The 60948-nt window shown below is 38.1% G+C and overlaps 4 protein-coding genes across 4 annotated transcripts; all 4 read right to left on the bottom strand.

Annotated features, from left to right (window-relative positions):
• Positions 1 to 4111: 4111 nt before the first annotated feature.
• Positions 4112 to 13815, bottom strand: LOC120778084 (gustatory receptor 5a for trehalose-like). Its single transcript, XM_040109782.1, has 9 exons — positions 13691 to 13815; positions 10249 to 10388; positions 9981 to 10049; positions 5462 to 5653; positions 5162 to 5356; positions 4817 to 5088; positions 4598 to 4752; positions 4253 to 4505; positions 4112 to 4189 (listed from the first exon to the last, which is right to left on the bottom strand). The coding sequence occupies exons 1-9, from the start codon at positions 13813 to 13815 to the stop codon at positions 4112 to 4114; spliced, it is 1479 nt and encodes a 492-aa protein (XP_039965716.1).
• Positions 13816 to 17519: 3704 nt separating this feature from the next.
• LOC120778083 (gustatory receptor 5a for trehalose-like) lies at positions 17520 to 24697 on the bottom strand. Its single transcript, XM_040109781.1, has 8 exons — positions 24525 to 24697; positions 24264 to 24332; positions 20108 to 20299; positions 19831 to 20025; positions 19504 to 19775; positions 19288 to 19442; positions 17656 to 17908; positions 17520 to 17605 (listed from the first exon to the last, which is right to left on the bottom strand). The coding sequence occupies exons 1-8, from the start codon at positions 24667 to 24669 to the stop codon at positions 17528 to 17530; spliced, it is 1359 nt and encodes a 452-aa protein (XP_039965715.1). The 5' UTR covers positions 24670 to 24697; the 3' UTR covers positions 17520 to 17527.
• Positions 24698 to 31989: 7292 nt separating this feature from the next.
• LOC120778082 (gustatory receptor for sugar taste 64f-like) lies at positions 31990 to 40111 on the bottom strand. Its single transcript, XM_040109779.1, has 9 exons — positions 39972 to 40111; positions 39345 to 39478; positions 39224 to 39292; positions 35939 to 36130; positions 35322 to 35516; positions 33154 to 33425; positions 32924 to 33078; positions 32569 to 32821; positions 31990 to 32168 (listed from the first exon to the last, which is right to left on the bottom strand). Exons 1-9 carry the CDS (start codon positions 40109 to 40111, stop codon positions 32046 to 32048), a joined length of 1533 nt encoding a protein of 510 aa, XP_039965713.1. The 3' UTR covers positions 31990 to 32045.
• A 6113-nt stretch (positions 40112 to 46224) lies between these two features.
• LOC120778088 (gustatory receptor for sugar taste 64e) lies at positions 46225 to 55794 on the bottom strand. The gene is made up of 10 exons (XM_040109785.1): positions 55614 to 55794; positions 55454 to 55530; positions 55054 to 55128; positions 52557 to 52748; positions 52274 to 52468; positions 51921 to 52195; positions 51609 to 51763; positions 51330 to 51492; positions 49734 to 49823; positions 46225 to 46335 (listed from the first exon to the last, which is right to left on the bottom strand). Exons 1-10 carry the CDS (start codon positions 55712 to 55714, stop codon positions 46252 to 46254), a joined length of 1407 nt encoding a protein of 468 aa, XP_039965719.1. The 5' UTR covers positions 55715 to 55794; the 3' UTR covers positions 46225 to 46251.
• Between the last annotated feature and the right edge of the window lie 5154 nt (positions 55795 to 60948).

Here is a 60948-nt window from a genome sequence, read left to right as displayed (position 1 = left end):
GACTTTGCGGTGACATGGATTGGCAGAAAATTACTGAACCGATTTTCTTCAAATTTTTTTTTAAAATGTTCGTAATGAAATTTTTCTGTGCTTGAACGTTCGACTATTTTCGCACAAACTGTGTTTTCGCCGAAATGAATTTTTTAGCGAAATTTCTAGTGACCAAAAAGTTCATTTTTTGCATAAAACGTTCCCGTGTGCCAAAAAAAATCATGAAAACGATCGTTCAAGCACAAGGAATTACACTCAACTAATGAAATTTGTTTACTTTTATGGTTTCAGTTGACTTGTTCGACGTGGGGAATTGTCACCGCAAGGCTCTGCCAAAAAAAGGCCTCTAAGGGAAACTGCTACCCCTTAAAAACTATTTGATATTTTCTCACGAAATTTTTCAAAAACATTGTTAATAAAGTGTACTATCAAAAAAAAAAAAACATTCGGGTAATAAAATAATTGCTACAAACCTAAAAACAAAATTACAAAATTTCCTTTTTTTCTTCGACAAAGAAGGTATGTAACCCGTTAACTACTTTTTATTGGTGAGTTTCTGCCCACCTACATTTTGCTTTATCACGTGGCATAAGTGCTCAATCGGGTTTAGGTCTTCAGGTCCTACTCGTATATACTCAAACATTTTTTCAAGCTGTGAAAAAATTTAATTCTTATTATTGTTTCGTTTGCAATTTTATTGTTGGGAGACATGACACAATCAATATAAAATATTACTCACGGATTTAGCTCGGTGACATGGCGCAGAGTCGTCTTGAAAAATTGCCTCCAAAATATAAAAGAAGATGCTCTTCGAGAGCCGAAACTAAAAAGTTCTTCATAACTTCTCCATACATTTGAGCCTTCATTATGTCATATGAAAAGTGTAAAGGACGACGGATGTAATTGGAAAAACAGCCCCAGATCATCTGACTTTGAGAGAAATTAACGGTTTCGACAATACACTTTTCTTCATTTATTCTCAGCCCAGTTCCTTTACTTGTTTGCCCATTCTTTTTTTTTCCAAAATTTTATTTTATTTATTGAATCTGCTTTTTCTTAAAGCCTAACAATAAGTTATAAAATCTTAAATCTAATTAAAAACTAGACAGGTTCAAGCAAGTGATTGAGCTGTTTTGGTGATACGTTGCTCCTTACTACGCAGGCATATCTCTTCTTTTAAGTCGTGTTTGATCGCAGGAATGTACCAAAGCATTAGCCAGAGTGTTTGGGTGATCTCGGAGTTTAGATATATATTTAATTCTGCTGTCTTCTACTTCTTTCTTTACTATAGGGATACCAAGATCTTTATGGATATTTTCGTTACGCATGTACCATGGTGAACACGTGATTGTTCTAAGCATTTTTGATTGAAACCTTTGTAATATATCAATATTGGTTGCACAGGTCGTACCCCACAGTTGAATGCCATACATCCAAATCGGCTTTATGACCGCATTATACAAAAGCACTTTGTTGTCTAGGCTAGGTTTTGAGTTTTTATTTAAAAGCCAATTTAAATTTGCAGCTCTAATCTTCATACATGTTATTTTACTAGAGATGTGTTTTCTCCACGTGAGCCTTCTATCTAGGTGAATAACAAGATATGTTACTTCGTTCGCTTGTGGTACTAATATATTGTTTATTTTTACTGCCGGGCACATCTTTGGTCTTAGCGAAAATGTAATATGCTTACACTTCTGTTCATTCACGTTTATACGCCAGTTCGCTAGCCACTCTTCGACAGAACTTAAATTCTTCGCTAATATTCGTGATGCTAAAATGTGGCATTTGTTACGGCTCACTATAGCTGTGTCATCCGCAAAAGTTGAAGTTAATACATTATTAGCTGTTGGAAGATCTGCTGTATATATGATGTATAGTCTTGGGCCTAAAACACTGCCCTGGGGTACACCAGCTCTTATCTGTCGTTCATCAGATATGAAATCTCCCACTTTTACCACAAATCGTCTATTTTTTAAATAAGACTCCAATGTTTTATACAGTTCTAAAGGTAGAATTTTTTTAATCTTGTATAAAAGACCTTCGTGCCACACCTTATCAAACGCCTGAGCTACATCTAAAAATATTGCTGAACAGTACTCCCTGTGCTCAAATGCTTTCCTTATCTCGTTAGTAATTCTATTTACTTGCTCTATTGTGCCACGTTTCACGAAAACCGAATTGATGCATGGGTATTGTAAATTTTCATGGTGTTGGGAGGAGTTATCTTTGATAGTATACTTTTTCAAATACTTTTGAAAGACAGGGTCAAGACAGATTGGTCTGTATGGCTTGGCTGTGTTAAGTCTTTCCCAGGTTTACCTAAAAAGATAATCTGCGACTTTTTCCATGAAATTGGATAAATATCGAAACTAAGAATTGCATTAAAGAGCAAAGAGAGTACATGTAACCCATAACTGAGTAACTCAATTAGCATTGGTGAAATTTTATCATGTCCCACCTACTTTTTTGCTTTAAGTTCTTTGATGATACAAATAAGTGCAGAAAGGTCAGTCCTTAAGACGCTCTGAAGACTCTTTAGCTGTCTTATATGCTCAAACATTTTTCAAGCTGTAAAGTTATTCTAATTCTTATTAATTAGTTTCAAATGCAATTTTAGGTGATTTGCAAAACAACTAGCCTTTTCCTTGTAACTTCGAGCCCAATTTCCACCCAAGTCTCGTATTGGCATGTTGGAGTCAGTTGGTGGCTTCATGGACTTTTGGGCTTTCCAAAGGGAATTTTGCTTGTTTGAATTTGGACACAGCTTCTTTATATACATTTCGGTGTTCAATTCTTCCTCACGTTTGAGCGCTTTTTTTAATTTACGTACCGCAGCTTTCAATTGAAGCTGAGTGGAGGGGGAGCGATTTATCTGCCATTCACGTCTTGCACGCCTTTTTTCATTTACAAGCATTTCTATTTCTCTATTAGAGATTTTTCTGAAGCCAAGCGGATTGCGAGTATATCTTTTGTTTGGTGTTGCTAAGACAGCTGCGCTGGTTATTATATCATTAACTTCTCTTATACTTTCGTCAATATCACTTTCTGTATTTATTTTGTACTCAATATTCATGTGGCTACTGACGTATTTTTAATATTTTAGCCAATTCGTTTTATAAGAAGTTAGAGACACTTTTGGAATAACGAAAATGGGTTGTTCACATAACTTTATTAGTACAGGAGAGTGGTCAGAAGATAGATCAGTACATGTATCAGCTGTTATATGCGATCTATCTATATTTTTTATTACAGAAAAATCAATTAAATCTGGAATTTTCTTACGATCACTAGGTCAATATGTCGGCTTACCAGGAGATATTATTTCAAGGTTATTGTGCCTATTTATAACAGTTTGATACAGCTGTCGTCCTTTCGGATTAATGGAGGCCCATTCTAAACGCGATTTTTTAATTTTTTGGGTCAGCATTGGCTTCTTTGCAGAACGCCTTTCGAACAAATCGGCTTCTCGCACACACTTATTTTCAATCTATTATATGTTTCCAGCTCTGCCCGTATAGAAACAGAACTTTTAAATCGATTCTTAACCTCATCATTTATATTATGCCATCAATCATTTTGTTAGTTGCACGTTTGGGACCAGATACTTTTTTCACCCAGGTCCTTTAAAGTATCCTTTTTTTGCAACAAACGTACCACAGTTGAACGTGAACTGCCCACACTTTTAGCAGTGACCCTATCAGAAAGACCTTCCTTCACCAAAGCATCAATAGCAACTGTTTTATCACGTCTCAACAGCTTTTAGGCCCAATTTTGTCTTGACTTACATTTGCTGTAAACACATCAACAAAACTTCAACGCTGGAATTTCCCTTTACTGCTTTACAAATTAGTCTGTAAATTCACCACGCTTTTAACTTGAATGACAGTGTTCCCACAAGTGCGCTTTTCATGACCGTCAGTGTACTCTATAGTAACATGTTGCAAAAATATAAAAACCTGCAATCTCAGCGGCAGGAACTTAATTTACTTATTTATGGCATAATGATGGAAGGAATTGAGTTAGTAATAAACTTAAGACAACAAAATCTAAAAAACGGCTAAAAAAAAACATTAAAATCTTTCAAATGTCTTTATTTCAAATTATTATAATACAGAAATTAATTACAATTCCATAAGTTCTGATCTTCATGAAACTGTATAAGCACTAATTCGTAGGTGACAATGGTGCCGGCAACCTAAAAACATAATTTACAAAATTAAATCAAGAAATTTCGGAACCAACGTACTAAATCTCTCACCGTCAATACCAAGCCACGAGTAATGTTAAAAAATTGCAACCCGGTCAAGGCTACCGTATCCATGCCAATCTCATGAGCCAAGCGGTCGACTTCAGGATGAAAGCCCTCCTTTGGTACCTTTTTGATTATTTTCAAAGGTTCACGCGAGCGATCGTTGACCTCGGACAAATACAAAGAAACCGCCAAAGTGCGGGCTAATAGAAAACATAGTGACGCATAGAAATAGACGAAATGTGCCACAGATGGCATTGTGCTAAAGAAAGGTAAAAAAAAAGGATTAATACTCTTTTGGTACTCTAAATGAGTCACAAGCACACATCTTATTTATGTTTTTTGTGAACTTACTTCATGCTCTTGAGCAACTGAATGCAAACAAAGTAAAGATTATTAGCGAAAGAGAGCACAGTTATGGCCGATACAGCGGAATCAACTTGTTCTATGAGGTCACAAATAAGCCGATATTGCAAGCGGGTACGCGTCCAATAAGATTCGGGCATCACCTGAAATCGAAGCGAACTAAGTGAGAACTAAAAGTTATACAAATTACTCCAAATAATATATTACCTGCCCCTTGACACAGTCTAAACTGCGCTGCACCTGTTCGAACAAAGATGAGAGTCCTATGCCAATTATCATTAGAAAAACATCCATGTAACTCCAACCGAAAGTCATGAGCACATTCAATATCTTTCCGAACCAAGCCAGCCAAGTAGAGTAGTCGAAAACGAAAAAAACTTGCGAAACAACGGTCATAAAATACGACTCGATTGGATCCACACGTGAAGGACAATAGTTGGCGAAGTGAATGGCCGAAATGGTGCTCAATAGATGCTCCGCTGAGGGAAGTATTAATTTTAAATTAACGGCTAACTAACTAAATATGTGATATGGATTCAGCGGACCACTTACTCAGCGACAATGTGATCAGCACAAAGGTCACCTTATGCACCCGCACCGCCAGCGCCTCGCGTTCACGCCACGACTGATAAGGCGGCATATGCCGCTCCACCCGCTGCCATTTACGCATCAGCTGCGGCCATTTCGCAGCCAGACGCAGGAAACCAATTGAAGCCAGCAGTATATTGGCATGAAATATTAATGGTTCTAAGCACGTTTTATGGTTGAAATAAGAGATTAAATTTAAAGTAGTAAATTAGCAAGATTCGCAAGACGCTTTCTAAAAGCCAAATGCCAAAAGCAACCACCAACCAATGTTTCGCACATCCAGCACACCTTTTACGACCATGTTTATTGTGAGGCCCGTATCAGCAATGGTCACCAGCGTATATAATATGCAGTACCAGGTGCGAAAACTCTTCCAGCGAAAGGACAACCCTTTCGGACTGGCGGCGAGTATGCCACGCACCGGCATCAGACAGAAACATTGAGCAATCACGAGCACTGAAATCAAAGACGACACTTCGTTTTTTATCGACATATTTTTATTTTTATAATACACGTACATTAGGGTGTCTTTTATTTTCTGAATTGATTGAATTTTTTACAAATGCTTCTTGTAATTTCAAGTTTAGTCCTTAAACTAAGGATCCAATGTAAACATGCTCCCTATTTTCAGTTTAAATCGTGCCTAAATCTTGTTTTCCCATATAACGGGTGTTTCTTTAGAGCCGTGAATTTTAATGAGGAAACACTTTTTTTTGAAGTTGGTCTTTTTGACAGCTGTCACTTGATTTATACTCAGTTTGGCTAGCCAATTTATATTGAATAGTCTTACTCCGGAACAACTTTTGCAAATTGTACAAATGTATTGCCAAAATAATTGTCCGGTTCGCGCGACACATCGGATCGGTAAAAAACTTTCTTCCGTGATAAAGCTATATTTGGTTGAATGGGTAAGTAAGTAAATATAATTAAAGAACGCTTTGGACTCATAGGTAATAACTTTTTCGTGCCTGAAGTGGAATGTTGATGTGGGTGACCATGAATTTTCAATTTATTGAAGGAAACTTTCGATGAGCAATTTTTCAAGTCGTCAGCTTGTAAAGTGACCTCCAAGATCAAACGATTTAATGCTGCTGGACTGTTTTTTGTGGGCTTATGTGAAGCCGCTTGTCTACTAGAAAAGTATATTGTCTATAACTTTCAAGGAATATTTCTTTAAAAATCAACTCGTGAAATAATGGACGCCCTAGTTCCCGTACAAAAGGTTGAAACTGTATTTGCTAGTATGAGTGTGAAGACTCGGGTGTATGTGTGCGAAAAATCGCAATAAAATTGTGGTTAAGGATGGGTGTAAAAGCATAAGTGACGCATATTTTTTGCCATACACTTACATAAATGGTCATATGAATAAAAAATGAATGTAAAACTGAAAATGTACGGCTGTGGTCTTAAGGAAAAGAGCCTTAAACGATTGAAAGAAGAAAAGGCAATATGTTGGAAACGTTTTTCAAGCCAGAGCAATAATCGACTCTTATAATCTTCCATGTGAATACTTTGATTATTTCACAAAAACTGCAAAAACGTTTTGAATATGCAACTGATTACTGTTTTCAGCTGAAGTGCTACTCGAAATGATTTCCACAAACTGCAAATTTATCGATTGTTATTGCAAATAAGAGTTAAACAGGAAATTTGTAGGTTTAAAGCAATTGGTAAATTCAGTTGCAATGAGTAGAATTCATGGAAGCTCGTCTAAATTCACTTTCTCGCTAAAGTGTTGGATATTTTTGTACCCAAGTTGAAAGTTGGAACTGTTCTAAAACCACATGTAATTATTTAACGCATTTGAAAATTCGGAGAGCGACCTTTTTTTAGTGAAATAATTCCGACATTGAAATATTGTCAACGTCATTAGATGGTTTCGAGGAACCAACGATTTCGTTCTACTCGTTCTATCTTAGCTACTATTATACATATTCGAAGGGGGAGTCTTATTCCCATGGCCAGTTAAAGAAATTGTATTTATTTCTCAATATTTTGAACTTACACAACGATACGCCTACTTAAAAACTCTTTAACTCCGTAAGCTTCGAATCTATTTTGCGGGATTAATGTTGAGTATTTCTTCGCAATGTAAGCTTACCCTATTATCTCTTGCATCTCATTTTACTCGCTCTCTATTTGTTGATCTCGTTTCGCTCTTTCGCGGCCGTTATGCTATTCCCAGTTCTATTACGAGTATAACTATCGCGGTCAGGTATCCTACGGTGAGCAACAGTGAGCAACATCTGCTTACATCGCCGGCATATGCGGTACTATGTAATCCGTTGATACGCGCTCTGCTATCTGCTGTTCTACTTGAGTGCTTTTTACATTAAATTTTGTGTAATAAAATAAAATTTTCAGAGAATGTTATTTACTATTTCCACAAAAGAATCATGTCACTCCGTAAGCCCCCATGGGCAGTTAAAAATTGCGTTAACGACCTGTCGACTGGTATCGTATATTCTCTTAAGCTCAAGGGCTATTATATCTGGTGGCATTATACCTGATACAATGTACTGGCTACTCTGACAGCGCTTTCTCTGAACAGGGAAAATACCATTTTGGCATATATTTTACGAGTTCACGCTTTCGTATCTCATAACTGGTTGGCTAGCTTTGGTCTCTAGTTTTTTCCTGCTCGTGATCAGAACTGTTTTTGTTTTCTGACCCGCTAGCTGAAGTTTCGATGCAATTAGGCATTTTTTAATTTTATGGGATACACATGCGCTTTGGGTTCAATTATTTTAGCCTCTTTCGGCAAAGAAGCTGCAATATTCCATCATATTATATATTCCATAACATTGGGCCCAAAACGGACCTTTATGGTACCCCATTACTTACAATATATATTTTGATCCCTTTGTTAGTGTCGTATAACTGCACTCTGTCGGACAAATAGCTTTTTATAATCCGCAATAAAAAAAAATACACCTTGCACCATCAATAGCTTTATCTGCTATTCCGGTCAGCTTTTTGATTGCGTCGACCAATTGCGAACCAATTTGGTTGCTAGATAATCCATTTTCAACTTCTTCTTAGCGTGCTTCAAGGTGTTCACAAATCAGTCGTTCCAGAATTTTTACAATTTTGTCTAATATGCACAATGGTCGATACGCACTATCTATCTTAGCTACATGTTAATAGATATCGGTATTGTATGATGCGTGTGTCCCTCAGCGAGGCAATTTTTCGTAATCATACTTTCATGATATTTAGAATACAAACCGAATGAACTTATTTGAACTTATGAGATCCATAATTGAATACATAACTAAAAAATTAAAAAAAAAATATTCCTGAAGTAATTTCGGGGAATGGTGCTGAGTTGACAGTCTTAGGAAAAAGTCCAGGTCCGAACGGTTACTTAGACTTGACTGTCGTGAGAACGAAACATGAGGAAAATGACTTTATACGGTACGAATATGTATCTTTCTTACATATATTTCACAAACATTTATGGAGCATTTAAATAGATGTGCCAAACATACCACAAACCCTCACAAATCCTCAAGCTTGTCATATTTGTAAAGGAAATATTCCTGAAGATCGTGGCTGTGCTCTTTGCATATTAAGAATATTACTAACTGGTGTGATTTGTATGGTGTTGTTGATCCAAACTTATGTATTTAAAACTGTTAATGAAGCATTAAGGGGACCCGGTGGTCTAGAATTTTCAAAAAATCGATTATTTTTTTTGATAGTTCGAAAGTATAGTCCTTTAAATCCAATATACTGTAAAATTTGTGGAAGGATATTCACATTATTTTAGCTTCTACAGCCGTTTTAGCACGAGGGGCTCAATGAATGGATGCTTTGTACGTCATTTATCTCAAAACTACTTTTTTCGGCGTGACGTTGATGAAAAAAAACTATCCATCCGAATCACTTGAAATTTTAATATGGTGTTTATAAGACCAATATCTATTTCTGGGACTACGATCAAATTTTAATTTTAAGAACTTCGAATTTTTTTCTCGATCTAAAACTGGTCCAAATGTAGCTGTTTACCAAATCTGAACATCAAAAGCGCGAATTTTTTTTAATTTTCATTTTTTTTTTTTTTGGTTGTAGTCCCAGCAATAGCTGTACTCCTACTGATTAACATTTTATTTGGTTTTTATGTTTCAGATGTTCACAAGAATCAAAATCAACAACGGCACCGGAAGTCATCTTTTAAGATAGCTTTTTTTGAACGCCGTTTTTAATATTGTTAAAAACCTTTTTATTTGACAAAAAAATATTTTTGTACTTTTCATAAGTGTATACATAAATAAACTGTAAAAGTCAAGTCAAGTGTCAAGTTGATTGCTCTTTTTTGAAACTTAAAAAAAAATCCAGGAAACACCCTTAATTTTAGGGTTCTAGACCACCGGGACTCCTTAACGTTACAATCAATGACGAAGCAAATGGTTCTCGTATTTTGGTTCCCAACGAAGGAAAACATAATCCATAGAACGTGTTCACCATCCATAACTGATTGCAGTGAACCGAAAAGCAACAATAACTGTCCCTAACAATTACGTAAACTAAGACTCTATTCTGATAAACTAGCCACCACTGACTGGAGGGAAGTCAAACTAACCTTCTATGTTTGATACGAATTCAGGAAGAAGAGGTTAGAATATTTTCAATATTGACATATGTTGAAAAACATACTTGCCACAAAAGTTTGAAGTTTTTATGATTTGAATACAGAAGATTACAAATTATGTACTAAAATTTAAAAACAATACTTAAACTAATATAAAATATACAAATAAATATGCATTTAATTACTTACAGGGGCCGACGGCTTCATGAAAGCTGCCATTGTGTAAGAAATCCGCGCGTGTACCTCGCCTGATGCCGCCTTTTGGATAGTTGTCATGGCATGCAATGAAATAGATTAAAATTTAAAAACTTGAAAAGAGCTTAAACAAAGCAGAGGTTTCTAGAGAAAACAACACGGCTTACAATTTTTTTTCGCAGCCACTGACTTTCCGAAACTCTGGGGACAACGTTGTTATTGCTTTGCTTAAAATACTTTTAAGTTGAAAATTTTTACTCACGGACTTTCGGCTGTTTACTTTGTTTGTACAACTCTTTGGTTAATTCCCGCTTCTCATCGAAAGCAATTGTGGTATGCCTTTTCGACAGGTAACGGGGACCGTTAATTATTTGAAGTTGCTTTCGGCGCTGCTGCGGTTTCCTTTTCATTAACGCAAGTTCGTAAACAATATTTCCAAGTAAAGTAACGCCGAAAGAAGTTAAGAAAAAAGAGATCAGAAGGCGAATAATTTATTATATAAGTGCACACAGCTGCTCAAATAAATAGTGACACTCTACAGAAGACAAAAAATATGTGAAACTAACTTCTTTTATATTAGTGGTTTTCTATTCGCCATATCTCTGCTTGTTAGCTTTGACCGCAGCTCTCTTGGAAAGTAATTTATACATAAACAACAACAAAATTAGCGGAAAGAAGCATTTCTCTACCAATATGTTAGCAGTTAGGGCAATCCCCTTACGTTAAGTTAGGTTATACTGGCTGACTGTCACTAAATCTATGTTCACTTTAAGCGTTCACCAAAATACAATGAGTTTCGGCTGAGGTTTTCTTCATAGTAAAGCAGAAACAGAAGAACTCCGCACAAAATCTATTTTTTCAGCCTAAGGTTCGACATATTTAAGTGGAAAAACAATATTTGTTTACGCTTCAAATGAATGGCATGTGTATATAGAAAAAGTGGCAGAGATGAGCAGTAACTTTCCAACGCATGTTCGGCATATTGAAATATATCTTTAAAAGTATTAACTATTCTATTTGGTGGCTGAACTATTATTTTGAGCAGCTGTGTATTTATTATATTTATTTTTTTGTAAAAGTATATATACATTCCAGTAAGATTTTGTATAAATTTGGTAAGATATATAAAAAGAACAAAAATTTAATGAAATAAAATCGATGAGGACAAGGCAATAGCCCAGTTGCAATAGCAACCAAACCTGAACTTATTTGATAGATTCCACAAAAAAGTTGTTTATTAACAAATTTGGCATAGCCTGACGAAAAACATTCGTCATTGTCAAGTATTCGCCAAAAATGGTCAGAAAAAAAATAAAGGTTACGAATAAAACTTTTAAAATGACCAATGGAAAACTCATAAGTACGAAAAAGAAAATTAATTTCCACATCTTTGTTCAGGGTAAGAGAGCTGTACTACTATGACGTTTATACCCTTTCTAGTTACTAGTCAAATAGGTTTGCTTGACGAAGAACTATTATGTTTGGTGTTGACGAAATTGGGTTCTAACACAGTTTCTGCATATACTTGTTGATAAAGCTCAACGTGTACAACATGACTTTATTGCAGTCAAAATTTAACCAGACTCAAACTAACATAGGAGCATTAAATAAAGAGAGCAATGCAAGAACTTTGGTTGGTTGGTTGAAAAGGGAGACGTGAAGCGCCAGATCCCAGGCGGCCGCTCCCAAGTGGAAAACAAATTAAGCCATAATTAGGAACTCATAGGATTTGGCAAAATTCATACCCAAACTGCCCAATTCTCCTCAGCAGAAGCTTTGGGAACAATGAAATACATTCCACCTCATCTGGTTGAAGGTGGCTGTGGGTGGTTGAAACAAAATCAATTACTTTAAAATTGTAAGGATCTTCGCCGTAAACGAAACTTAAACAAAAACATTATCTACTAGAATCTAAGCTCGAAGAATAATTTAAACTGAACTCGAAAATACTTTTGATAATGCGTCCCACGCAATCGTCACCAAAGCACTGGTGATAAGGAATGTAGCGGTTCCAGTATGCAGGTGAATAGAGGCTGTACTGCGTACTAAGATAGCCCAAACCTTGTACAAAGCGAAGATCTCTTCCGGGTTTGAGACTGCTAACACTTAATGGCAGCGAGTTGCCGGTGTCTAAAGAGGTCAAATTCCTAGGCCTCATCAGATACGTTGAATTAACATTGTCCAGAGGCACCAAGGCACACATAATATACAGGCACCTAGTCGGTAGATACGGTGATGCAAGCCAAGTATCATCAAGCGGCTGATAGTAAGGCCTATTGTCATTTATGGAGCGTTTGCTTTGGTATCAAAGACAACTCAGTCTTCGATAGGCCTTCAACTATCGAAGCTGCAAAGACTAGCCTGCGTGTACCTTTCAGAGGCAATACGTGCTTGCCCAACCAGAGCAATTGATTTCATTTTGGAGCTCACATCGCTGCGAGTAGTGATCGAACAAGTAGCGAAGCATACCATTCTCCACATCGCAGCAGAGAGTTCTGGCAAAGGGAAGATAATATCGTCTCAACAAATGAAGGCCTTAGGGGAAGACACAAAACCGGCCCTTTTTGCAAGAGACGGTCAGTGTTGAATTACAAAGAGAGTAAACTTGTCAAAGACTTTTAGTGTTACTCTCGGCAGGGATGGAGTATAGGAATTCCACGCTAGACCAGTAGTAGGGGCAGCAATAACCAGTTGTACACTGGCGGCTCGAAAATACCGGAAAGCATTGGAACAGGTATAGCGGGACCGCATACCAAACTATCCATTCCAATGGTATTGGTAAGTCAGTTTGTAGAAATCAATCTCCATCGCAACTATCACAACCAACCTATCGCTATACTCAGCGATGGTCAAGCGGCACTTAAGGCGAGCTCAGTTTATGAAGTCAAATCACTATTGGGGGAAGAGTGTAGAAGGCTGAACCGCCTATCACTTTTGCAACCATGTAGACTTGATCTGGGTGCCGGGACAAAAGGGGTAGCCGACAATGATCTGGCCGACGCACTAGCAGAGCGGGCTAGGAGCGGCTTCCAGATTGATGGGGCCCCGAACCATACGTTGCGGTGGGGCTCCACATCATGTGCTACGCCAAGTTACTACTGAGAGGTTACAACCCAGCAAGGTTTAGAGATATAATCAGCCTCCCCCAAAACAAATTTCGTCTCCTTGTCGCGCTCAAGAAATACTGGTCCAACATGGGCATAGTCTCTTACGCAATTTGGTTTTGCTATATGGAACATGAAACTCCAGAACACCTGATTCTAGATTACCTAGCAATTGTAGAAGCAGACTTAAGGCCATAGGATAAATCTACGTGAACACGCCCTCCAAGAATTATTCAGAATGCTGAACCTTTGGGACCATATGTGATTAGGAGAGGGCACAGTAGACCATAGGCCGCATTGCAAAATTTCAGTTATACGAGATTCTATATCTTCTAAACCGTATTCTATCTATCTAACCACTCAACAAAATTTGAAGAAACAAATCTTGAGAAACCCCATTTGAAGGTTAACTGACGTGAAGAAACTGAGCGGCTACACTTTAGAAGGCTGTAAGACAAAAATATCTCAAGTCTCGACTTATTTTAAATAATTTTTTTTTGAAAAATATTGTTTTTTTTTTTTAATTTCACATTAGCTGAGCCACTTAAGTAAAATGTAATTCATTGCAAACAAACAAAGCTAATCAAAAGCTTGACTCACCCAGTTAAAAAACGCTTAACACTGTACTTTCTACCGTCATCCTGCTGGGACTCAGTAATTTCCTTTGCTTTTAGGTAACGCACAATTTGCTTTAGAAATGTATAATTTAAGTATGATTTATGCATGTTCGGGAGTTTGTTGCACGCGATTTAGCACTATTTGTCCTCCGCCCACCACGCCTGTACGAGTATTGCAAATAATTTAGGCGCTTCTCCGGCAAAATATTGTGTTCATGTCACGAGGTGGCCCGAAAATACATTTATTTTCAGCGCAGAACGTATAAATAACCGGTCAATTAGTTGCGGAAACGGAAGTGCCAACGCTGTAATCAAACTGTTTTCGCGAAGTTCGCGACTTGAAGCTAGCGAAGTGACTTCATCAAGTAGCCCAAAAAACGATAAACCGTGATAATTGTCGTAGCTTTCAGCTTTTATACACTCATATACAGGTACATAGAAGCATTTCAACAATATTTGCCTCGAAATGTCTGCACATTAAGTGCCCAAGGTACGTAGGAACCCGGCGGGCATTTATCACAATCATTTATCGCTTAATTGTCTTTTTTACTTCGCTGCTCAACTTGATTTCCTCCCTTCATTTAGTGAGCAAATAGTTTTTTTAATGTGAATTCACATTTATCTTTCTACCAACAATTAATCTAAGGCAGTGACAACATTTCTCAACACCAATGTAAATTTAACACAAATAGAGTCACCAAAATCTCATCTAGAAATAGTCAAAATCGCACAATCCGCAGTCCATACATTTTTCCCGAACTTACACCCATATAATTTTTCGACCCTCTGTTTGGCTTCGGTTAATATACCGTAAAATAAACTCTATTGAAAAGTGTCTCATTTCTTTTGTTGATTACGTCGAAAACGAACGTGTTTCTCTGACAAACTTATAAAGAGACAACGAGACGAATTTGTAAAAATAATATTTGTTTAAGCCTGTTCGGTTAGGTTCGATTGCTGATTCAATGACCGCGCTTAAACTACTGTATATAAAATAGAACTCCTGTATCCGATCTTATAAGCTTAGGCGTGTAATTTCTATTCCCACCAGCTCGGTGGAACACTGAAAGTGTGAGCTCACACGTATTTAAACCTTGGTCTCTCAAAGTAGAACAATGGCCTGTTAGAACCCCACAAATAGGATCAGGCTAAACTTACTGAGGGCAAGAGCTTACTCAAAATTTCTCGCGTCTTGGCGCTGACCAAACTCTCCCGAAACCCAGCTCTCCAGTAGTTGAAAACACATAGAAAGTAGACCGCCGATCAGTTCCCATTTCTTGCTTTTCCTTGTCAGCTCGTTAGCTTTAGAGTTGCTTGCGATTCCAGCCTTACCAGCCTTCGACGTACGTTTAGGGAGCCCAAAGCTATTATCACCGACCTCCTAACAGAGTGGAAAATCATTTTTTAAGGAGGCTGCACTGCGGAGCAGAAAGTCTAGCGCTACCTTACTGGCAGAGTCTGAGACTAGGAAAACTCTACAATAGTCAGTAAAGAAGTTCACTGCCTCTCTCCTCTAACGGCTTCTACCTTCCCACATGTTCCAAAGGATCTGGTATGAAGTCAAAGCATACGAACATTTCCGAATTTTCAGATACATGCTCATTTATAAACCCATATTCTCTGAGTCTGATAGCAGTTTTCGTCACCATAAAACTTCCGACGATATCTATGGGAACTCTTAGTGCCCCACACATGTTGATGAGAGCCACCCGTTTAACGTCCTCCAGCTTTCTTGTAAGTGTGGTCATAATGGGTTTAACTATTGTGTCATAATGTTAGAGGAATACCTTGGGTGAGAGACATCATCTTTTGCCAATTACTTCTCTGCAGCAATACAAGGCAATCAAAGGCTTCCTTGCTCTATTTTCGCTTATAGTTGCCATGAAAGCTTCCTGTCTAAAACTTACTGAAACACGCTCTTAATACTCTGCTGGTTGCAGGCGGATGCTTGCCATTCGCTCTAATAATGCACCGGGATGTTTTATATACTGGTAAATAAAATCATTTCTCTTTTTTTTTTTTGACTTCGACTCTTTTTAGTATCATTTCATGTTTGTTTTTTATTCCGAAAAAATTCTCCAGTCCCTGTATCAGTCTAAGCTATTAACCATACGGAGGCTGCTATATATATTTCTGGCCTAGGCAACACTAAGTGTTGCCAGGTGCAATCTGACATTTCCATTGGAAAGTTTGACATTTTTTAGCATAACATCACTCAGAACGTTTTGTCATTTAATCGTGAATTGTTTTATTTACAGGGAATTAAAAAAATTCATCTCGGCCAAAAAATGGAATTAACTCGTGAACATTTTCGTGCGATCATTTTTCACAACTTTCGACGTGGATTATCACGACAAGAGTGCATCGATGAACAATTCCGTGAAGGTCGTCGAAAAACAGCCGTTGTGCCAGAAAACATCGATGCCGTACGTGAACTGAAAGACGTTTTTAAGATCGTCACAGGTGACGAAGCACTTCGAAGCAAATGGTCGCCTGTTTCTTCGGCAAAACTGGTCATGTGCCGACTGTTCCGCTTGAGCAACGTAGGACGGTCAATTCTGAGTGGTACACCACCATTTGTTTGCCTAAAGTCTTCGAAGAAATTCGAAAATCGAAGAAGAGAAGACGAATCATTGTGCACCATGACAATGCGAGTTCTCAAACATCGGCTCAAAACGTCGAATTGATGGGTCATCCGCCGTACAGCCCTGACTTGACACCCAATGACTTCTTTTTATTCCCACACATCAAGAAAATAATGCGTGGTCAACGATTTTCGTCGCCAGAAGATGCTTTTGAAGCATTCAAAAACCATGTTTTGGAGGTGTCTCAATCGGAGTGGAAAAATGCTTCGAAAATTAGTTTGAGCGAATGCAAAACTGTATAAATCTTGATGGAGAATATTTTGAAAAACAATAAAACCATTTTCGTTGATAAATATTCATACTTTCATTATTAGGCCAGAAATATATATAGCAGGCCTCGTATGCTTGTAAACTCAACTTTACATTTTAAGGACTTTGTACCTAGATTCCCCTACAAGTGGAAAAATTTCATGGTATATTCGAAAGTACGAAGGTCAAATAGATAATTGGGAAAACTTCCACGCTTTATCTGGCTGAGAAGGTTTCAAAACACAATAAAAGGGGGGAGGGACACGCGAGCCACTAGCAGAGCTTTCAATATCTCACATCGCATTGCGTCAGAGAAGTAAAGAGGCTGTAGTTGTAGTGGCTGCCAGAAAGCGGCTGCATACATAGTGGGTTCAATGTCATAAAAGCGTTCCGGGAAACCCTGATGACATTGCTAAAATTTCTATCCGCTTGGCTACCGAACCAGTTCAGGAAATACGAAAGTTGCTAAAAATTATATACAATGAAATTTCTGAAAAGGCTAACAGACGCATAAATGTGAGATGGGATGCTTTAAGGGCATGCAGGTTTACCAAAATCATATGCAAAAGAGTGGAAGAAAAGTTTTTTCTCACACGACTTCGAAAAGACTGAAGGTTGTTTGTATCCCATGAGATCCGTGTGGGAATTGCATTGACACATGTAGAAAGTGCAGTGTAGGATGAGAGAAACGTCAAAACACCCTATATGATTCCAACCGACTGATTCAAGAACTCTGTTAATATATTTTGTATATATTTTTTTCCAATTAATTGTGCAGAACTGTCAATATTTTGGTATTTTCATTAATATATAATATGTTTAGTAGGTAATAAAAATACGAAAATTAGACTGTGAATCTTTATTTTAAACGCGATCAATAAATTTTTAGAACAAAATCAAGATACAGCATTAACCTGAGAAAAAATTCAACTACATTTCCATAATTTATCTTCTTTTTGAAATTGTATTAACACCAGTTCGTAAGTGACAATGGTACCGGCAACCTGAAAGATTAAAATTAAACTCCTAATTAAAGACAAAGGTTTTCACTTACCGTCAATATCAGTCCACGGGTTACATTGAAATATTGCAGTCCAGTAAGCGCAACATTATCAACCGCTATCTCATGTTCAAACCGATCTACCTCAGCACAATAACCCTCCTTCGGAACATGTTTGATAACTCCTAGCGGCTCACGAGAGCGCTCATTGATTTCGGAGAGATACAGTGAGACAGCCAAGGTGCGACCCAAGAGAAAACTCAGCGAAGCATAAAAGTAGATAAAATGAGATGTAGATGCCATCTTACTGAAAACGAATAAAAATAAACAAGAAACTACCGGAGCTTTTTCAAAGTCAACTATTACGCAGTGAGTGCAGTTTTTAAAGCTGCCGTTTGTGTTAGTAAAAGGGAGAACTAGGGCAAAGTCTTATAAGTAAATATTTCTACAGCAATAGACAACTTGTTCACGGCTGAAAAAGAGGAAATTTGATAGGCTTACATTCAGTAATGTTTACAATTTCATCATGAAAAGATATGTGCAAGAACAACATCTACAAATTATTCACTGCTCTCAGAGGTCACTCATCAGAAACTCGTCATAAGGGAAATATGAGACGGCATTTCAAGCTCCTTTTATATAGTGCAGCTGCAAATGAAACTATTGTTTTTACGAAAAGGCAAAAGAATAGCTGGCACGATGAGGAGTGCCGTTAATAACACATATACTATATCCAGAGATATAGAGATATATAAGCTGGCTTTGTCAGTACGAAAAGGTGCTGCTTTATGCCACGATGTCTGAAATTGGTATCACCCCAAATCTTGTACGGCTTTGTAGACTGACGTTGAGCAATACCGAAAGCTCGGGAAGGACCTCTCCGAGCCGTTCGATACCAAACGGAGTTTCAGTCAATGCAACTTCCTATCGTGCGACTTCTTCAATCTATTGCCGGAGAAAATAATTCAAGCTGCAGAACTAAATAGTGAAGGTACCATCTTCTATAAGAGTGTACAGCTGCTGGCGTACGCCGATAATATCGATACCATTGGCCTCACCAAGCCGTTAGTTCTGCTTTCTCCAGACTGGATAACGAAGCGAAGCAAATGGGTCTGGCCAATAGGTGCTACTTTGGACTAAGTAGGCAATTGAGAAGTAAAGTCTTCACTCGAACAAAGACCAAACTCTATAAGTCACTAATTATACCCGTCCTGCTATATGGTGCAGGGGCATGGACGACACATCTGATGAGTCGACGTTACGAGCTTTCACGAGAAAGGTTCTGCGGAAGACTTATGGTCCTTTGCGCATTGGCTACGCCGAATATAGCATTCGATTTGCTGTATGTGAGTGTAAGTCACGTCGTCTGAATGAATAAAAACACTCCAGCTCTGAGGGTATACGTCGCATTACTCGCCGAGGTAAGCAGAAGAAGACCTGGAGAACAACCTGGCTACTCTTGGAATCTCAAATTGACGTAAATTCCTTTTTAAATTGCTATGGAGCTCAACATTTTTCTAGAAGTCTTATAGAGCTCCCGTGACAAGCTTTGGTAGGACCCAAGTATGTATTTATTCATCTACTTAAGTCACATCGGAACGCGTTTTGATGGCTATACCCTACATTTCAGTATTTATATAAATTCAAACAGTTATATTGCCGATTAAGGTCTTTAAAAATACTAACTTTATACTCCTTAGCAATTGGATGCAAACGAAAAAGAGATTATTAGCGAACGAGAGCATAATTATGCCCGATACAGCAGAGTCCACTTGTTCGATGAGATCACAAATTAGACGATATTGCAAGCGGGTTCGCGTCCAATAAGTTTCGGGCATGACCTGAAATCGAAGCGAAGTGACTGAGAACTAAAAGATATACAATTTACTCCAAATATATTACCTGCCCCTTGACAAGCTCCAAACTGCTCTGTACTTGACCGAACAAAGATGAGAGTCCTATGCCAATTATCATTAGAAAGACATCCATGTAACTCCAACCAAACGTCATGAACACATTCAATATCTTTCCGAACCAAGCCAACCAAGTGGAATAATCGAAAACTAAAAATATGTGTGAGGAAACCGCTGTGAAATACGATTCGACAGCATCGCCATGTGTGGCGCAATGAATTGTAAAGTGAATAGCCGAAATGGTGCTCAATAGATGCTCAGCTGAAAAGGATGATTGAATTAAACCTCTGCATAAATATTTCATCGAAGCACGTACTCAGCGACAATGAGATCAGCACAAATGTGACCTTATGGACACGCACCGACAACGCCTCGCGTTCGCGCCACGACTGTTGGGGCGGCATCAGTAGTTCCACACGTTGCCATTTTCGCATCAACTGCGGCCATTTTCCGGCCAGACGCAGGAAGCCGATTGAAACTAAGAGAGCATTTACATGGAATACCAATGGTGCTAAAAATATATATAAGTACATACAATAAAACTTGACAATGCTAGTATCTTAAGCATCGTGTATATACATATAAGAACTTACAAATGCTGTCCACCTCTAATGCGCTTCTCACGATCATATTCAAAGTTAGACCGGTGCAAACGGTTGTTAGTAGCGTATATATTAAGCAATAGTAAGTGCGGAAGCTTAACCAGCTGAACGATAAGCCTTTTGCAGTAGCAGCGAGTACTCCGCGAACCGGCATAAGACCGAAGCACTGAGCAATCACAAACACTGAAATGGAAAAAGCTGTGATTATTTTTTTGAGCAAGAGCTAAAAAAATATTGAAAATTTTAAATTCAATCAACTCTACCTCAAAATCTGCACAATATTTCGCTAAATTAAAATATAGCTCATTTTGATTAAATAAGCTTACTTAGTTGTGCCAATCTAGACAAGTCGCTCAAAACGTTCGAGTCTTTAACAACATATTTTGGGAGTAAGGAAAAGGATTCCTTAATGCCATATTAGACATATATTTTCATGGTTTTATAAAAATATTTGTATTAAGAAATATTTACAAAATAGCAACTAGGCCAGTCTTCAGAATAAACTTTTTCACGAGCGGGTTCCTAATTTACAACTTTTTTAAAGAAAAACCAGAAAAACTTCAAATTACATGGGGAATGTTTATCATCATTCGAAAGAACGTTCTTTGTCATTTCTTTTTTGAAGGTTATCTCTTCCAAATGTTGACCGCGACTACGTCTCAGATGATCCATCCGTTGAGTAAAGTTCTTATTGACTCGTTTGAATGACACGCGTGATGTTTTACTCCAAGGCCTGAATCGAGGCAGAATACATATCACAATGGTGTGATATCACATGATCTTGGTGGTGAACTTATCTGCTCACCGAAGTGTTCTCTAAAAAAATTTATTGATTGATGCGATGTGTGAGGAGTGGCGCCGTCTTGTTGAAACCTAATATTGTAGATATCACGGTCTTCAATTTCAGCCATCAAATAGACGATTCTCATGGCGCGATAACAATTCCCATTGAAGGTTACGTGCTCACTGGCATCATTTTTGAGCACCTATGATTCCACCGAGGCTGGTTGTTACTTTTCGTTGGGGGTATTTTTTACGTAGCGGGTCTCAAAACCAGCGCACAACCCTATGTAGGGAATGTTTCGCCTTCTCACTTTAGCTCGCCTTCAAACGGATGTTCTTAGGTTAGTTTTCTCACTTGCATGAACTTCTACACAGGATTCGATCCTCTTGATCCGTAAATAATTTTGTGTATCTTGGAACCAGTATAAACACCACCAAAAATGTCAGCCTGGAAATCCAACGCAGGATAACTCTTGCCAACAAGTGCTACTACAGACTGAGTAGGCAATTGAGAAGTAAAGTCCTCTCTCGACGAACAAAAGCTAAAATCTATAAGTCGCTAATAATTCCCGTTCTGCTATATGATGCAAAGCCTTGGACGATGACAACAACTGATGAGTCGGCGTTGCGAGTTTTCGAGAAAAAGGTTCTGCGAAAGATTTATGGTCCTTTGCGCGTTGGCCACGGCGAATATCGCATTCGATAGAACGATGAGCTGTATGAGATATACGACGACATTGACATAGTTCAGCGAATTAAAAGACAGCGGCTACGCTGGCTAGGTCATGTTGTGATGGAACGATGAGCTGTAAGTGAGGGTAAGTCATGTCATCTGAATGGATGAAAATACTCCAGCTCTGAAAGTATATTGAAACAGGGGAAGAGGAAGACCTCCACTTCCTTGGAAGGACCAGGCGCCATTTAGCGGAAAGAAGAAACGACTGGATCTTCAGGTTGCTCTTCGTCTCAAGTGTGGCAGTTTTGTTTGTTTACATACCCATTGAACCAGAAAATCGTCTCATAACTAAACAAAGTTTGGCTCGAAAGCATCTGATATTCATGGAATTTTTCAAGTTTATCAATTTTTCATAATATTATGAACTAAAAAAATTATATGTTTAGAGTTGGGCGTATCAAAGCTGCTTCACCCGAACGTTTCGACACTACTGCGCGTTGGGCGGAAATTTTCAACAAATTTTACTAATTGAGTAATCCCTGAAAGTGTATGTAAAGAGTGATTGGCCTTGATCTTTGAAGATTAGATAGTACATATATTAAATGAAATGACTGCTATAATCAAAATAGATAATACGATCTACACAGGTTAGGTTAAGTAAAAAACGATCCTAACGGGGATCTGACTAGAATAGCTTAAAATATCAGTACGTTGTAATCCCTAAAACTTCTATATAATAGAACATAAAACAAATCCACAAAGCGCTTTGAGCCTATCACAATTTTGTTGAGACTGCTAATGTCAGTTTCGGTAATGGCTCCTGCTTCACCGAAAGTAAGACTAGCGAGATATTAACCTTATTCTCGAGGCTGGACAAAAAGGAGAAGCGCTTAGATGTTTTCACCTCACTTTCCTCAATACAGTTCTGAAAATTTGCGTCCAAGTAAGAACTGCTGCGGTTGTGGCAAGTAGAGCGGGTCATCGACCAGTGGCAACTAAAGCGCACGCGAAATCCATTGATCCAGTGCTAGAACGCAAGACGGTAATGATTATTCAACTCGTTCCCATTCCGATGTGAGCAGAGCAAGAGTGCATGCACTATCTAGATTCTTTGCTTTACCGTTACCAGCTAATTCCGCTCTGACGAGGCGCCCAAATGAGCCCGGTGATGAAATAAATTGTAGTATTTCTAGTGAGAGCAAACACTCCTTGGCTACCTTTGAGTATACAATAACAATGTTGTCGATCTGCTGTCGGAGTGAATAAAATAATCAAAATAAAATATGCCATTTTTTTAATGAATTTTTTTTCTTTTGATCGGCAATAAATATTACTCTATTACAGAACTGACACTGGTATAAAACCTAATGTTAGCTAAAGTGAAAAAACAAATATATTACCGATAATACGCCGCCTAACATTCTCAATAATCGGTGGATTCTAGCTGACGGTGGCCGATGAAGAGAGGTTTGCCAAACTCTATTTTACTGCTGACATAAGGACTGGTCTGCGCTTCATATCCTGAATTGCTCCAATTTTACTTGTACATATATGTGGTATAATGAAAAGGAACGAATTTCTTGTTTCTTTGACAAATGGTCAATTTAAATCAAAAAAATAATAATTCGCACAATATTGCAGTACTCAGAATTTTATGAACATAGAATTGATATGCAAATACCTCTTAATCTTACAACAGAGTTTCCATGAGTCAACCTTTCCCATAAGTTTCTAGAAAGCTCAACAGTATAGTTATTAAAAACAAATAAAAATAAAGGGCAACAAGGCAGCTGCGCCGAAACAAAGCAAAACCTTTAATTTATCCCTTTCGTGAGCTTAGGAAGGAACAAAATGTCGATCAAATATAAATTCAATTGTAATTTGTGCCACATTTGTTGCACAGCGTCAATAATACATACATAAATATGAAGAAAAGAAACCGGTAAGGACAGTAAAGCTGAATTGTTCAATTCCTTAACACTTTGAACCCACGTCAATGTCCACTAAATCTTAGCAAATCTCAAACACACCGAATTTACAAAACAATTTCGCTTTATAATATGTTTTGTTAAGCACAGCTGCCATTTTAAAGAATCCCTTTGTAGTCAAAATTTTAAATAACGGGTGATTCAAGTAAAGGTACTGTTTTCAATAGCCTTTCTTTGATAGGTCACGCGTATAAAGTGTCAGGCTGTCATGTTATTTTTATTATAAATTGTTTGACATTTCATCATGGGCGGACTTACGTCTGAAAATCGTTTACAATTAGTTCAACTTTATTACGAAAATACATGTTCTGTAAAGAATGTGTTTCACTCAACTTATGGTCAACGTAATTGGCCAACTGAACGTACTATTCGCAATACCACCACCCGTCTTGAGATACAGCATTCATTATTGGATAATATTCGATCGAATAGACCACGTCCAGCATACAGTGAAGAAAACATAGCAGCCGTAGCCGTATATTTTTTTTACAAAACTCACGGAACGAAATATTTTTTCAAATAGTTTGGAAGCAAAATACAAATTTTTCTAACTGATAATAATCCGATAAATATCAGTTACAATTAAGAGTTCATACTTCGAAAATCTTTCTTAAAGGGGCCTATCAAGCAATTTTTCCGAGTACCAAGCGAAAAAAAACATTACAGCATTAATGAATATGAGCAAATATTTTATACTTACCCGGTCCGACTGCTTCGTGAAAGCTGCCATTATGAGAAAAGTCAGCGCGCGTACCACGTCGGATGCCTCCTTTTGAAATATTACCAAAAAAAAGTAGAAATTATGAGGAAGTAAACAAGTTGCGTTTTTATGACAGCAAATAAGAATAGCCTAAATTAAATGCTCAAATGTTACATTAGTTGTCCTAATCGTTATTAGCTCATAATTACCTTAAGGTTAGCGTTACTTCTTATCTGAAATGAAGTTTGAATTCGTACTCACGTGTTATCCAGCATCGCCGTGACTTCAGCTTGTACACTTCTTTTTTCTTCAATTTTTTATTCAACATAATTGCTATTTGCTTTTGTGGAAACTTGTGGGTCGCAGGTAAGTCACCGTCAGTTATTTGAGGTTGCTTTGCAGACATTACTTCGGTTGCCCTCCCCGTTCACTAGAATGAACTTGAGTGTTAAGTAAATGAGAATTAACCAATGGGAATGGAAACAGTTAAGTAATTTTGTACAACAAATATACACCTTTGATGCATTACTTTCCTGCAAGCTAGATAACGGTGTATAGTTACATTCAATAGTGAGTACAAAGACACCTAAATTAAAGGAATCAAATTACTCGCTACCCTATCTATTACGTAATTCTACGATTCTTGGTAATGTGGACGAGCTCTGGTTCCAGCAACCCATCGCTACATGCCATACATTCAATAAAACAATAAATTTATTGAATGAAACTTTTGGTGAGCGTATTATGTCACGGTGTGGATCTTTGACGTGGTCTCCAAGATCGTGGGATTTAACACCGCTGCACTTATTGGATATGGACAAACTATCATTGAGCAATACCAAACGCTCCGTCAGGATCGGGAAGGGCCTTTCCGAGCCGTTCAGTACCAAACGAGGTTTGACTCAAGGCGACTCCTTTTTGTGCGACTTCTTCTACTCTTGGAGAAAATAGTACGAGCTGCAGAACTAATCAAATATCATCTTCTAAAAGAATATATAGCTGCTCGAGTACGCCAATGATACTAATATCATTGCGCTCAACAACCACGCCATTAGTTCTGCTTCCTCTAGAATGGTCTTTATCCAATAGCAAAGAAAATGAGTCTGGTACTGAACGAGGCCAAGATGAAATATCTCCTGTCATCAAATAAACAGTCGTCGCACTCGCAACTTTGGCTCCCACGTCACTTTTGGCAGTCATAACTTCGAAGTGATAGACAATATCGGTTATCCTGAAACCAGTATTAACAGCAACAACAGTGCACCGCGGAATCCAACGCAGAATAACTCCTTCCAACAGGTGCCACTTCGAACTGCGTAGGCAATTGAGAAGTAAATTCCTCACTCGAACAAAGACCAAACTCTATGAGTCACTCATTATTCCCATCATGCTATGTGGTACAGAGGCATCGACGATGAAAACATCTGATGAGTCGACGTTACGAGTTTTCAAGAGAAAGTTTGTGCGGAAGATTTATGGTCCTTTGCACATTGGCTACGGCGAATATCGCATTCGATGGAACGATGATGTATGAGATATTATTTTGAGATTTAAAGACAGAGACTACACTCCAGCTCTGATGGCATTCGACGCAGCACCCGCCAGAGGAAACAGACGAAGACCTCCACGCCATTGAAGACATCACTTGGAGAAAGACCTGGCTGCACTTGGTATCTCGAAATGGCGCCAAATTGCTAAAAGAAAAAACGACTGACGCGCTGCTGTAAACTCAGCTATAACCACGTAAGCGGTGTGTACGTCAATAAGGAAGAAGAAGAAGGACTTATTTTTGTAGAGTTAGGAGAAATCACTTGTCTAAGCACGCAATTAAGCAAGAGAGGGTTGAGACTTTGAACTGATGAAAGAAAATATTCGGCACATTATAGTTGATATACCGCTCGAATTGCTGCAAAAGTTTTCAAGAGGTGGTTTTAGGATAAAATAGCTTTTTAATAAAGCTAAATTTTTGGTTATGTCTAAACAAGCATCCTCTTTATTGGGAGCCGCGTCGAACTTCAATGTGAATAAATCAGTTCTTCAAAGCTTTTTCTATTTCCAATACAATATTGCCTTGCTTCTCTATCGGTGTGCTGGTGATACATATATCCACTAAATCGATCTGACTCGTTAGTTAAAACAGTTCAACTAAATAGAGTACCTGTAACTAATTATATAACTTTTTTTATTTACTGAATATCAGAGCTCCAAAATTTGTCTAAAGGATGTTCCGAATAATTTTACAGACTTTAACGAAGCATAATACCTAATCAAAATATATATAAACAATCTTATACAACATCCAATTTGTATATAATAAGCACATAAGAGGAAGTTCCTAGAACACATTCACCGTTAACAGTATCGTGCTACAGATGCGTAATTTTCTTCTCTTTCAGAGAAACCCACATCAGTCGTATTTTTCAGTTTATTTATAATTTAGTCATGGAATACTACAAACATGCAGACAATCTTCACTATGCAGAGTCACTAAAGTTTCAAATTCACCTCATGTTGCACACACACACACACACGCATAAGTATTACATATATATTCAATGTCAGCAAGACCACGTATAATTAATTTTTATATTTTCTGACTTTTTTGCTGATAAACGAAAGATTTACTCCGATTTCCAAGACCTTTCCGACAGTTACTTATCTACGCTTTTGACGAAGTGAATTTATCACGTTGCCAATTACTGAAATGAGGTTTCGTATATTGGCAATGTCCAGTTTTCATAACTATGTGCTATGTAAATAAGCAAGTGTGTATTTCCCTACTATAAACGAGCATTTTGTGTGGTTTTTAGTATTAACATTGTAACCCAGACAGTTTTGTGCATTAAGTGGACAATGAACGCAAAGGACGGATATCATTTATCAAAATCTTTATTCGCGTAATTGCATTTTTTGCCTTGCTTACATTTCGCGTTATTAGCATACACATTCACAAACATTTTTCGAGCTTTTTTTCGCCTTTAAATGGGAAATTTATTGTACTACTCGGATTCTTGACATGTGTGAAGCCCTGCAAAAGGGACATATCTATTTAATTACTTATACGCCACGTCCTCCGTTGCTTAAGGCAGCTTATTATTTATTTTATATTGTAAACTTAACAAAAATATTATCAACAATATTAATAGCAAGTACATAGTAATCAAAATATCTCGAATAAAGTCGAACAGACTTGAAAAAGATGTTCTTTTCATCACACTGAGCTTCACTCCAACCATGGCACTTAACGCTGCTAAAGTTGTCATTAGACTCAGAGAGTGTGGGTTCCTAATAGAACACTCGGAAATCCTCACACACATTGACTTCATACCGGATCACTGGGATCATGGAGTTGCTAAACCGGGCTCCGGCGGCTCCTTCTCTGCTCATACACCGGGGAGGGAGTTGTTGGTAGAAAGAAGCCGTTGGAGGAGAGGGGCAGTGTGCTTCTTCACGGAAACTTGGGGGAAAGGTTGGTGGATGGGTCTACTATCAGAAGTTCTCTATCAACTCCAGTTTCAGATTTCCTGACCATTTCAGTGTAGCAGTAGATTTACTGCTCCGGAGTGTACTCTCCTTTACAAAAGTGGCCATCCACTCTGATAGCAGAGCGGCGATACTGGCCTTGAACTCATTAACAGTGCTGTCAAAGCTGGTCAAAGAGTGCCTAACTTCGCTATCAATAGCATCGAGTCTCTGTGTGATAAGACTTTTATTGGTGCCAGGCCACAGCGGACACGCAGGAAACCGTAAAGCTGATGAGCTAGCAAGAAAAGGCATCCTAGAATCGCTATCGGTAGAATGGGAGCGGGTCGGTACTCCCGTACTCTCATGCTTCATGGAATCTTGGTCACTACACCTGCTGGACTACCAAGGAGCATGCGTTGTCGCAAAAACGTTTTGGCTCATGATCTCTTTACAGTACGGCTAGCCTCTCGATCGCAAGACATCTAATGATCTCTTTGCAGTACGGCTAGCCTCTCCCTAGTTTTAGGGCTTTCAACGAGCCACTGCCTTATTGGTGTCCACGCAGTAAGGCTGGGAATCCTGGCAGACGCCATCTGTAGAAGCTATATGGTAGAAGATGAGGTAGAAACAACACTGTTCCCGCATTTGGGAGGTCAAGACTTAAGCGCTTGGGAGCGCATACCTTTAGACATCCCACCGAGCCTGTGCAAATTTGTATTGGCTACTAATCGTTTTGCTAATTTCTAGTTCGAACACAGGAACTCTTCTTTTTTATGGCCTCACAAAGGACTACATATACGTAGTAATCCACGTGCGATTTTTGATCAGCCACCTAATACTCGTATAACCTAACCATTCTGGGCTATCGGAAGATACTGTCAGATTGTGAAACCTTTTATGGAAACCAGGCGAATTTATTAGCTGAGTTCATAGTTAGCTGGTGGTGGTAAAGCGATATTCTTATCACGCTTTGAATATTGTCTAAAATATATGGGGAATATGGACATCAAACTTCTTAAGAACTTTGCATTTTACAAATTTGTAAAATCACACAAGAAGCTCACATTTTTTCTAGTAAATAGCACAGTTACCTTTTCAGAACGACCCATAGTAGCTGTCTTAATATATTCCTTTTCATATACATGACAAGTGATCTTGTAATGGATTCGGGGCCTATTTTCGTCGAACTACTCGTAAGTATGTGGTCCATCCACAGCAATATTTTCTGAACGTGGCCAGGTAAGATATGAAATGAAATCTTAAAACCATCAAAGTTAATACTCACCAAAAGATATCACATGTTATCCATATATCATAATATCGAACTTTTAATTTCCGCCGCTCCATTTTTCGTGCAGCAGGATCTTCATAAAGTGACTATCGCAAAAGTCTAATGCCGAAAATCTGAAATCTACTTTTCGCTATTTGGCGCCAATTCGAGTTACCAAGTGCAGCCAGGGACTTCCTCTATCCAACGGAGTGGAGGTATTCCTCTTTTTCTGTTTCCACTGACGGGTACTGAATCGAAAATCTTCAAAGCTGTAGTGCTCTCTTCCATCCGGACAATTTGACTTATCCAGCAAAGCCGCTGTCTCTTCCACAAAACCTTTCTCTCCAACATTACTAATGCCGACTTATCAGATATTGTTATCTTAGATGCCTCTGGACCATATAGCAGGTTGGGAATCATGAAGGACTTATAGAGTTTACTCTTTGTTGGTCGAGGAAGGACTTTAGTTCTCAATTGCTACTCAGTCCGAAGTAGCGGGTGTTGGCAAAAGATTTTCTGCGTTTGATTTCGAGGCTGAAACTGTTGTTGATGTTAATGCTGATTCCAAGATAGACGTAATTATCTACAACTTCGAAATTTTTACTATCAACAGTGACGTGGGAGTTAAGTCACGAGTGCGAAGATAGTTTGTTTGATGACAGGAGATATTTCGATTTGTCCTCTTTCATAACCAGACTCATACGCTTCGCTTCTTTTTCCAGTCTGGAGAAAACAGAACTAACGCCGTGGTTATTGAGGCCAATGATACCAATAGTTAGATATCAGAAAAGGTCAAAGAGTATGATTTAACTTTTAGAAAAATGGATGCCTTTAACAAAACACCCGATAAAGTCATCGATTCTGCAAAAGTCAAACCATACCCAGCTATAGGTTAAAATTGTATAAGATATTTGCATAATGATAAGACTTCTGCAACAAATGTACCTAAGTGTACCATGAGCGTGTGTTCGGATTCTCCAGAAATTAAATACGTTTCCAAAAACAGACTATTTGGCCTTCACATTACAACCAGTCAGAGCATGTTCGGATGTTTATTCACCTTTTTGTCAGTGTGTTCCTGCGATGAATCCTTTAAAAACATGGCGACTTTGATAATATCTCAACACGTTGCATACGAATACATGATTCTTAAAAACAAGACAGTTTGATGTCAAAAATACGGTAGGTATATTAGGTTAGCCCCGATGCAGGCTACGCAAATATTTCTGTCTCTATAATTGCATTTACTTCGCACATATGGACCAGGTCACGAGCTTTTGTAATAAAATAAGGCGGTAGTATTTCAATTAGCTTAGTGAGATTCTGTATCGATCTCAAGTTATATCGATCAATAACTTAAGTTAAGTCAATCCTAACAGGGATCTCATTTTGACAACTCATAACCGTACTTTGTGGTACTAAGATCTCCTACAAAACTCTTCCCGAAGGCCCTCACCAACAGACGAAACGTTTTGAAACGGTGCCAAATTTGTTGACGCGGCTAATTTCAGCTTCGGCTGCCGCGATGTTTCAACTATCTCCATAGAACCTTGAAAGTTTGCAATAAGAACGCCCAAGATTTTGCCTATTTGCTAAGGACAAGTACTTCAGATCTCCTACGTTCTACTCTAGACCAGTAGGATCTCACCGTCGTGCAGAGGCCGGTCGCCAACCAACGGCGACTGGTTGATCCTAAGATCCTTAGCTTGCTCCCAGCAAGTAGAGGTACTTTCGCTATTCTTTCACAAATCACTCGTGAGTCGTGTCAATCCATCATGTCATTTTTATTGAATATTGTATAGACTTTCATTGTAGAGAGACTTACATCAGAACAACGTTTACAAATCGTTCAACTTTATTACGAAAATTCACGTTCTTTATAGAATGTGTTTCGTGTTATGGCCAATATAATCGGGCTACTGAGCATACTTTTAACAACAGCACCACCCATTTTGAGACCCAGCATTCATTACTGAATAATATTCGACCGAATAGACCACGTTCAGCACGCAGTGAAGAAATTATATTAGGCGTAGCTGAGAGTGTACACAAAGGCCGTGAATATTATATCTCGACTGACGTATGAAACGACTTAGCGCATTTTACGTCGAGATCTTCAATTGAAAGCGTACAAAATACAGCTTGTGCTAGAACTCGACCTTTCCAGGCAACTTCACTCTTGAAAAGTTCCAAGAAGATCCGACGTTTTCAAGCCAAATTTTGTTCAGCGATGACCTGAAGAGATTCAAGAGCTCTGATATAATCCAGAAAATTTGTGGTTTGAGGGCCGGTGGAGTCATGGGCCCATATTTCTTCAAAAATTATGTCGGTGAGAACGTAACCATTAATAATAGATGGTTGAAATTGAAGCTCGTGATCTCGGCAACATTTGGTTTCAACTAGACCGCGCTACTTCCCATTAATCAATGGAATTTTGAGAAGAACACTTCGGTGAGCAGATAATCTCACGTTTTGGGTCGATCGATTGGCCACCAAGATCGTGTGATATCACACCGTTAGACTATGTAAAGTCTAAAGTCTATGCGGACAATCCCGCTTCGATTCAGGCCTTGGAGCAAAATATTACGCTTCTCATTCGTCAGTTACCAGTCGAAATGCTCGAATAAGTTATCGAAAATTGGACTCAACGAATGGCCTATCTAACACGTAGCCGTGGTCAACATTTGAAAGAGATAATAAGAAAATACAAACAAAAGCCAAAGAATGTCCTTTCGAATGATGATAAAAATTCACTATTAAATTTGAAGTTTCTGTGTTGTTTGTTTAAAAAAGAAAGGAACCTCGAAATGGATATACCTTCATTAATTACTCCAGTAGAAGTTGGTGCTCGTTATTAGACTTATCCCTTGAATTGATATAACTTACAGTTACGGAATTATGCTTCAATAATATTTTAAACAAACTAATACATCAGATTTTTTACATTATTATTTTTATGATTAATACAGAAAATATATTCGTCTTCAAAATTCATATTATATCTGATCTGTACAACAATTAATTGCATTCCACCTACTTATTTAAGTTCAATGCAAACTGTTGTTGCCTGGAGATGACAATGGACGCATGCTGCTAACACATTCTGCAAGTTTGCTATCCTGATGGAATTGTATAAGCACCAGCTCATATGTCACTATAGTTCCAGCAACCTAATAACATTGAACAGACAATAACAGAAAGCAGAAGACAAGAAAACCAGAATCACACACAACCAGGAAAGCAGACTATTAATTATTTAGCTTGGATATGGTAAAGTGATACTCGTGTTTGACAAAAGGGAGGTCAATTTAAGGATAGACAACAAAAAGCGTGTAAACGGAAATCAGAAATCAGATTGCACAGAAAGGAAGTAAGTAACGTTCAACACACAACAAAGCAAAGCTGGTCGAAGGACCATAGTCCGCACGGCGTGCCATGCCACGTAGGCCATGGACAGAAACAAAGCGTGAGTGCAGAAGTAATGAATAGGCGAATAAGCGCCGAAGTGCCAGCACACGTGGCTGCTCATGGACAAAAGACCGGGGAAATGCAATGCTATACGGTACTTACGCTCAGCACCAATTTCCGTGTGAGATAAAAGAATTTTATGCCACTTAATGCAACCAAATCGGTGCTAATATCCTCCGAGAAACGTTTCACCTCAGTGCACCAGGACTCCTTCGGCACGCAGCGTAGCACGCGCAACGGCTTCCGTGACTCATCATTGATGCTGGCCGAATACAATGAGACGGCCAACGTGCGGCCGATAAGGAAGAAAAACGAGAAGTAAAAGTACGCGACATGGGCGAGCGATGGCATTTTGCTACAATGAGTGAGAGAAAACCAGACGAGACATTAAATTGCCAGCTATTATTCATCAGGCGAACGAAATTATACACCATTACCGAGGCATGTGTAAACTCACTTAAGACTACGCAGCAGTTGCACACAAATGAAATACAAATTATTCGAAAAGGATATCATCGTGATGAGCGAAATGGCGCCGTCAATGCGTGTGCAGAGCTCGCACAAGTTCCGGTATTGTTTGCGGCGCGTCGACCAGTACATCTCAGGCATACGCTGTGTCGGTCAGTCGGCCATAGAAAGCAATTAAAAATGTAAGACGATATTTGAAAGTGTGTAACGTAAGCTTACCATGCCCTTGAACTTGAATAAGTTATCGTTGAGCTGTCTAAATTTCGCTGCCAAACCGATGCTAACAATCATCACGAAAACATCCATATAATTCCAGATGAAGGTGCAGAGTATGTTCTGCACTTTGCCCCAAATAGCCAGCGGTACGGAGTAGGAGAAAATCATAAATAAATGCTGATTGGTCAGAATAAAATAGTTTTCAATTGGGTCCTCGGTCTGCGGACAATAATTGGAATAGTGTATGTTGGATAAGATATTCAGCAAGTGTTCGGCTGAAAATAAAAAAAAGAAATTTCAAGAAAATCATATTTCATCACATCATCACAAATTGAAAAATCTTTAAAATATTGGTTCAAAACTTTCCGGGGTCTCATGAGGATTGGTTTTTTAATGAGCGTTTGCAAATTAGAAAAAAAGAACATGCTGAAAAACAGAATCGACAAAGGATTCGGAAATTAAAATTCTATATAAAGTTTATTGTAGTCTAGAACTTATGAAATCTGTCTGTGCTTAGCTCATAATGGCCAACAGAAAAATAGCGAACACAATTTAGAAACACAACAGTGAGCTCGAATGCGAGACGCGTTACAGACGGAAAGCTCTTCTGCAACCCTTCTTTAGGGGTAGCGTAAACCGTAACGACTATTACTTCATCTGTTACGAGATTGTGTACAAAAATTGTGTAGATAACAGAAGGATCCTATTATATTCGTACACTCTAATCTAAAACTATATCTAAAACTATATATTAAACTAATCGCGGAGAAAAGTTTGGAGTTGAGTGATCAGCTTGGGGAGATGTTTTGAAATCTAGGTAACTGCCTGTCTCATAAACCTTTCAAGCGTAGATATTGTATAGTGCGTAGTAGGGTTCCTCTGCAGCTTTGTTTACCTTGTGTAATAGCATTTTCCATATCTTGGGGAAAATCCCTTATCGTAGACATCGTGCAAATAGCTCCATAAATGGTTTTACGTTGTACTTTACTACGAGCTTCAGAGTCCTGTTCGGGATTCCATCCAGGCCTGGTGCTTTGGAATTACCGAACCGTTCAGCAGCTTGTAGCACTTCGAGATTATTTACTTGTATGTACTACATCTTTGGCTTCGGAATAGCGTTTCTGCCACATTTCTAAACAACGTGAGACAGGTCAATGCTTGACTCTTGCCCCTTTCTATATTTCCCATTACGATTTTATGTGCCTCGCCAAATTACCCATTTCCACTTACACGGTTACTCTATTAAATAATGTGTATCTTCAGAGATGGCACACCGAAGACCCGATTGCTGCAGTGAGTATCAAAGATGGCTTGAAAGATTTCAACCAACAATTGGAGCTGTGCCCATCCATATAATGGAAAATTTTGCGAAAGGATCCTGGTTTGCGGGCTTAAGAAATCCAACTCTTGCAAAAGATAATACCGAACGTTCATCAAGCGCGTCGCACGTACGGTGAATGGACTCAAAACGAGATTTCCACTAATCTCGATGTCATAAAAAAATTTGTTAGTCAAATAAATAAAATTGTTGCGTTTGAAGTAATGATTATCCATAAGATACTATATGGTTTGATCTATGGGTAGAGGGACTCATTGGTCCATATTTCTTTAAAAATGAAGCCGGTCATAATGTTGCAAACAAAGGGAAATGCTACAAAGCCATAATTTATGACTTTTTCGAAGCAGACTGAGATGATGTTGAAATGGACGACATTTGGTGCCAACAAAGAAGGAAGTGGATTATCTCTCGTTCTGTAGTTATCGCTTGGCCTCCAAAAGCAATCACAAGATTTGGACTATATGGTGCGTGTTTATGTAAAATCACTTGACTATGCAGATAATTCTAAGGCAATTGAAGCCTTGATAAAGCTTTCCAACATCTGTAAGTAATTCCTTGGCTTTTAGCCTTAAAAATTGCGGGAGGATAAAAAGTTCGATTAACCCCGTCCTTAGTTGTTCCTTACGTTTCTGATTGAAAAATATACATCAAAACCTCGAATATAATATATTCTTCCGTTCTTCTCGAACTTAGGGATATCTTTATTGTCTGACTGCTAATTTTAAGCGGTTTCAAAACAGATATGACACGCTCTCATCCCTTACTCCTTCATTTGCACCTACCCCCTCTACCATATGTACTCTATGTCATATCAAATGATCATCCAACTTACCGAGTGACAACGTCATGGCCACAACTGTCACCATTTTAATCCTGTACGCCAGACGTCCTTTCTCCATTTGCGTTAAATACTCCGGCAAGTCGCACTCGATTTCGTACCAATCCAGCATCAATGCCGGCCATTTGCGCGCCAATACGATGGCACTGATGCAAACCACAATAATGGACAGACGAAATATCATCGGCTCTGCACAATTACCAAATGTATGTACGAGTTGGTGTGTGAGTAAGAGAGCAAGCGTCATTGTAGGCGATCCAGGTCACAAAACGAACGGCGCCGAGCGAAGGACGGTGAACGATTGAGGAATGATGCAGACATGACAGAGATAAATGTTTATGTAATAAAGAAGTTACCATGCAATTTCATTAAAGCAAAATTGTATGTTTGGCTCTGTATTTTTCCTGTGTGACTTAAACAAGAAAAACAATAAAGCGAAACATTAAAATGATAGCCGTCTAAGTGTCAAAGGCAAAGCTCAATTTATGTGCATGTGAGGACTTGGATTTTCACATTTTCTACCGTGACTGTGATTAAGTTGCCTCGGTGATTACACCCAGAGCTCTGTATGCAATTCTCTGCATTTATGCGCTCAAGTTCTCGCGACTTACCAACACTGTCGAAGTTGATTGGTTTGTGAAGCACTTTGTTCATTGCCAATCCCAAATCAATTGTTGTCGTTGTTATGAACAACAAACAATATAAGGTCCGGATATTTGTCCATGAAAACGACAACTGCCGTGGGTGGGCCGCAGTGACTCCCTTGACCGGCATTATGGCGAAGAACTCGGCGAAGAGCAGCACTGGTTGATCAACGGCGGGAGAATGAAAATGTCACAAAAGAAAAATGTTGATTATTGGAGGACAATGTGCAATTACTTATCAATATTTGGTGTTGTTGTAAAATCTTAGGAGTCAATATGTGAAACTTGGAACCACAGACTTTATTATGTGTTAGAGTTTTTGTGCTCTACGTTATATGTGATATTGAATTCTGATTATAAAAGATTATGTCCACCGAAAAAAGATAATGAATAATTCAGTGGAAGAGAGTTTGACGACAACAATTTTATATAGAGTGGTAATTTATGGCATACTCTATATTGGGGTTAGTGACTGCAATGTCATACCTTTTCATTCAAAGTTACTTTATAAAGCCATATGTAGGTAAGGTTCTACCAAAATGACGCAAATAGTTGACAAATTAGTAAAAGATAGCTAGAAATCAGAAGGGATAGAACTGATCTTCTTGACACGTCTGTTTCTAGATCCTTTGTTTTTTTAAGCCACAAAAGCCTATCTTATAAGGTCCACAAATTATCATATTATAGTAAACTTTACTGTTAACTGTCTGGCTATCGAATCAGTTGAGGAGATACGTGAGTCAATAAAAACGATGCAGAATAAAATTTCCAAAAGGGCTGACAGATAGATCAGTTTGATATGGAATGCCTTAGGGACATGCAGCATCGTCAAGATCATGTGCAAGGGCCTCGAAATAAACACGCATGGTTTTTACGACGGTTTTACACACGGTCTCGAAAGAACTTCACGGTTGCTGGCCTAATGACAGGTCACAAGTTAGTGTCATCACACGCGACCCGGATGGGCATTAGTAACGACGATACATGGAAAAAGTACAGGGAAGTGGACATGAGGAAAACACACAAGAACATCTCCTATGCTTCTGTCCAGCCTTGTCTAGAACTCATCTTAGATGTATAGTAGCATCGCAGATGAAGTATCAAAAAAAAAAATTTTTAGTTCAAATTAAACTGAACCATAACGCTACCCATAACCAAACTTCAAATAATAGGTATGGTTAAGTTCATGCCGCTATGATAAAGCACCACTTATTGGAAACTGTGTTATCCATAGACTTGGTTCGATCGATAGTTTTATGTGGTTATGGCACCTATAATTAAATCTTAAGAACCAGCATTTATGTATGGCGTGACAGCGATCCAGTTTAACGTAACCTAACTTACAGCTGTGGCCAACTGTAAAATAATAGTGGTTGCTATAGTGGTCCATATCGGTGCTTCGCCAAATAAACAGCTTATTGAAGAGAAAACGAAGTGTTCAATATTTCAAATAGATATTTTAACAACGCTTAGTTTGCGTATACTATATACCGAACGCTTACAGATCCAAGTCAAGAGCAGTAATAGCTTTGTCCTCAAATAAAATTGACTTCTGCCTTGAACTTTCTGAGATTCAGTCGATATCAGACAGCAGTATCAAATTTTTACTTTTAATGGTAGGGATGTAAAGGGGTCGGCTAATGATTCTGGGTACGCAGTTACTTGTGTAAGATAAGGTAGCAAACCCGTGTGGAGCCTGCCCAAAACAGAGAATGCTTTAGTGGGGGCACTCCGACATATTCGGTTTAAGAATTCGCTGAAGTCTAACTCTAGGCCCTATGTTGGGAAGGTGCCGATACCCGACTACTTGATGTCCTCCTAAAAGTAAAGGCTAATATTACCTCCGTGCAAGAAATGCGTTAGTCAAAACAAGGACGAAGGCGACTAGAGCGGTCAAATAAAGATTCGAAAATTCGGTGTAGGACACGTGGTGGGAGAAGTACTCACTCGTCGAGTAAGAACCTTCACTCCGGTGGATGAGTGTCAAATCACAATCCGCATGAGAGTAAAATTTTTCACCATAACACTAGTTTGCCCCCATGTCCCGACGGAAGAGAAGAACAATATTACCAAGATGCCTTTTATGAGCACCGATTTAAAAATTGTGCCAGTGTCCTTGACGAGCGTACGTTCCGAGAACCTAACATGGCCTCAATACGGCAAAGTACGCTCGTCAATAAATATAGCGAAAGTACGATGTCGATAAGCTACTATCTCAACCGACAGCGAACGGGTTTTCTACTCCACTTGCACTCCTACCCTCTGAGAGCACTCATCAGCAGCTCGGTATAAGGGAACAGTGGGACAACATTTCATTTTCATTACAGCTACAAGCCAAACCATTGGTTTCTGTAAAAGTCGAAAGACCAGCTGGACTGTCGTGTCGCAGTGCAAAGAAAGCAGACAGCCTACTTCGTAATGTTGCAGTCGACCACAACACGAGCGGGATGAAAAAGTTCAAGACGCAAGCGAGACGCTTGAGAAGTTAGCCGACAGGAGTAATGCTCATAAACTTTACTGAAAGATGCGGCGATTAACGAGACTTGCAGGTCCCAAAGTAGTGATCTAGTGACTTATGTTCAGAGTTCCATGTTCCATTGTACGACTATGATTAGGTTCGAATAGCAATTACTCGCCTGAAGTACAACAAGACAGCATGAGCCGATGGAATAACGACCGAGCAAATCAAATACGGCGGCGAAAAACTAACAAGGTGCCATGCATCAGCTTCTTTGCAAGATATGGTCGGATAAAATGACGATGCGATTTTAATCTAACTGTGCTCTACGCAGTCCAGAAAAAGGGAGACCTCACTATCTGCGCCCTTGGGATAAGCCTTCTTAATATTACTTATAAGGTCTTATCGAGCGTAGTGTGTGTGAACAATTTGAAGCCCACTCTCAACAGAGTGATTGAACCTTATCAGTGTGGTTTTAGACCTGGAAAATCTACTATCGACCAGATTTTCACCATGCTCAGAATCCTTTTAAAAGACCCGCTTTCTTTTTAAAAATCCGCTTTCAACAGTAGGAAAAGGAACCGCCTTTTTGCCGCTGCGTTAACTCTGCTATAAACGAGTAAGCATTGTCCACGTCAGTAAAAAAGAAGATTAGTGTTACCACACCAAATTGTAGTAAATAACACCAACTCTATACACATGCTGCAGGCAGATAACCTTAATTTAAAGATTTATAAATCACCTACATGTGTATGTATATTGTAGGTTAAGTGTCACGTGTGTATTTGACTCACCTTTACCGACAGCCTGATGAAAGCTGCCATCGTGTTGAAAATCTTCCTTCACCGACTTGGCCAAAACTTCTGACATAAATAAGTAAGTTAACAATGGTAATGGTGTTAATTAGTCGCTTACTTGGTGGTTTGTCTATTTGCAGTTGCATCAGTTCCCTTTGAGCAGCAAACTCCGTGCAGGTACGTCTAATTAGGGTAGATTTGTGGTTCGGTTTCTGCGGTCCATATGTCGCGGCAGCATTACACCCATTTTGACTGCAAATTACACATAATTTAATAAATATATGAAATGGGGTGGCTCACAAACTAGCATCTTTAGTATTACAGAGGTTTAAGAAAAATTCAGTAGAGTACAACTGCGAGACGAAATATGGTGCTTCACGTTTGAAAAATTTTGGTGATATTGCCGACTTAAAATAATGTTGATCCAAAAAATATCTTAAGCAACAAGTTCCTTTGTAATGCTACTAGCTGTCTCAGTTTTATAGTCGGCCAGTTTGAAACTCTCATCTGGAAACATTGGACTGTTTTCGGAAGTACCGTTCAAGTTTTATGACCAGATCTTCTAAACAAAATCAAGAATACTTTTTAAAATTTAAAATTAAAAGGCACAAATATGGTTCACTCTACATATATATATAAACAAGTGTACCGCCCTCTCTAACTAGTTTGAAATATTTTTCGAAGGTTCACCATTTCTAACTTCACATACACGCCTTATTTACATGAACACTTATGAGCAACTCACCTAAGCCGACGTATACCGCGCTCGCATTGACGCCGCCACAATCGTCGATTCTTGCGTGCATCTTGTTGTTGTTGTACACGTAAGCGCGCATCCGCGGCTACGTTACCGATTTTCCACCCGATTTTAAATGCGAACTTCATAACATTACTTCACAGATGAGTTATTTTGGCGGAAAATCGAATTGCCGCGAAATTGTTGTAGCTTCAAATGCGACTCGTTGCAACATGAGTGGCGTGGCACACTCAACTGACAGTGCTCCACACCCGTTGCAGTCCTGATTAGCATTATTTACTTGCAAGCCGGTACCTTTGATTATCACACGCGATCTATGTATGTGTAATGCGTGTAGATTTGCTTATGATTGCGGCACCTGGCGCATTTCCCACAATCTGCATGCGAAGTAAATTTATCAGTGTCCATACAGTTAATAGCTGTCTGAGCAATTTTGCAATGCCAAAAAAAAAGATTATCATAGCAAGTAAGGAAAAGCTAAATTCGGATGAAACAGAACATTTTACACCAGGTCAACTGAAGAGTCTCACATACATAGATGGCGCTACTAAAAATAAAAATAAAACCTTTTTAGTTAGCCGTAACTTTTAGAAGGCGCATGTATAAATTTGACTGCTGTCAGATCATTAGTTTGTGATGAATTATATCATTTTGAGTTAAGAAGGGAGCCTGCTTTAGAGGCTTCAAAAAATCGATTTTTTTGAGGATTTTTTGGGAGGAAAAGAAATAAGTGATTAAAGCAAAATTTCTTGGGTTTATAGTTATATATTTGAACATCATTCACAAATTGTTTGGATACGAAATCGGGCAGGATGCAGGTCGCAATTTCTATCGGAAACAAAAAATTCGAGAAGATTTATATTTTTTAATTATTTATCTTCTAGTTAAACTAAAAAAATTAAAAAAAGGTGTACAAATTTAGAAATTTTTTAAATATGGAAAAAAAACATGGTTTTTGACCAAAAATTGTACTTTATGTTGTTTAAAAATATGTTCAACTTGACTTTTCTTAGTTTTTTTTAGTTTAAATAGAATATAATTTAATGCCAAACATAAAAAACTTTGCCCCAATACGACGTTCAATTTGTTTTCTATCTTGTCCGCCAATTAAGAAAAATCTTAAAAATGAAAAACCGAGAAATCGCGCGTCAAAGTTTTCGCTTTCTGCCCAATCGCTCATATATCTGCTAGACATTCGGTCACTATTTTCCTTCTATGTAGCTTCGAAAATATTTCCAATTCCCATCTAAAACTTTGAGGACATATTCTTAGATTGTTTTTACAGAGATTTAAGCAAACAAAAATCGATTTTTTGAAGCTTCTAAATCAGCTTTTAATTTCCCCTTAAACAACTTTTGTTGTTGTGAAAAAAATGATTAAAAAGGAATTTCGCGGGTTAATAAATATCGCTTTTGGAATGGAAAAATACAGTTGAAGCAAAAACTTGGCTCGATGATGAGTTTCCGGACACTGCCTCAGGGAAATCAACCAACTAGGATTGGAAATTTAGCCGTGGTGAAATTAGCACCGAAGACAGTGAAAGCAGGGGACACCCAAAAGAGGTTGTTACCGACGAAAACATCAAAAAATTGCACAAATGATTTTCAATGAGCGCAAATTGAAATTGAATGAAACACTCTAAAGATATCAACTGAACATGTACATCATATCATTCACGAATATTTTTGTACGAGAAAGTTCTGTGCAAAGTAGGTGACGAGCGAGCTCACTGTTGACCAAAAACCTTGACGACTTTATGATTCTGAGCAGTGCTTGGAGACATTCAAGCGAAATAACCCCGAGTTTTTTGCGTCGATATATAACAACGGATGAAATATGGATCCATCATTTCACTTTGAAATGCAATCAACAATCATCCGAGTGGACTGCACATGATGAACCCGCTTCAAAGTGTGGAAAAACGCAACAGTCGGCTGGTAAGGTTATATTTATTGTATTTTGGGATGTGCATGGCATGATTTTTAATGACTGTCGTGAAAAATGAAGGACTAACAACAGCGGCTATTACATATTGAACCGTTTAATAGACGAAATCGCCGAAAAACGGTCGCACTTGAAGAAAAAGAAAGTGCTGTTTCAGCAAGACAATGCGCTGTGTCAAAAGTCATTAAAAACGGTAGTCAAAATGCAGAAATTGGGGTTCGAATTGCTTCCACATCCACCATTTTCTCTAGATCTGGCTCCCAGCGCCTATTTGCTGATCTCAGATGTCAAAAGGATGCTCGCTTTCGTGAAATGAAGTGGAGATCTCCAAAACTGATGGCTACTTTGAAGCAAAGGACAAATCGTATTACAACAATGGCGTCGAAAAGTTGAAAGATCGGCGTAATCAGTGTATGACTTCGGAGGGAATTGTGCTGAATAAGAAAGTGTGATTTTTTTTTTTTTCAATTGACCTATTGCTCTCAAAATTTGCAAGAATCCGAGAGATGAATTTCAAGTGTTGGCAGAACTTTGTAATAAATAATAAGATATTTTATAGTCTCCTCTTCTTCTATCTCCTCACAGCTTCTAGAAATCACTATATGGCGTTCCTGGACTACTGGCAGAAGGAAAAGATTTTCTTTAATTGCCGTGATCTTCGCTTGGATTACACTATGGTCGTCTGGTAGGCGGAAGGCGAGTTTGGTATCTATCTGCTGAAAAGACAACACCTCCACTCGATTATCTAGTTTAAGCCCATCCATATAGATGCCTTTCTCTAGAAGGGAAGGCAATATTGAGGATCAAATTTAAATTCAATTCAATAGGATGTCGAAGATCCGTGGCAATTGGTACAAACGATAACTTAATAAGTCTCATATCATGCCCCTTGTGACTGATGACTAATAGGTAGCATACCCGAAGTCTAACCGCTCAATTCGCTACCAGCTGTTTGCAAAGTAAGTCTGTTGGCAGTAAGTGTAAAATGACGTTAAGAACCTGGCTTAGCGTTGTTCAAAGAGCTCCACTGTTCCAAATACTAGCTGCTCTTTGTATCCTTTTCATAAGGCCACCATACCTATATATATACCGTAAGTCATATACGACTTTCATTACTCTAACGTCTAGGTTTGTTTTCTATGACAACTTCTTATCTAAAATTAGACCCACCTAGCCTCCCAAATCTTCTATTACGAGCATTTTACCATTTAATAAAGGTGGCACAATTTCTAGAACTCAATGTTTCCTAGTGAGCAATATTAGCTCTGTCTTGCTAGCATTTAAGTTTAGTCCGCACGATATGTCCCACAGATTTATGGCATTTAATATTGTTTTCACAAGGAGATTATACCGTTGCCTTGGGGTATAATCCATGCTAAATTTTATGAAGATACGTTCCCAAATAAAAAAGTTTTCCATGCAATGACTTGATTGGGCTCAACCAGACTATATCGTATAGTCCGATATCAGCGGTTTCGATAAATAAGCAGATGGAGCTTCGTGATAATAAATAATTTATTTAATTCAAATCGCTCCAACCAAAATCTGAAGCTTACAACATTCTTTCTTTCATTGCCCACAACTTCATATTAGCTTATCTTTTGCCATACCTTACAAATCAGTGGAGTTTAAATCTTCCTCAAAGTAATCCTCATTATAAAAGCAGACTCTTATGCAAGCAAGAAAATGACAAAATGTCTTACAATGCAAATAACTTTGCTCCTTTCAGTTACACAAAACTCATTTCTTTCGATTTACCTCGGGGCAGCAACCTTCTTTATTATCTTGTAGTTGTTGGTGCACCCTCTTCAATGGAATTTTAATTACAAATTTACTACAACTTTAATTAAGACCAAACACAATTCGCATTTCTGCATACTGCAATTATGTAATACACAAATACATGCAAAAATAAACACATATATTCAAATATAAATGTGCATATATATTTTTCTTCCTCCTCACGATATCCATTTTCAATTCCTTTATTACGTACTACATATATATTATATTTAACAGTGCATACTCACCTGTGTTATGTGGGTTTATTTCAACCTTGCTGGGAGATAAGATTTGCTCATCTGTTGAGCTATTTTTAAGAGATGCTCAAATTATAACTGAAAGCAAAAGACTCTGAAACTCTCACTAACTGTTCAAATCAATATTTCAGACCTCAAAGTGGTTTGAGAAATTGGAAATTTCTTTCGCGATAACTAGCCTGGGACGATTCTTGAAACACGACATAGGTAGGGTGATATCAAACCATGTAGATCCACAGCAAAAAACTTTCACTGGGTTTCTTTCCTAGAGACGAAGACCTCAGCAAAATAGTTTAAAAAATCGGTACTCCATAATTCTGGGGTATGAAGCAGACTATGCTTAAAGTATTCACAGCATTCTGAGGGGTTGTCGCACTTTCATTCATCTTCAAAAGCGCAACAAAATCCCAAGACTCCGATTGGAATTGAAATACAAGGTACTTCAATATCTACCAAGCAATGGTGTCAGAACGCCTGGAAAACGAAATAGAAAGAGGAGGAGAGCCTTTGGAGCCCTTATTAATCGAATTATTCGTTATTGTTTTATTAAATTTTATAGTACCACTAAAATATTGTCCATAATTTTGAAGTTGATCCGAGTAATAGTTTTAGAGATACAGCCTTGAGAACTTGTTCTAAGTTTTAAGTTAAGGTTTTTAATAAAACACGTATTCTTTCACTTAGGAGTCGCCGGAAATGGCGTCGTAATGGCCGAGAAATATTTTTTTCCAAAAATTTCAGAATTTCTTTTTTAATAGTGTTGTTAAATATTTAAGTTAAAACTGTTTGAATAAATGCTGAGTTTTACCCAGGGAAACCCATGTAATCCCTAAAGTCGCAAAGCGAGCACATTGTCTCTTTTACGCTCTTCTACGATCCATAAATATTGAGAATCTAAATGAGCTACTATTAAGGAAAAAAGCCTGTGTGTTAATCTATATATTGGCTAGTCGAAAATGTCTTTTCGTATTTCTAATCAAACTTCAACTTATTTTGTTTTTTTTTTGTTCGAATGAACTTTAATGAACCAAATATGTACCATTTTAGTCGACCACTTTTCGCCATTTTTTCACTAGAGGCATTATTCCATCAGTATTAAACTTTTGTGGTTTCTTGGCGAAAAACTGCGACAAGTAATTTTCACAGGCTTCTCTTGAAGCAAACTTTACTGCATTAAAAGAGTTCGGCATTGAGCGAAACAAATGGAAGTTCGATGGTGCAAGATCAGGGCTATATGGTGGATGCATCAAAACTTCCCAGCCAAGCTCTCCCAGTTTCTGCCGAGTTATCAAAGATGTGTGTAGTCTAGCGTTTTCCTGATGCATTTTTTTAGATTGCTTACCTCAATCTCATCAGTTGTTGAAAGTAAAATGTGGAATCAATCGTTCGAGCAGGCTGGAGCAGTTCATAGTGATGATTCCTTTCCAATCCCACCAAACATTCAGCATAACCTTTCGGGGCACATCGTTGTCGTATTTGATCCACTTTTCGTCTTCGGTTACCCCTCGCTTCAGAAATGGTTCGATTTCATTTCGTTTCAGCAAAGAATCGCAGATGTTAATTTGGCAATTCATGTGGTACCCAAACATCGAGCTTCTTTTTACAGACAGCCTTTTTAAATGGTTGAAAACCATTTGAAGATGAATTTTACGTGCTTAAGCGATGTCACGGCTGCTTTTGTGACGGTCCTGATCAATATTTTCCATAATTTCATCGACTTTTTCAACGATAGGTCGACCAAAACGAGATGCATCTTTCACATCGAAATTTCCAGAACGGAAGCGAGCGAACCATTGTTGTGCTACACGAACTGATACAGCATTGTCTCCGGAAACTTCACAAATGTCATTAGTGGCTTGAGTGGCGTTCTTCCCTTTTTATACAAAAATTTCAAAATATAGCGAATTTCTGCATTATCTTCACTCATTTTTGAACAACTGTTTTTTTCCAACTTCCCCGAATTTAATTTTTTGTTGTTAAATGAAGCTTAAAATCTCACCTTTCCAACACTATAGGGTGTGACACAATGTGATTGGTAGCACTGAAGATGCAATGACTACAACGACATCTATTGACAAAATACGAATCGACTTTTCCGGCTACTCAATATAAGCTCTTTCGAATACACGGACTACGGATGACCCGATTTTTGCGCTATGCATTTATCGGATAATTGTCAATCATGCTCGCCCTTTACCCTTATTGAAACACCCTTTTATTACTGTTTCAGAATATATTTCAAACAAACACATGCTCACAATACATCTACTACGCCCCATAAACGCTCAGCCTTCATAACAGTCGTTCACTTTACCCTCCTTATTGAATTGCAATAAAACCAATTCGTAGGTCACAATGCTGCCGGCTACCTATAAAATACAGAAATGAAGTGATGAAATGGTATAACATACGAATCTACATACATATATAGATATCTGAAAGTAAATGCTGGAATAGACTGTATAAATATTCAGACAAAATAAAATAGTTAATAAAAATAGAATAGAATTGTAAGAAAGAGAAATATGATTGCAATATTGGGTAAGTTTATTATTTTACGGGTATAAGAGATATTTCACAAAGCTTGCACGGCTGACGAGTGATGTCTAAGAATATGTAAGTTCTTAAGTACAGTGGTACATCATAATTCTTAAAGACCTCCCGAGACCTTCACTTGAGAAATTTGACCTTGGTGTCACACAAATGCTTATTCAATACACGTCGTCTTATGGAAGTATATGGTTACCATGGAAATAACCATATTTTACCTGTATATATCCAGAAAACAAGGATATCTCTGACAGCCATCTTACATTTTTATAGCCGAATTTTTTTCAGATCATTGACCTCTGTCTGGCCGACCAGTAAGAATTTTATTAACTTTTATAGACTTTCGTGCATATGACTTCTAAAGAACCGCTATTCTCGACGGAGCGGGGATTTGAGTGATTTATATTCAATGTATTTTTCAAATGATGGCATATGTCTCGAAAGGATCAATTTAAAGGAATCTATATTGAATTCCACAGATCACGTGTGAGTCGTATCAAGCTCTCATGTTATTTTGGTTCAGGATTGTTTAACATCTCTTCACTCTATGGGCTCCTGAAAAGTTCCAAGAAGATCCGACGTTTACTAGCCAAATTTTGATCAGCTCAATCCGATGAGGTCCATTTCCGGCTAAATGAGTGTGTAAATTTAGGACGAAAGGCAACATGAAAAGACTCAAGAGCTGCCATTTCATCGAGAAAAAAACAAAGGTTTGATGTAGTTTGTGACCCGGTGGAATCATCGGTTTATATTTCTTCAAAAATGATGCGGCTGAGAACGTAACCGTCAATGGCGACCGTTATCGCGCCATGATAACCGACTATTTGAAGCTCGCGACATTTCTTTTTAACAAGACGGCGCCACTTTCCACACATAGGGATGCAAACATCGTGAAATGAAACATCGATGGTTCGATGTATCGATGTTTCTTCAAACAACATCGAAATCAAAAACATCGGCCATTGAAATATCGATGTATCGAAACATCGATGGATTTTTGAACTTTTTTAACGTATTTTATTAGTGAGCATAAAAAGCTAGGCCTTTAATTGATATATATTTTAGCTACACTACACTACTATATAAATATTTTATTTAAAACAGAATTTAAAAATAACAATTTTGAAAGTCTTTTCCCTGTCAAGCGATTTCTTTGCTGTGTGCTCGTTGCTGCAGCTTTAGAAAACAGTCGTTCACTAGGGACTGAAGTGGCCACAATGGATAAATATTTGGAAGCTTGTTTATATAATTCAGGAAATACATTTTTCATATCATCCCACATATCTGTTGGATTCTGATTGATAGAAGCAACAGCTGATCCAAGATACATTTGCTTTTTAACTTCCGTTGTTGTAATTGCAGATAAATTGGAAAACTTACATTTCAGATTTTGGTGGGCCAACTGTTTATGATGGCTCCAAATACTAACGCTATTATTTGCATCCTTTATTAAATTATTTAAATACAAAACTGTTTTATTTTTAGCCATTTCATCTTTAAAGTGCAGAAATTTGAATCTCGAATCCAATACAGTAGCCAACGCCAGAACTGAATTAAATTCAAGTTTGCCAAATCTCTTATTCATGTTCTTTTGCAGTTCACTTTTTAGCTTCCGACAATAGCGTCTTGAGCTGAAATTTTTGTGAGAGCTTCAGTTAAATTGCTTACGAAAGGTATAACCTTGCTAATGGTAATGTAGGTATCAGCCGAAATCTCCCTGGTTTCAGTTTCAAAACACTTTAATAATTCAATCACCTCCTTAATTTTGTTCAGCTCGTAGGCATTAACCATAGAGGGTGCTTCTGGCCGAGTGAGCAGTACTTCACTTAAAATAGGGGCTAACTGGACAAATCTCTCTAACATATAAAAACATGAATTCCATCGCGTTTTTACGTCAAGAATCATTTTCTTGGTATTAACGACTGATTTTTCATTGTCTCCGTCCATATATCATGCGTTAGGCAATAACTGTCGCACTTACGAATATACTCTTTGAAAATTGAAGACAGCGTTTCATATTTTTCATCCACTCGTAATTTTATTGTTTCTCTACTTGGAACTTTGAAAAGCGGAACCAATTCTTTCATCATCTGCAGAAAATCTTTTCCTTCTAATTTTCCTTGAGTAATTTCCTTCAGTAATTTTCCTTGATTTGGGGCCACCTTGATAAGAAATACTTTTGACCTGCTCAAAAAAGTCTTTCACATTTGCAGTACTTACGGAGTACATGTACTAGGAGACGATTCAATACATGCCTTCTTATTACTATTGTCGGATAACTCACTTAACGCTGTCGTCCCAGCGTTTGGTGATATGTTAATTATTTCAGAAATTTTTCGCTGTTTTGGTTCCGAGTGCGGAACTAAATCGCTTGATCGAGTAATACCTTTTTATGTACATTCTCAACGTGACAGCGAAGATTCGACGTGTTACCCGATGTTTTTAATTTCTTGTTGCAGAGTTTGCATGTGGCGGAAGCATCTGAATTTCTTATAAAGAAGCATTGTCACACAAAATGTATTTTCGATTTTTTGTAAAACTTATTTCGCATTAATTCATAAGCAAATTCTCGGTATTATTCAAGTGCACATTCAACCAACGAATTCTCCGTATTTTACAACAAAACACATGACAGTTTGCTAAAGCGTTTCGAAGCAGATGTTTTCGCATTAATACCGAGAAAAAGTGCTGCAAAGATGTGGAGTAAAATTTGAAAAAAAAACATCGACATAAAAAATCGAAGAATAGAATCACAACATCGATGGCAAACATTGATGCTTTTTGACAAAAACATCGATGTTTCAGAAACATCGATCCATCGTTTGCATCCCTTTCCACACATTGCATCAAACACTGGATTTATTAAGAGAACACTTCGGTGAGCAGACAATTTTACGTTCTTGGCTGATCGATTGGCCACAAAGATTGTGTGATATCACGCTGCCAAACTTTTCCTGTGGGGATATGTAAATTCTAAAGTCTATGCGGACTATCCCTCTTCGATTCAGACCTTGGTGCAAAACATCACGCGTTGCATTCGCTAGTTACCAATCGAAATGATAATAAACACTACCCATTAAATTTGAAGTATCTGTGTTTTTTCTTTGAAAAGGTAGGGAACCTCGATATGGATCACCTTTTAATATTGCTTTCGCATCAAATGAACAGTTTAACATACATATGCAAATAAATACAAACATTTATACGTTTTACTTACCGTAAGCACAAGACCACGCGTAAGATGAAAGAATTTCATGCCTGACAACGCAACAACATCTGTGGTCACTTCTTCCGAGAAACGCTTAAGCTGCCAGCATATGTGGAAGTAAGTGGCACCGCAACGTGAGTATGGGTATTCCGCAATAGAAATTGAGAAAATAAAATAATAAATACGTATCAATGTTGTTATGTACATATATATGAATATTTTTCAATAGGCTGTATCAAAGCCAGAATCTCATTTTTGTAATAAACCTATGCAAATTTCTTTTAGCTACTAGATACATGAAGTTAGTGAAAGAAACTTCTTAAGTAATACTAAACATAAAATGGGAGAGTGACTTAAACTAAAGGGATAATACAAGTTGATTTTTGTCTCCAGATGTATTCTTTTAAATAAATAGCTTTATCCTTTCTAAATTCACTTTAAGATTATTGCTCAATATAAATTCTGCATTTTGTTATACCCGTAGTATTCGTAAAACATTAACTCACTCATTCTGGAGTTTTTTAAGACGACACATTTGTCAGATGACGTAGACGTAGTTGAGAAATGATCTCTACATACTCCGGGAGGTGGTTTCGCTCCAAGCAGGTGACTGCAGGGATGACCCTAACAGAAATTGCTTAGAGGGGAGACATCAAGAGACATCCTGTCGTAGTCCGGAATGCAGTGGTCTGACATGTTTGTAGCTTCTTTGTCTGCCTCTCACTATTTGAAAACCGTCCGGCCGATTGCCTTGTATGTTGTCAACAACAAGCAGTAATCGTGTGAGTCGGATTCTTAATGCCGTCGACTGCGATATAAAGGTCGTGTTTGTACTCATTCGTCCAGTTTGTGAATTAGGTCGTTGTGGATATAGTGGGAGAGAAGAAGCGAGAAAGGCCGAAGTGATAGCCGTTTACGTTTGAGCACATGTCATCGATTACATTGCCCGATTATCAATTCCCACAACATCCGGTTCTATATTAACGGAATTGACCCAAGGGCTGTACTTTCAGAGATCTAACCCCGTTTAGATCTGGATCACTGGAGCAACGCCTTGCCGAAAGGTTGCTCCGTATCCTCCTGGCTTGTGCTGGCATTGAGTTCAACCCGGCCTCAGAGGATTTCATCTGCTGCGTCTGCACCAAAAGGCTCCATTCAAACTCCACCTCAGTTAAGTGTAATACATGCCTTAGCATGGAGCCATCTTAAGACCTGCTCAAGTCTTGAGGCACACAGGGAGTGTACCACGAGTTACGTGGCTCCATGCTGCCAACACACTACTGCGACCTTAACCTCTACGGCTGTGCAGTCTCCACCTAGTTCGCGCACTGCGCCGCCACTCCATCAGAATGGCCAACAGAGAACCTTTACAGTCTATAGGAGCTCAACCAGGCAGGATAACTCGCATTATGACCAATCTCCAACTAATGATCCGACAGCTGTTAAATATATACACTCGTTTTTTGACCGTTAGGACTAACTAAACCCAAGTAGATGTACCTTCACCTCATCCATGTTCCTTAATATTTAATTGATAATATACGAACCCAAGCTTTATGCCATAATATAAGAGTTTTGCAAATGAATTAAAAGGCGAACACTTACCTCACGGCACCAGGACACACTTGGCACACTCCGAAATACTACCAGCGGCCGTTTTGATTCATCATTAATTTCAGCACTATATAACGACAACATTAAGGTGCGCATCAAGAGGAAGCCCAAAGAGAACCAAAAGTACATTGTATGTGAAAAAGATGGCTTCTTTCTAAAAAGAAAATTAAATACTGTTATAAGTTAAAACTTTTGACCAGAAAACGTGTCAGTAATGAAACTTGTAAAGAAAAATAGTAGAATACAAAAGAACATGTTTTCAAAACTCACTGTAGACTCTTAAGAATTTTACCACAGATGAAAAACAAGTTATTAGAGAAACACAGCAGTGTGATTATCGAAATCGTGTCATCAGTTGCTTCACATAATTTACACAAATTACGGTAGTTTATGCGATTTTCAATCCAGAATTTCTCGCTCGTTGGCTGAAAAGAAATGAGCGAGCCACCGTTAATATTTTCTTAATAAGTATATAAACCTAGACAACACACAAATGAAGAATATAGTATAAGATGTCCTCCCAAGCAGAAGACTAAAACATTTAATAACAAGAAAAAGAGCAACAAATAATGGTCAGCTTACCCGCTTAGCTACGCGCAACATATGCTCGTTAAGTTGGCGGAAACGTGCAGAGAGCGCCACGCTCACTGCCATCACGAATATGTCATTGAAATTCCATGCGAACGTCGATAACACATTCAACACTTTGCCGAAGATGCCCGCCCAATCGGTGTAATCAAAGAAGTAGAAATACTGCGACCAGTTGGTATATAGAAAACTCCGGATAGGGTGCCCTGGTATTGTGGGACACCCATTCACATAATAGATAATGCCCAACATGCTAAGCAAGTGTTCCACTGCACAGTGAAAGTGAAATAACGAAATGAAAGCAATCGCTTAACACTCTCGCGGAGGTAGCTGAAGATTACACTCACCCATGGAGCACATAGTCGCCACCAGAGTGATCATTTTTATGCGATGGGCCAATGCTGCTCTCTGCATTTCCGTTTTCAGCGGCGGCAACTTGGACTCAATACTCTCCCACTGCACCATTAACGCCGGCCACTTGCGGGCCAATTGAAAAAATGCCATTGCTATTAGAAATATTGAAACATAAAAGACGATCGCTTCTGCAAATAAAAACAAAGCAAAAATTTATTAATTAATATATAAGTTAGGGGCTTTATAAGAAAACTAACGTTTATGCTGTGAACTTACCCACTGTATCGAAGTTAAATCTTTCGCGAAAAGCAAAGGCGATGGTGCACAGGCTGGCCGGTCCAAGGCAAAAAATCACCAGCATTGCGTAGCATGTGCGCACAGATTTCCACGAAAAATACACCTCCGAAGCAGTTTTCGATAATATGCCACAAACAGGCATCAAGGCGAAGAACTGAGCTAGCAGCAAAACTGAGAAAAAACTTAGATTTGAAAACGAAACTTCGAATTTCGCAACACATGGGATGACCTTATCGAGGCCACATATGTATTAGTTGATCTATGTTAGGTTAGATTAGATATGATGGCTAATCCAGAGATTGCACTTGGACTACTATATGCAGTCCTTTGTGAAGCCATAAAAATTGAACTCATTCCCACCAGTTCGGCGATATATCCGAAAGTGTGTTCCCAAGTGTTTAAGCCTCGATCTCGCATTTGGGAAAAATTTAAAAGCAAGTGCTGAAATGTTTCGACGTCTCTTCTACCATGAAATTCCTTAGAGCATGGATGCCGATAGTGCATGTTAAAAACCCCACATCTAAGAAGAGGCTAGCCTTACCAAGGGCAAAGCGATAACTGGCTCACTTACGATCGATCTGGAACCAAAAGGATCTTGCGACAGAACCGATGGTAGCCCAGCCCTAGTCAAATTCCGCAAAACTCAACTAATCCAGTAGTAGAACACACGATTATTAAAGGTATTGGACCGAAGTCTAAACATACGGTTAAGTACTGCAATTTACCATCAGCTTTAAGACCAGTTAAACATCCAGGGAACAACTTTCTATTCCAAAAGCACCAGAATCTTGGAGTCTCGATGAAGAACTAGAATCGACTAGCTCTTGAAATGATTCAAAGGAAATGACAACCGATTCTTTATTTGATTTACCAGGATGTTCAACAGTGACGCATCTATTTTCACAGGGTGAACTTAATTACTTAGTTCGAGATCTAAGCCTTCCGAACTTTAGTATCCAGACTAAAAGTTTGGAACGTTCTCCAAAGTGATGTAAATATTACTTTTTACAGAAGGATCTTGCGACAGAACAGGTGGTAGCCCAGCACTAGTCAAGTTTCCGCGAAACTCAACTAATCCAGTAGTAGAACACACGAGGAGAGGAGTGCGCCGATCCGTTTCCATTCTACTGATAACGGTGCGGTGGCAAGAGTGCCTTTCCTTGTCAGCTTGGCACCTTTACAGTTGACTGCGATTCTTTCACCAACACGAAACACTTTTCATAAGCACTTTTGGAGTAGGCGAATTTTGTTTTGGGGGTTTGGGTCAAAGGAACAATCACACCTAGCCAAATCTGGTGGTTGATCAATGGCATTCATTGCTTTATTGACCGAAAAGTGCAGTGTGCTCGTAAGCTCTCGACATCTGTGCCGCAAAAAAAGCATAAGCGCATTGCGCCACGATCGATGTGCCATACGTTTTAAGAGCGGTAGGAGGACAAAAAATGCAATATCTTTGGGATGGTATGAATGCTCAAAAATTTTTTTGCAAATTATTAAAGGGGAATATTTTCCGCGTTGTGTCACATATTTTTCAGTTTTTTTCAGAGTGAAGAACACACGAAAAGTTTCAATTGCTTAACAAAAAATTATGTAAAATATTATTATTTAAACAAATAGATCGTGAAAAAATATCTATAATATAACACGAATATTTTTCTTTGACTTCAGAAAATTTCATTGATTTATTGCCAGTAGTTTAAGACCAAATAATTTTACAATTTTACCCTGCTCTAAATTTCAACTTTCAATAACACTGGCCTACACTCATTTTGGTGCCTAAGATTTCATACCTGATTTTGGATGTATTTTGTGAGTTGGTACGAGTACGACGAAGTCACATTTTCCATACCTGCTCTTGTTCATAAGAAATAAGAAAAAACATTTAGTAGCTGGAATGTGGTCTATACATACTCCCTACTATACCGACTACTGATGCGCACAGAGCTGCACCAAACCAAAAAAAAATTTTTGTAGGCCAGTGTAATTGGTTTATTCACATAAATTGCCAGAAGCCAATATTTGAAACGGCTGACCTCATGCAGGACAGTACCATACAAGCTTACATTACTTAGTGTATGCCAGAGCGTATGAGTGATTTTTTTTTGTAGGCCGGTGTAACTATAAGAAAAAAACAGAATTTTGACGAAATATTTACTTATATCACTGGGTATGCGTCTGGTACCGCTCCTAATGAACTACTAATTTTCAAAATCGGTGATTTTACGAAATTTCCATGGATGAGTTGACGTGGTTTGACCCATCTGCTAAGTTGGTTCAAACTGTACATAGTGTGCTAATTTTTACTAAAATCGGTTCAGTAGTTTAGGAGTCCAACGCGGACAAACAACGTGACACGCTCTTTTTATATATGTATAAAGATTTATGTTCATAAAGCCTCGGTGTATTGATTTACGTATAAAATATTAATTTTGTTATAATATAAATCGAGTTGGTTTTTTCTCTACATAAAACTTACCTGGGCCAATGGCCTCTAAAAAACTGCCCGAATGTTCATAATCTTTTTTTGTACCACGCCGAAATAAATTTCGTACTGCAAGCAAAAAAAATGGTATGAAATAAAAATTGGCTGACATTTTTAAATGCTGCAACATGACAATTCTGTCACTCTAATGAAAATATTTTATGAATATTGGCACAAACTGTTAATTGATTCGCTGCAATTGTGTACCTATGCTGGTATATTCAGATATGCATATGTAATCACTGGCATTTAGTATTAAAAGCAAATTTTCACGAAAAGCAGTTGATACTAAGGTTGTATACAAAATAAGAAATAACTAAATGCGCGAAATGTTAAAAACATGTTGTTGATAAAAGTGAAATAATTTTACTTTTTTATTTGAACTCAAGCTCACCTCGCACCATGCCAATCTGTCTTTTACGCTGTTTTGCCGATATTGGCTTAGCACTCCATTCTTTCAGTTCAAGCAAACTGCATTGAGAAATAAGTAAGCAAAAATGATAATACCGGCATGAAATATGAAATATAATCGCGTGTTAAAGATCACTGCCTACCCGCTGCCCACTTTGCGACTACGCTGCCACACTTTGATATTCTGTAAGCGCACTTGCTGACGTTGCAGCCAATTTTTCGTGACGTTTGCCGCCACCTTCATGTCGAATTGCAAATTTTCAACGTTTAATTAAAGATTTACGAGCGTGGGCACTTGATGATTTCTGCCGGCGAATAAATATGTGCGCGCCTACACATATGCAACAATCCGTTGCCGAATTTCATTCACTACTGACTGCGTGTGAAAAAGCGCTTTACTCGCCGGGACACGGACATTTACAACATTGTTGCAAATTAAATATTTAAGCTGACATGTGACGACGCCCACTCTTCGCTGCGACGCATATTCAAATGCAATTCCAAAACGCTGTTGTTGTACCTGCAGGCAATAAGGCTGCACTTAATAGCTTTGTTATTTTTAACAGCAGAAACTCGTTAAGATATGGAATTATAAACATTATGCGACAATTTCTTTGTAAAAAATTGCAACAATTTTCGATTTATTTAGTGAAAATTTATTACATTGAAACGGTTAAAATAATTTACCAGATATTTTTATACTCTTGCAACATGTTGCTACAAAGTATAATAGTTTTGTTCACTTAACGGTTGTACGTACCACGTAAAACTAAGCGAAATATATATGTATATATAGGTTATATACTATATGTATATATAAATGATCAGGATCATGAGAAAAGTTAAAATCCGGGTGACTGTCTGTCTTGATGAAACTTGGTATGCAGTTTCTTCAGGACAAAAAAATTTGCGAGTTCGTAGATGGGTGGATCACTGCACATAAAACGCCTTAAACCGAAAACTTATGAAGTGAACTTATGAAAAAGTGGGTATGTCCCCGTCTTCTAATAAGTTTAATACACATATCTCCTAAACCGCTAAAGCTAAAAGAATCAAATTGGCAGGCGCAAATATTATGAGAACTTCTTTCGAAAATAGATCAAATTGGAAGATAACCACGCCCACTCCCCATAAAACTGTACTGTTAAAAACTACTAAAAGTGAAATAAATCAATAACTAATTACGCCAGAGACATACAAATATACAACGAGATGATAAGAAAGGGCTTTATGGGAGCCGATGGGAAAATTCAACAATGGGCCTATTTTTTGGTGAAATCACATAACCCAGGACCCGTCTGACCGATTTCGATTATATTTAGTACGAAGTATTCTCTTTATGATTCTATGTCACAGTGTAAAAATGGATGACATCGGACTACAGCCACACCTACTTCCCATGTAACACAATTAATTCACAATAATCAATAAATTCGATTTGATTACTTCACTTTCCTGTACAAGTGATTAATATAACGGGTTAAAAATTTGCGCTAATAATTCCTTTAAAGTATGCCATCTTATACCAAAAATTTCCCAAAACCAAACAAAATTGTTCAAGCCCCTGGTTGCCGAATATGTGGACCCCAGTATCTATAGTTGACATGGGCCAAAAATATCGGTCAATGTGTAAGATACACAAAATCAGAGAGAATCCTTTCCAAACGATAGTAGTTATGGGTATCAAAAATAAGTTGAATCGGGTCGATACATCTCTGAGTCCCCTTATACCTAATATAAGGATTTTCGAGCTTCCAGGTGACTTTGTGCTGGATATATCGGCCAATATTTGAATTATCACAATGAAAAGTACAGAACATGTATTGCTCATAACATTATATCTTTGTGCTTAAAATAGATCAAATTGTGCGTGAACTTGATCTAGTCCCCATATAACAAATATCAGGATTTTCGAACAACCAGTTGACTTAACTCCATGTGATTGGTCATTGCATTTAAGGTACCTTAATGAATTGGAAGATGTTACTGTCAACAACGTTTGGTTCCAACAATTTTACTACTTGCCTTATAGCCAACGAAACAATGGATTTATTGAAAGAAACTTTTGCTGACCCCGTTATCTCGCGTCGTGGGTCTATGGTGTGGCCTCCAATACTGTGCAGTTTAACGCCGCTCGAAAATTTTTTGTGCTTTTATGTGAAGTCACGTGTTTATGCAGATAATCCCGAGACGATTGACGCTTTAGAAGTGAATATTCAGCACTTTATTGCTGACTTACTATCCCAATTGCTGCCAGTTCTAAAATTGGACATCTCGTCTGGAATTTATTCGAGCTTGCCTCGACGGTCACTTATACGTAATCAATTTAAAACATAATGGCAATAAAGATATCTAAATTAAATAAATTATGGACTCATTTGATTTCTTTAAGTTGACTCGTCTTCTCCTACAATTATATAGTTTGTGCCCTAAATGGATAAATGTGGCTCAGTACTTCCCTAAACCTATATATTCTGCTTATAGGTTAAAATGTGAAATAATTGAATCATGGTGTACCAGAATTCCCAATCGATGACGATGGAGCGGACGTTCCATTGCTCGACCATGAAGAAGTTCGAAAAGCAATTTCCCGCCGAGGTATTCAAATATGAAGGCAAAAAACTGATATTTACCATGGATCATCTTCTTTGTAGAATATAGTCGGACGAAAGCATGCCCAACGATTGGAATTTAAGTGTGCTCTGCCCAATCCACAAACAGGGAGACCCCACAATCTCTGCCAACTACCGTGAGATAAGCCTCCTCAACATTGTACCTACGCTACTGTTGACAGTCATAACTTCGAAGTCGTACATAACTTCGTCTATCTTGAAACCAGTATTAACACCAACAACAACGTTAGACTCGAACGCAGAATAACTCTTGCCAACAGGTACTACTTCGGACTGAGTAGGCAATTGAAGAATAAAGCCCCCTCTCGGCGAACAAAGACCAATTTCTACATCTGATGAGTCGGCGTTATGAGTTTTCAAGAGAAAGGTTCTGCGCAGGATTTATGATATGATTTATTTTGTACGAGATATATAGCGGTAGCAATTTTACGGTAGAAAATTTGAAATCAAGAGAAAGGTTCTGCGCAGGATTTATGATATGATTTATTTTGTACGAGATATATAGCGGTAGCAATTTTACGGCAGAAAATTTGACGACACTCATGTGTCAGTCCACTGAAAACTGGAAAGCTGTCATCTAAGCGGCAGCCTCATTCATGACAAAACTAAGACATATAGTATAGAGCAGAGTAGGCGTCCGTCAGTCCGTTCGATAGAGAAGACTTAAATGTCTTATCGCTCCCACGAAGTAACATTCAATCAGTTGGTTCCGTGGAAGAATCTGGAGTTGCGAGTTCGTTAGATTTAGCGGATTAAAGTTTCGCACTCCGGCTTTTGGCGCTTCCCCCTACTTAAAACAAAAACCAAAAAAAGGTGGAGAAGGACCTGGCTACACTTAGAAGATCCAAACAGCGAAAAGGACGAACGACTGAATATTATTATTATTACTGATTGCTGTAATTTTAGGGTCGTACAAAGGTTAACAAGTTAGATATCACAGAATATTATAAAGGTAAATACTTGACAGTTAGAGCAATGTAGGTTGTTGTCTAATAATGGGTTGTCAAAAAAGTCTTGCGGTATTTTGTATTGAATTTTTTTTTTATTGAAATTGAAATGAATTTTTAGTGACTCATGCCCAGCTCTTGACCGACGCTACGGCTGCTACTATGCCGGTCTCTTTCGACCAATTCAGCGTTTTTATCGCAATATTCGACGACAGGCCTTCCGGAGCGTGGCGCATCTTCGACCACCTCTACACCAAAACGAAAACGTTGAAACCATCGTTGTGCGATGGAAATGGAAACTGTATCCGGTCCATAAACTGCACAAATTTTATTGGCGGCTTGAGATGCATTTTTGCCTTTATTGTAGTGGAACTGTAAAATATGCCGTATTTTCTCTTTATTTTGCTCCATGTTTGCGACGCTATAACTCACGAACGACTTAAAAGAAACGACAATCAACGAAACACGTGTTAGCGCGTAAAATGAGCTTTCCAAAAAGGTATAGCATGACCCGATGCAACGAATGAAACTAGAACTACGCGTTTTCAGCGCCAACTAGCGAAAATACCGCAAGACTTTTTTGATAACCTATTATTTATGATATATCTGCATTCATTCGTCAGTGAAAATCCATTCTAGTTAAATCTTTACTACTTCTGGTTTCAGGCTTCTAAACAGCCGATTAAGCAATCGGTTTGAGAGCTAAGCTTTCACAGGGCAGTAATACTGATCCATACTCAAACTCTTCGGAGATTGCTTGACTTTTCTTTCGATTGCATCGTGATATTTCTTAATAAACTAATATAATTTTTAGCAAAAAGGAATTTAGTTACCCGTACATTCATATTCAATTTTGGCAACACTATATGGCTTGTTTCTTGAATGACACCACTAAATCATCCATTTATTTGTGTACGATATATACATGTGAAAATTATTATTACCTGGCTTAACAGTTATTTTGGGCTAAGCTTAAATAATAATTATTCTGGCATTCTTTCTTTGGAAAGAAACTTAAAAAACAATCGTCATCAGCGGCTCTCCAATCCGCTGCGTGTCTTCGCTTGCTGACATTGCATATTAATAAATAAATTTAGCAAGTGTCTGGTATCTGTCAGCTAACTGTCAAGAAGGTGTTTTAAATGCTAATTGACATCAAGAAATATTCTTTTAAAAATAGACCTGTTCACATACTATGCTCTATGCCACTCAACTTGATGTTGCTACAACCAATCTCATTCGGAATGAAAACCATTTTAAATCTGTACGCACCCGCAAGGAATAACCGGCGACGATATGTCAAAATATATGTACTTATCCGCTTTAGAAAGCCATATCCAAACTATAAGGAAACTGATAAATATTTATGTATATCCATAAAGATGACGCATCGCATTTCTCCAATAAAAAACCCTGAAATTCTTGGACCCACCGTTTGGATTGAAAACTGGAACATTCGAAATTTCAATGTAAGTAAACATATTTTTCGCTTAGGCATAGACATGCCGTAATTCTCTAGTGATACACCAAAAATATGCTGTAGACAGCAACACAAAAAGATGAATATGAAAAAAATGTTAAATTAAAGAACAAGGTACATTGTTATCAGATTAAAGTGACGCAACAGCGTGGGTTGCAGCAAGTGCGCACTGTTTCTGAAATGACATTTTTGTGACCCATATTGCCGTCAACGTAGCTGGGAGCTGTGGCCGACCATAAATGTCAACGCGACAGACGCGCACACAGAATTTATCGGCATAAATAGAAAATCCACAACAGCATACACATCGCGCGCCGTCGTCGGGCGCAGCGAAGAGAACCAGCCAGTGTAAGGAAGCCACGAGCAGCGATAACGCGGCGAATATTGTTTGATAGCATCAATTGTCGGCGCACAACAA

The sequence above is a fragment of the Bactrocera tryoni genome, chromosome 5 (assembly GCF_016617805.1).
Source record: "Bactrocera tryoni isolate S06 chromosome 5, CSIRO_BtryS06_freeze2, whole genome shotgun sequence".
Lineage (NCBI taxonomy): Eukaryota > Metazoa > Arthropoda > Insecta > Diptera > Tephritidae > Bactrocera > Bactrocera tryoni.
This window is presented reverse-complemented; position numbering and strand designations above follow the sequence as displayed.

Coding starts and splice junctions, on each gene's coding strand:
- LOC120778084 (XM_040109782.1), bottom strand. CDS start 13,815: ATGCATAAATCATACTTAAATTATACATTTCTAAAGCAAATTGTGCGT. Junction 10,050..10,248: donor AAGTAAACAGCCGAAAGTCC/GTGAGTAAAAAT, acceptor ACTATCCAAAAG/GCGGCATCAGGCGAGGTACA. Junction 4,190..4,252: donor CTCGTGGCTTGGTATTGACG/GTGAGAGATTTA, acceptor TTATGTTTTTAG/GTTGCCGGCACCATTGTCAC.
- LOC120778083 (XM_040109781.1), bottom strand. CDS start 24,669: ATGTCTGCAAAGCAACCTCAAATAACTGACGGTGACTTACCTGCGACC. Junction 20,300..24,263: donor TCACGAAGCAGTCGGACCGG/GTAAGTATAAAA, acceptor TTTCCATTTCAG/TGTTTGTGATTGCTCAGTGC. Junction 19,443..19,503: donor TGGAGCTTGTCAAGGGGCAG/GTAATATATTTG, acceptor CTTCGATTTCAG/GTCATGCCCGAAACTTATTG.
- LOC120778082 (XM_040109779.1), bottom strand. CDS start 40,111: ATGAAGTTCGCATTTAAAATCGGGTGGAAAATCGGTAACGTAGCCGCG. Junction 36,131..39,223: donor TCATCAGGCTGTCGGTAAAG/GTGAGTCAAATA, acceptor TTGATCAACCAG/TGCTGCTCTTCGCCGAGTTC. Junction 33,079..33,153: donor TATTCAAGTTCAAGGGCATG/GTAAGCTTACGT, acceptor TGACCGACACAG/CGTATGCCTGAGATGTACTG.
- LOC120778088 (XM_040109785.1), bottom strand. CDS start 55,714: ATGAAGGTGGCGGCAAACGTCACGAAAAATTGGCTGCAACGTCAGCAA. Junction 55,531..55,613: donor AGTCGCAAAGTGGGCAGCGG/GTAGGCAGTGAT, acceptor TTCTCAATGCAG/TTTGCTTGAACTGAAAGAAT. Junction 52,469..52,556: donor ATTTAACTTCGATACAGTGG/GTAAGTTCACAG, acceptor TTTTATTTGCAG/AAGCGATCGTCTTTTATGTT.